The sequence below is a fragment of the Cherax quadricarinatus genome, chromosome 3, assembly GCF_038502225.1.
Source record: "Cherax quadricarinatus isolate ZL_2023a chromosome 3, ASM3850222v1, whole genome shotgun sequence".
Classification (NCBI taxonomy): Eukaryota; Metazoa; Arthropoda; class Malacostraca; order Decapoda; family Parastacidae; genus Cherax; species Cherax quadricarinatus.
Genome location: NC_091294.1, coordinates 78,552,258 through 78,614,757, shown reverse-complemented (window position 1 = coordinate 78,614,757; position 62,500 = coordinate 78,552,258). Strand labels below are relative to the sequence as shown.

Below are 62,500 nucleotides of genomic sequence, written 5' to 3'. Positions count from 1 at the left end.
GAGAGGTCAACAACCCCCCCTACACAACCCCCCCCACCCACCCCTTCTACCATGAAGGAGGAGGCCTGTACCCCCTCACCCCCCACCCACGCCCCCACCACCCCCACCCACACTCACACCACCCCCACCCATGCTCATACCACGCCCACCCACACCCACACGCCCACCCACGCCCACACTACCCTCTCAGCTGAGGTAGAGGCCGCCAGGCAACAGTTGACCTCCATGATCCAAGGACTGCCTCTCCTCTCTATGCTGCCTGCACTCCACCGTCTAGCTCCTGGTACGTCCTGAAAAGTTTGAAAGGTTGACTGAAATGCTCGAAAATTTCGAAATGTTGCCTGAAATGGTCTAAATGTTGCCTGAAAAGTTTGAAATGTTGCCTGAAAAGGTCGAAATGTTGCCTGAAATGACCGAAATGTTGCCTGAAAAGCTTGAAATGTTGCCTGAAATGGCCGAAATGTTGCCTGAAAAGTTTGAAATGTTGCCTGAATTGGTCGAAATGTTGCATGAAATGATCGAAAAGTTCGAAAGGTTAATGAAAAGTTCAAAATGTTGCCCGAAATCGACAAAAAGTTGCTTGAAATGTGTGCAAGAAACGTTGGAAATGTTCAAAAAAAATGGCTGAAATGATCGAAAAGTTTAATGAAAAATGATCGAAAAGTTGCATTTAAAGTTCATGTTTTTGCTTTCAAAGCTCAAATTTGTCTTTCAAAGTTCAAATTTGTCTTTCAAAGTTCAAATTTGTCTTTCAAAGTTCAAATTAGTCTTTCAAAGTTCAAATTTGTCTTTCAAAGTTCAAATTTGTCTTTCAAAGTTCAAATTTATCTTTCAAAGTTCAAATTTATCTTTCAAAGTTCAAATTTGTCTTTCAAAGTTCAAATTTGTCTTTCAAAGTTCAAATTTGTCTTTCAAAGTTCAAATTTGTCTTTCAAAGTTCAAATTTATCTTTCAAAGTTCAAATTTGTCTTTCAAAGTTCAAATTTATCTTTCAAAGTTCAAATTTGTCTTTCAAAGTTCAAATTTATCTTTCAAAGTTCAAATTTGTCTTTCAAAGTTCAAATTTGTCTTTCAAAGTTCAAATATGTCTTTCAAAGTTCAAATTTGTCTTTCAAAGTTCAAATTTGTCTTTCAAAGTTCAAATTTGTCTTTCAAAGTTCAAATTTATCTTTCAAAGTTCAAATTTGTCTTTCAAAGTTCAAATTTGTCTTTCAAAGTTCAAATTTGTCTTTCAAAGTTCAAATTTATCTTTCAAAGTTCAAATTTGTCTTTCAAAGTTCAAATTTGTCTTTCAAAGTTCAAATATGTCTTTCAAAGCTCAAATTTGTCTTTCAAAGTTCAAATTTGTCTTTCAAAGTTCAAAGTTCCCTTTCAAAGTTCAAATTTGTCTTTCAAAGTTCAAATTTGTCTTTCAAAGTTCAAATTTGTCTTTCAAAGTTCAAATTTGTCTTTCAAAGTTCAAATTTCCCTTTCAAAGTTCAAATTTCCCTTTCAAAGTTCAAATTTCCCTTTCAAAGTTCAAATTTCCCTTTCAAAGTTCAAATTTCCCTTTCAAAGTTCAAATTTCCCTTTCAACACAGAAGAAAATTACTTATCTCAGGGTAAAGTAATATTTCTCTGAGGCTGTGAAGCATAGGCCTAAAAACCACCTCTGAACTTGCACTTTTTACAGCGGTGGTGAGCTTGGCATCAGGCCTGGGGAGCATGGGGGGCAGTGCCCTGCCGGGCAGCAGTGCCACCCCCTCCAGTGGTGACGGTGGCACCACCTGTGTGTGTGGTATCAGGTTCAGTAGTGCCAGTAACCTGGACGCCCATCGCATGTAACATAAGAACATAAGAAAGGAGGAACACTGCAGGAGGCCTGCTGGCCCATACTAGGCAGGTCCTTTACAATTCATCCCACTAACAAAACATTTACCCAACCCAATTTTCAATGCTACCCAAGAAATAAGCTCTGATGTGAAAGTCCCACTCAAATCCAACCCTTCCCACTCATGTACTTATCCAACCTAGATTTGAAACTACCCAAAGTCCTAGCCTCAATAACCCAACTAGGTAGACTGTTCCACTCATCAACTACCCTATTTCCAAACCAATACTTTCCTATGTCCTTTCTAAATCTAAACTTATCTAATTTAAATCCATTACTGCGGGTTCTCTCTTGGAGAGACATCCTCAAGACCTTATTAATATCCCCTTTATTAATACCTATCTTCCACTTATACACTTCGATCAGGTCTCCCCTCATTCTTCGTCTAACAAGTGAATGTAACTTAAGAGTCTTCAATCTTTCTTCATAAGGAAGATTTCTGATGCTATGTATTAATTTAGTCATCCTACGCTGAATGTTTTCTAACGAATTTATGTCCATTTTGTAATACGGAGACCAGAACTGAGCTGCATAATCAAGGTGAGGCCTTACTAATGATGTATAAAGCTGCAGTATGACCTCTGGACTTCTGTTGCTTACACTTCTTGATATAAATCCCAGTAATCTATTTGCCTTATTACGTACGCTTAGGCATTGCTGTCTTGGTTTAAGGTTGCTGCTCACCATAACCCCCAAGTCCTTTTCGCAATCTGTATGGCTAAGTTCTACATCATTTAATTTATAAGTACTAGGGTTATGGGCACTCCCAAGCTTCAGAACCTTGCACTTATCTACATTGAACTGCATCTGCCACTTTTCTGACCAAGAATAGAGTTTGTTTAAGTCCTCCTGAAGTTCCCTAACATCTACGTTTGAATCAATTATCCTACCTATCTTTGTGTCATCGGCGAATTTGCTCATATCACTAGTAATTCCCTCATCAAGATCATTGATATATATTATAAACAACAACGGGCCCAAGACTGATCCCTGTGGAACGCCACTTGTTACAGATCCCCACTCGGATTTAACCCCATTTATGGACACTCTCTGCTTCCTGTCAGTGAGCCATGACTCGATCCACGAGAGCACTTTTCCCCCAATGCCATGGGCTGCCACTTTCTTTAACAGTCTATGGTGCGGAACTCTATCAAAAGCCTTACTAAAATCTAAGTAAATAATATCAAATTCTTTATTGTGGTCAACAGCCTCAAAAGCTTTACTGAAGAAAGTTAATAAATTAGTTAGACAAGACCGGCCTCTTGTGAATCCATGCTGAGTATCATTAATCAAGCTATGCTTATCGAGATGGCTTCTTATAATCTCAGCTATAATTGACTCTAGTAATTTGCCTACAATTGAGGTCAGGCTTATTGGGCGGTAATTTGACGGTAACGACTTGTCCCCTGTTTTAAAAATAGGAGTTACATTAGCCATCTTCCACATATCAGACACTACACCTGTTTGAAGAGATAAATTAAAAATATTAGTTAATGGTTCACAGAGTTCCATTTTGCATTCCTTAAGAACCCTTGAAAAAACCTCATCAGGACCCGGCGACTTATTTTGCTTCAGTCTGTCTATCTGCCTCACAACCATCTCACTAGTGACTGTGATGTTACATAATTTATCTTCTTCTAGCCCACTGTAAAAATTAATTACTGGAATATTGTTAGTGTCTTCCTGTGTAAAAACTGAGAGAAAATAATTATTTAAAATCAAGCACATTTCATTCTCATTGTCAGTAAGGTGCCCATAGTTATTTTTAAGGGGACCTATCTTATCTCTAACTTTTGTTCTATAGACCTGGAAAAAACTTTTTGGGTTAGTTTTAGAATCCCTAGCAACTTTAATTTCATAGTCCCTTTTAGCTTTTCTTATCCCCTTTTTAATGTCCCTCTTAATGTCAATATACTGATTCATAAGATGACCCTCACCTCTTTTGATACGCCTATAAATTCCTTTCTTATGCCCTAGTAGATATTTGAGCCTATTATTCATCCATTTTGGGTCATTTCTATTTGATCTAATTTCTTTATATGGGATAAACGCTCTTTGAGCAGCATGTATAGTGTTCAGAAAACTGTCATATTGATAGCTCTCTTCGTTACCCCAGTCAACAGATGATAAGTGTTCTTTAAGCCCATCGTAATCTGCTAAGCGAAAATCTGGGACTGTTACTGAGTTATCGCTACTATCGTACTTCCATTCAATGCTAAATGTAATTGATTTGTGGTCGCTAGCACCCAGTTCCTCTGAAATTTCTAAATTATTAACAAGGGATTCATTGTTTGCCATAACTAAGTCAAGCAGGTTATTTCCCCTTGTAGGTTCTGTCACAAACTGCTTCAAAAAACAATCCTGAAATACTTCTAAGAAGTCGTACGATTCTAAATTCCCAGTCAAGAAATTCCAATCAACATGACTAAAGTTAAAGTCTCCTAGAATTACTACATTATCGTGCCTTGTGGCCTTAACAATTTCCTCCCATAGTAGTTTCCCTTGGTCCCTATCTAAGTTAGGGGGACGGTATATCACTCCTAAAATCAGTTTTTCATGCCCCTCTGAAAATTCTATCCAAACAGACTCTGTATGTGTTACTTCAGACTTAATACCCGTTTTTATGCAACAGTTCAAGCGATCTCGGACGTACAATGCCACCGCGCCCCCCCCCCCCAATACTTCTATCTTCTTGGAACAATTTAAAACCCTGAATATGACATTCCGCAGGCATGTCCCGACTTTTTGAATTAAACCACGTCTCAGTTAAGGCAAATACATCAATGTTACCTACACTAGCAACTAATCTCAACTCGTCCATCTTATTCCTAGCACTACGGCAATTAGCATAATAAACATTGAAAGACTCTCCTTTCTCTTTACCCTTCCTGCTCATTTCTATTTTTCTACTAAACCTATTACCGTCTTTATCACCCAAGGTCCCTGGCTTTTCAATATCTATCTCGTTCTTATTATTACTAGTTCCCCTAGAACTCGTAATATTACTACACTGGGACTTCACTGTTTTCCTGCCAAAACCCATACCACTAACTATTCCTAGTTTAAAGTCCTAACTGCTCCCTCCACTGCAGTTGCCAGTGCTCCCACCCCACACCTAGATAAGTGAACCCCATCCCTAGCATACATGTCATTTCTGCCATAGAAGAGGTCCCAGTTGTCAATGAATGTTACCGCATTTTCCTTACAGTATTTGTCCAGCCAGCAATTGACACCAATTGCCCTGGACAACCATTCACTTCCAACTCCCCTCCTTGGCAAAATACCACATATGAGAGGGTTCCCACCCTTACTTCTAATTATTTCTATTGCTGACCTATACCTGCTAATCAGGTCCTCACTCCTACGTCTGCCAACATCGTTGCCTCCAGCACTGAGACAGATAATAGGATTGCTCCCATTACCTCTCATGATGTCATCCAGACGGCTAACAATATCCTCCATCCCAGCCCCAGGAAAGCAAACTCTCTGTCTCCTACTCCTGTCCTTCAAGCAGAACGCCCTATCCATATACCTAACTTGGCTATCCCCAACAACAACAATATTCTTACCTTCCTTAATGTCTTTCGTCGTGTCGTTCCCAGTAGTCAACTCACATTCGTCGGGTAGCACTGAGAATGTATTGGATGTTTCCACAACAGTTTCCACGGCAGTCTCTTTCTTCTTCATCGTTTCTACCTTTCCATTCGTCTTCTTGATCGTCAACTTCTTTCCCTGCTGTCCAGCCACTGACCAGTTTCCCTTCTTGACCTGAGGACTCAAAACAGGAGGACTACTACGAATCTTCTTGTTCTCCTCGGTCAATCGCCGAATTTCCAAATTCGCCAACCTCAATTCTTCCTTAAGCTGTTGGTAAAGTTGCTCGATGGAGGGCATCTTGCTTCAATTCTAGAGAGCGCGCAAACAGGTCTTCACAGAGCCAAGTACACGTCAACACTGCGCAAATGCCAACTCAATCAGGAGCTACTGCGCAGCACGTCCACACGGCCCAATAGCGATGCGAACACTGGTAGGATAAGTCACTAGGTCTGATTTTTTTGGGGTTATCCTGGTGGGATAAGTCACTAGGTTTGACTTTTTGGAGTTATCCTGGTAGAACAGGTTAGGTTATCCTGGTGGGATAAGTCACTAGGTCTGATTTTTTGGGGATATCCTGGTGGGATAAGTCACTAGGTCTGACTTTTTTGAGTTATCCTGGTAGAATAGGTCACTAGGCCTGATTTTTTTGGGGTTATCCTGGTGGGTAATTTCCATACATGTTAATACATACATTAATTAGTGCACCTGTATTTATGTGTACCTGTACTTAAAGAAATTTATTACTTACAGAAAGTGATGGAGTTAATAAGGAAATGAGGACATCTCCTTCTGGCATCAGCCCGCGGAGTGAGGCCGGAGGAGATGAAGATTCCGACCGGATGCTGAGGTGTCCACACTGCCCTTACACCACCACCCACAAACTCAGCCTTAATGGCCACATGAACATCCACACCAGCCCAGATGACCTTGCTAAGGCTAGTGCCAGCCCTCAGGGGTCAGGACCCTCATCTCAGGGCCCCCTGGGGGACACGAGGGCCACAGATCGCTACTGTTCTGATTGCGATATTCAATTCTCGTCTGTGAAGACATTCCGTGTTCATAAGACTCACTATTGCCAGACTCGTCATGTTTTGAAAGGTGGGAACAAGAGTCCTGCAAGGGAGGATGCAAGTGCCAGCACTGTCAGCACTTTAGCCGGGATGGTCAGTGCCGCAGCAGGAAGTGGCCAGCCAATCCTGGCACTCCCCACCAACCCCATACTGCTAGTGCCATATTCACTAGTGGCAGGGGCACAGCTACTGCCTCCTCATGTGCTACCCCAGGCTGGAGCAGCAGTGGTTCTCCCTAATGGGCAAGTGCAGCCACTTTCCCCAGGGTCACTTACTGGGCAAGTGCCACCCCCAATGCTCTCCCCATCTGCTGGTACCAGGGGAGCATCTCCCGCCCGCAGCATCCCTCCCCAGACATCTCCACAATTAAATCAAAGTTTACCCCCAAAGCAGAGTCCCAAAGATGAGTCAAAGGTGAAATCTGGGAATGGAGAGGCATCAGGAAAGAGACGCGGGGAAGGTGAGTGCCCGCTGGACCTAACTACCAAACGACCAAAGTTGACAGTCAAGACGGACTTGTTGAGCGATGATGAGAAGGAGAATCGGGAGGTCAACACCCCGACTAAGTCGCCTGTCCCTAAGTTGCATCCAGGGTCATCCTACAATGCTGGGGAGTTTGAGGGAAAGTTGTTGGCCTCTCCACCTCGGCCTTCACCATCGAGTGAAACGGATGGACAGTCTGCTCCGCGGTCGCCTCGTCCGGCATCCGCAGCACCAACTATAGGATCGCCACGAGGTCTACCCGATTCCCCAAGACCTTCCACTTCTGCTCGTTCCCCTGGGCAGCAACCTCAGGTCCCGGGTCTACCCCAGCTACCCCCTGGCTTCCCAAGCCTTCTAGCAAGCCTGGAAAGCTTGGGGGGTATGTCTCTAGCTCAGGGGCTACAAGGTGTCCCCCCAGAGCTAGCTCTAAAGTTACTCAACTCAGATTTGCTCATGAATGGCTTGGCACCCATACCCAGTGCCCCAGTTATCGTCAAGCAGGGGGAAGCCAAGTGCAATGAGTGCAACATTGTCTTTTATAAAGAGGAAAATTTGCAAGTGCACAAGAGGCATTACTGTGCTGCAAGGCCGGGAAGCCGAGACGACGACCGCCGTACAAGCAACAAGAGTCCAGCAGCTGCAACACTGGCTGGTGAGGCCGGTGCTGGTACCTCCAGAGGCTCACCCACACCTGCCCCTGATGTAGCAGCACCATGCAATGCCAAAGCGGCAGTTTCTGTTTCAAAAGAAGCAGCAAAACCTAGTAAGCCCTTGTTGCAATTCATCTGCACAGCTTGCGGCATCAAATTCACCTCACCAGATAACTTAAAGGCTCACCAGACTTATTACTGCCCCAAGCGTGAAGGGGCATCTGGGGAAGAAGGAGTGACTAAAGGCCTGTGGCGATGCCCCAGGTGCCGCTGTGCCATGCCTGAGACCTTACAGGCAGCTCATCGGTGCATGACTCCCTCCCCTGCCCCTTCACATGGGTGGAAATGCCCCTGCTGCCCCATTATTTCCCCCACTGCTGCAGCTGCTCAGAAACACCTTGAAACACACGCTGGAATCAAAGGCTTCCGCTGTACCATCTGTGGTTACCGTGGCAACACACTGCGAGGGATGCGCACACACATCCGAATGCACTTTGAGAAACGGACCAACGACCTCCAAGAAGAGAACTTCATCTCCTGCATTCTGGACGAAGATGATGGCAGCCGGAGGGCAGCAGAAGCCCAGGGAGTGGCTGACCTGCCTAGGGTCATCCTGGAGAACCCTACACTGTCTGCTCTCCTGGCAGAGGGAGTTGCAGAGTGCTCTGACCAGCCCATTTCCTGCCACTTCTGTCCATTCATTGCACCATATCGCAGCAACTTGGCGAGGCACTTAGCACTGGTGCACAAAGTTGGCTTTGATGCCAAGTTGACGCAGGACCTCCAGGCACTACTTGAAGGCCATGTTGCAGCATCCACCGAGGCTTCTTCTACAGAGGATGCAGAGAGACGTGACCCAGTAGAGAATGGAAACCCCATTAGCTCTCCTCCACTACCTGCTGTCAAGCTGGAACCGGAGGTTAAACTTGAAGTGGAGGAATTTGAGGATAAGATCCACACTACTCCAACCAATCCACATTCTCCAATGATGGACAATGAATCAACCACGGAAGTTGCAGGCAGCGGATCATCCAGTGGTGCTGACGTCCCCCGCTATTGTAAAGCCTGCAACATCACATTCTCCTACACAGAGTCGTTCTTGGCACATAAGAGATTTTATTGCTCAAAACCAGAGTCAACTACACCTCCAGAGACTGCAGTACAGTGACCAGTGCAATATTCTGTGTCGTTGCAGCATCTGTGGGGCCATGGTGGCCCATTGCAATGTCTGTGGGGCCATGATAGGCCATTGAAATATCTATGGAGCCAAGGTGGCCTGGTGGATTCACCATATTGCTTCCCAATTTGCTGAGTCATTTGAAGCAAGCCAAGTGTATTTATGGAGGGAAGGGCTAAACCCTGAGGGGTATGTACAGCACCCTGGGGATGAGGAGGCAATCAGATTTGATCCAAGGAAGGAGAGGGTGACCTCAGTTCCTAGAATCATCAATTCTTGAAGAATATCAGATAACACCTTCCTAGATGAACAAATTCACAAGCAATACTTGGATAGCCTTATTGTCAATCATTTCCACTTGCATAGCAAGCAATCTCAACCACATACAGGCAGTTATATCTGTGGAGACAGTAGAAGACCTGGAGGGGCGACTCTGAGGCTGTCAGTCCCTACACCAAGAAACTTACCACCTATTCAAGACTGAGGGACTGATAACCTCTCCACGCCCGGCCCTCATGGCTTTATATCTGCCTATATTTGACTGAAAAATCCTTACCTGCAGGTGAAAAATGTGTCATCCTGGGCATACCAATGTATTGCTGTGTGTCTTATCCACTTAACACTGTATACTGAACTATGTCGCCCTCCTAACAGGGTACAAGCCAAGCTTTAGCTGTACATAATACTGGACCAGACAACACCTTAATGCCATATCAAATGTACATACAGATGTTAGTCTTGGTCCCCTTACACTAACCTGTGCTAGTTGCTAGTACTCGAGTATAAAATATACCACAAATAGAGAATTTGAAATACTATTTATATAAAAATATATATATATGTTTTATAGTCAAATGGATGTCTACTGAGCAACTAGACTATTGCTATTCTTTTTCTGCATGATCGTGTCCGCAAATGTTCTTTTTGAGACTGTGTAGTGTAGGCAATTATCAAACAGGTTGATGCTCATTCCATGTTCGTTAGTGCAACTCTGTGTTCATAAATTCGTCACTAGCGACTTGCATGTCGACCGCGGACGACAGTTCGAGGCCAGCAGAGTGATCTGTCTGTCCAGGACAGAATCAATGATAGATTTGTGTCAGTTTTGAAGCAGTCTTTCTGCTGAAACCTGACTTCTTCGGTCAGTCCCTTAGTCTTGATAGGAGGGGGTCAGTCCCTCAGCCTTGATAGGAGAAGGTGGTCAGTCCCTCAGCCTTGATAGGAGGGGGATTAGTCCCTCGGCCTTTATTGGAAGTGGTGTTCAGTCCCTCAGCCTTGATAGGAGGAGGTCATCAGTTCCTCAGCCCTGATAGGAGGAGGTCAGTGCCTCAGCCTTAATGGGAGGTGGTCTGTCCCTCAGTCTTGATAGGTGGTCAGTTCCTCAGCCTTGATAGGAGGGGGTCAGTCCCTCAGCTTTGATAGGATGAGGGTCAGTCCCTCAGCCTTGATAGGAGGTAATCAGTTCCTCAGCCTTGATAGGAGGTGTTCAGTCCCTCAGCCTTGATAGTAGGTGATCAGTTCCCTAACTAGGAACTGATCACCTATTGATGCCCATTAATGCTACAGAGACTGACTCTTTGTGAAAACTAACGGACTGATGATAATTTCTTTGTCATAGTATGAGAGAAACCTGTAAGTAGTCATCTAAGAGAGGTGAAGATGTTGTCTAGTCGTGTTTCTAACTTCTCATAGGCCTACTGGCAGCAATAGGTGGGTTGACCAGGCAATTTGAAAAGAATCTGGCCTAAACTTGGGCTACCAGGGTTATCAGGGCCCCCTATAATACTCTAAGCCCATTGGGGGTCCTTGAATCAAGAGCCTGTCACAAACCTAAATGTCAAGAGATGTGAGGCAAGGTGGGCTGCAGCTCTAGGCCTCTCATGTGGTCAGCACTTTGTCAGGAGTCTGCACTAGTGCATAAATATTTTACAGTTGATACAGAAGTATGGATGCAATCCACCGGGTCAAACAATCTGCAATCAGCAGACAGAGGCCTTTGCTAGCAAACTTTTCTGCAGCAATAACAGGGGAACAATCTAGATCAGAACAGCACTGGTTCCTCCAGATCCTCTCCTTTCCACTTCCCAGCCAAATCAACTTCATCTCCATCTGCTGCCAGCCACAAGATGGACCCGGTAGACCATGAGTAGACCCGCCCATATCAAAATGCCCAATAATAATCAAACTCAATCTGTGCACCATTGGCCAGAGTGCCATTTACCCCCATACTCAATCATCCGATACTCAATCTCTGCTTAGCCGGCCACCTTACTGTGACTGAGAGCCAAACTCCCATGGCTGCAACAATTCATGACTGTCCCACAATTCAGAGAGGGAGCCCTGAAAGAGCTCATGGTATAATTTCAAGTCATAAGTACAATTATCATTATATTATTAAGTATGCACGAAGGACTCAATCTGGTTCGAAGGACCAAAAGAAGATTGATTCTTCATCTGCTTGTTGTGGAACTGATGGTTGATTTTCATCCAACTGAGAGTAAGAGATAGAGATTGATACAGATAGATATAGAGATACATAGACAGAGAGACAGAATTTAGATGAGGTTAAGAGGTCAGGTCCCCTTATTACTTCTGTTCTCATTGACCCATTGACCCTCTTTCAACTTTCTCAACTTTTTCAATGCTTGCATCTTGATGGTAGATGGATGGAAATGGAAGTAGGCTATGCCAATATGCCTAGACTAGGCAGGACCTTCTAACAGACAGGATCCTCTGAATTGGTCAGTCCAACCGTGAACAGAAGTCTGCTCTTGGTGGAACTGTCCACCACCACCACAATCTCTACTACAATGTCTCTCCCATCAACCCAAATATTAAGCCTATTTTCAACTTCATTTGTGAATCAGCTGATATGAGTTGAAGCTAGCCACAAGTGGAAAATAATCTTAACCTCCATCTGAGGTCCTCTTCAGTGGAACAAAGCCTCAGACAGAAATTGAAATGCAGAGTCAACTCTCTTAGGAGAACTCTTCTCTACAATGGAATATTCTGCTCATTTTTCAACTCCATGAAATGGAATTTGGAAGAGAAACTTTGCAAACTGGGACAGTTTGATTTTTAAATGAGAAATAAGGCCTTAAAAAAATTGAAAGTGCCTGAAGAAGTGCAGCTAGTTGAAAGGCCCCATAAAAAGCTCTAATGAACACTTTCCAATGTTGAACAATGGAGAACAGTTCTCTAGGATGGGTTAGCTGTGAACAGTGGCTTTTCCCATTGTTTAAGCCACTGAAAAACCATGGGGGTTAGTAAGGGTGACCGGCTTGGAGTAACAAGCCATATGTGTGTGTACACTGTGTAGACGTGTGTGTGTGTACGTAATTGTTCCATGTGCGTGTGTGTGCGTTTGTCCCATATGTAAGTGAAGATTTGGTGGGTGGTCAGTGAATGTATACAGTCAGTTCTCTTATAAGGTCCACTATTACAGTCAGTTCCTTTATAAAGTTCCACTATATACAGTCAGTTCTCTTAAAAGGCCCACTATATGCAGTTCTCATATAAAGTTCCACTATATACAATCAGTGGACCTTATAAGAGAACTGACTGCATATGTTGGACCTTATAAGAGCATCTACCCATCTATCTGTCATACAAGTGTATTAACTCAATGTATACTCACTCTGTGTATCATCTGTATACATGGAGGTGTATTACCTGTATACATGTTCATGTATTCTTTGTCAATAAAAATCTTATCTTGGAAATGTGTATTATTAGTGTATTTTTCTGAATTAAATTGAGGTACAGTGGAACCTCAAATATCGAACTTAATCTGTTCCAGGAGTCAGTTCTAAATTTGAAAAGTTTGAAAAGTGAAGTAATATTTCCCATAAGAAATAATGGAAATACAATTAATCCGTTCCATGAACCCAAAAATATTCACAAAAAAATACATTTTATAGACGACTGCAGCCTCAACTAGGTGAGTACCCGGGATGCCACCCACACCAGTCCACTAACACCCAGGATGTGACCCACACCAGTCCACTAACACCCAGGATGCCACCCACACCAGTCCACTAACACCCGGGATGCCACCCACACCAGTCCACTAACACCCAGGATGCCACACCACCACCAGGATGCCACCCACACCAGTCCACTAACACCCAGGATGTGACCCACACCAGTCCACTAACACCCGGGATGCCACCCACACCAGTCCACTAACACCCAGGATGCCACCCACACCAGTCCACTAACACCCAGGATGTGACCCACACCAGTCCACTAACACCCGGGATGCCACCCACACCAGTCAACTAACACCCGGGATGCCACCCACACCAGTCCACTAACACCCAGGATGCCACCCACACCAGTCCACTAACACCCAGGATGCCACCCACACCAGTCCACTAACACCCAGGATGTGACCCACACCAGTCCACTAACACCCTGGATGCCACCCACACCAGTCCACTAACACCCAGGATGCCACCCACACCAGTCCACTAACACCCAGGATGTGACCCACACCAGTCCACTAACACCCGGGATGCCACCCACACCAGTCCACTAACACCCGGGATGCCACCCACACCAGTCCACTAACACCCAGGATGCCACCCACACCAGTCCACTAACACCCGGGATGCCACCCACACCAGTCCACTAACACCCGGGATGCCACCCACACCAGTCCACTAACACCCGGGATGCCACCCACACCAGTCCACTAACACCCGGGATGCCACCCACACCAGTCCACTAACACCCGGGATGCCACCCACACCAGTCTACTAACACCCGGGATGCCACCCACACCAGTCCACTAACACCCGGGATGCCACCCACACCAGTCCACTAACACCCAGGATATGACCCACACCAGTCCACTAACACCCAGGATGTGACCCACACCAGTCCACTAACACCCAGGATGCCACCCACACCAGTCCACTAACACCCAGGATGTGACCAACACCAGTCCACTAACACCCAGGATGTGACCCACACCAGTCCACTAACACCCAGGATATGACCCACACCAGTCCACTAACACCCAGGATGTGACCAACACCAGTCCACTAACACCCAGGATGTGACCCACACCAGTCCACTAACACCCAGGATATGACCCACACCAGTCCACTAACACCCAGGATGTGACCCACACCAGTCCACTAACACCCAGGATGTGACCAACACCAGTCCACTAACACCCAGGATATGACCCACACCAGTCCACTAACACCCAGGATATGACCCACACCAGTCCACTAACACCCAGGATGTGACCAACACCAGTCCACTAACACCCAGGATGTGACCCACACCAGTCCACTAACACCCAGGATATGACCCACACCAGTCCACTAACACCCAGGATGTGACCACACCAGTCCACTAACACCCAGGATATGACCCACACCAGTCCACTAACACCCAGGATGCGACGCACACCAGTCCACTAAACAGGATATGACCAACACCAGTCCACTAACACCCAGGATGTGACCCACACCAGTCCACTAACACCCAGGATGTGACCAACACCAGTCCACTAACACCCAGGATGTGACCCACACCAGTCCACTAACACCCAGGATGTGACCAACACCAGTCCACTAACACCCAGGATGTGACCCACACCAGTCCACTAACACCCAGGATGTGACCCACACCAGTCCACTAACACCCAGGATGTGACCCACACCAGTCCACTAACACCCAGGATATGACCCACACCAGTCCACTAACACCCAGGATGCCACCCACACCAGTCCACTAACACCCAGGATGTGACCAACACCAGTCCACTAACACCCAGGATGTGACCCACACCAGTCCACTAACACCCAGGATGTGACCAACACCAGTCCACTAACACCCAGGATGTGACCCACACCAGTCCACTAACACCCAGGATGTGACCCACACCAGTCCACTAACACCCAGGATGTGACCCACACCAGTCCACTAACACCCAGGATGTGACCCACACCAGTCCACTAACACCCAGGATGTGACCCACACCAGTCCACTAACACCCAGGATGTGACCCACACCAGTCCACTAACACCCAGGATGTGACCCACACCAGTCCACTAACACCCAGGATGTGACCCACACCAGTCCACTAACACCCAGGATGTGACCCACACCAGTCCACTAACACCCAGGATGTGACCCACACCAGTCCACTAACACCCAGGATGTGACCCACACCAGTCCACTAACACCCAGGATGTGACCCACACCAGTCCACTAACACCCAGGATGTGACCCACACCAGTCCACTAACACCCAGGATGTGACCCACACCAGTCCACTAACACCCAGGATGTGACCCACACCAGTCCACTAACACCCAGGATGTGACCCACACCAGTCCACTAACACCCAGGATGTGACCCACACCAGTCCACTAACACCCAGGATGTGACCCACACCAGTCCACTAACACCCAGGATGTGACCCACACCAGTCCACTAACACCCAGGATGTGACCCACACCAGTCCACTAACACCCAGGATGTGACCCACACCAGTCCACTAACACCCAGGATGTGACCCACACCAGTCCACTAACACCCAGGATGTGACCCACACCAGTCCACTAACACCCAGGATGTGACCCACACCAGTCCACTAACACCCAGGATGTGACCCACACCAGTCCACTAACACCCAGGATGTGACCCACACCAGTCCACTAACACCCAGGATGTGACCCACACCAGTCCACTAACACCCAGGATGTGACCCACACCAGTCCACTAACACCCAGGATGTGACCCACACCAGTCCACTAACACCCAGGATGTGACCCACACCAGTCCACTAACACCCAGGATGTGACCCACACCAGTCCACTAACACCCAGGATGTGACCCACACCAGTCCACTAACACCCAGGATGTGACCCACACCAGTCCACTAACACCCAGGATGTGACCCACACCAGTCCACTAACACCCAGGATGTGACCCACACCAGTCCACTAACACCCAGGATGTGACCCACACCAGTCCACTAACACCCAGGATGTGACCCACACCAGTCCACTAACACCCAGGATGTGACCCACACCAGTCCACTAACACCCAGGATGTGACCCACACCAGTCCACTAACACCCAGGATGTGACCCACACCAGTCCACTAACACCCAGGATGTGACCCACACCAGTCCACTAACACCCAGGATGTGACCCACACCAGTCCACTAACACCCAGGATGTGACCCACACCAGTCCACTAACACCCAGGATGTGACCCACACCAGTCCACTAACACCCAGGATGTGACCCACACCAGTCCACTAACACCCAGGATATGACCCACACCAGTCCACTAACACCCAGGATGTGACCCACACCAGTCCACTAACACCCAGGATGTGACCCACACCAGTCCACTAACACCCAGGATGTGACCCACACCAGTCCACTAACACCCAGGATGTGACCCACACCAGTCCACTAACACCCAGGATGTGACCCACACCAGTCCACTAACACCCAGGATGTGACCCACACCAGTCCACTAACACCCAGGATGTGACCCACACCAGTCCACTAACACCCAGGATGTGACCCACACCAGTCCACTAACACCCAGGATATGACCCACACCAGTCCACTAACACCCAGGATGTGACCCACACCAGTCCACTAACACCCAGGATGTGACCCACACCAGTCCACTAACACCCAGGATGTGACCCACACCAGTCCACTAACACCCAGGATGTGACCCACACCAGTCCACTAACACCCAGGATGTGACCCACACCAGTCCACTAACACCCAGGATGTGACCCACACCAGTCCACTAACACCCAGGATGTGACCCACACCAGTCCACTAACACCCAGGATGTGACCCACACCAGTCCACTAACACCCAGGTACCCATTATATACTATTGGATGAACATGGACAACAGGTGTCTTAAGGAAACACGTCCTAATGTTTTCCAGATTTCTTTTTTCTTCTTCTTTATCCACCTACATGTACTTTCTTTATTTTTCCGCTTTCTTCTGTAATTCCAGCTTTTAAAAACAAGTGAAACAGGATAAAACGGACAATCCGGCTCCATGAGGATACGGTACTAGTCCACACGAGCCCTTGAACCTAACCCATCACTAAGGAAATTATTTTCCCCTCTTTCTCCTTTATCTAACTACCTTCTTTCTTCCCCTACCTTCTTCCTGCTCCTTCATTCGTTATTTATCCTTCTTGGATTAAGTGAATCTGGCTGTGCTGGACATTTTGGGCTGTTGGCTGGTACGGCGCTGAGACCGTGTCAACCCTTCATCTTAAGCCAATGAAAAGTAAACTTTCAATCAGATTATCTTTTTCCTTCTTTATCGAACTGCCTAATTTCTTCTTTCCTCCTGTTTACTTCTTTATTTGTCTTCATTAGTAATTCCAGGACCATAAAAAAAGCGAAACCGGTCATTTCGCAAAATTCCAACACTAGGTTGGTCGGCTCTTGGTGTGCGTGAACCCTTCAACCCAATAAGCAATTAGGGAAACCATTTAACCAGGTTCTCTTCTTTGTTCTTTTTCCAACTTCCTCCTTTGTTTCCCTACCTTATTCCTGTGCCTTCGTTCGTTATTTTTCCTTTTTGGACTAAGTGAAGATGGACATTCCCCGTGTCTGACTAAACCTTTACAAAAATTCAATGTATGTCAAAGGCCCTAAAATCTGGAACACCCTACCTGAGAACTCTAGAACTGCAGACACATTCATCACCTTCAAAACTACCATCAGAAAACATCTTATCTCCCTGATACACCCCGTCAACTAACTACACGAATACCACCTGGTGGTTCACACTTACACTCACTCACTCATTTGACCATAAACAGAAATATTAATCTCAATCTTAAAATAATGAATCCTGTGATACTCCAATACTGAAACTATGTATTGTGCCAAAACAAAAGCATTCACATTGCTAAACTCACAAACTAGTATTTAGTCACTTAGCCATAATACCAACTTACCTCATAATTTTGTTATATTTTAAACCTAAGATTTAATATAAGTCTGCCCGAAATGCCTAGCCATGCTAGGTGTCCTAGTGGTACACTCAGTAATTATTATTTTACTACATGTAAACCACACAATAACCAAATTCTGTAAACTCAGCATTGTAATACTTATAGAGAATAAAGTTTGAATTTGAATTTGAATTTGAATTTATCGGCTGCTGGCTGGTTCGGCCATGAGACTGTCTCAACTCTTCATCCTAAGCCAATGTAAAAGTAACCTTTCAACCCAGTTATCTTCTTTCATCTTTGGCCGGCTACCGTCTTCCTTCCTGTACTTTCTTTATTCGTCTTTTTTAGTTATTCCAGCTCCATAAAATAAGTGAAGCCGGACATATCCAACAATTCCGACTCCATGAGTGTACGGCTCCTAGTCCACACGAGCCCTACAATCCAACAACAACAACAAAGGAACACCATCACCCTGAAAGGTTTCACTCGCCCTGCAGGAAGAAAACTCCAGTTTTCTCCCTGAAAACCACACAAATCAGGTTAATTTTTGTTGCCTGAGTAGCCCTGAGGGATAACAGAACACCAGGTGACCTGTGGACGGTGTGGATAAGCCAGGATAAGCCAGGCAGAGGCCAGAAATGTGGGGTAAGCCACCTTAGACCTGCCGAGTCCATTCTTCCGAGTTATTAACCTATTTAGGTTAATTATCTTGGATTATCCTGGATTATTAACCTTCTTGGGTTATCTTGGGTTATTAATGCACCATGGTTAATATTCTTGGGTTATTATTATTATTATTATTAATTATTATTTATCATTATTTATCATTATTAATAGGAAATAATAATAATAATAATAATATTTTTTCCTTATTATTATTATTATTATTACTATTATTGTTGTTGTTTTTTCTTTATAATTATTATTATTAAGCAAAATTAAGGCTTATATACAGGGTTCCACTGTACCTAAAGTAGCAGTCTATGACCCTGGTGGGTTTAGAGCTTAGTTTCGATCATAATATCATACGTACGTCAGTGCACAAGCATCAGAAAGTGAAATTACCGAAGTCCGGGGTTAGGCCTAGGCCTATCGATAGCCGTCTTATTTTGCATCATCGTATAACAGAACAAAGACAAACAAATTTGTTTCTTCGTGTCGAAGCAGCGGATGTTGTATTAAGCATAGAGAAAGGCACTAGCATGTGCATTTCTGGTGGCCTAGGCCTCTTAGAGCCTACTTAAGACTAGGCATAGGTATTTAATGATAAGTTATCAATAGGAACTGTCATACGTCGCTTTACATCATTTCAACCTACATCAAATTGGCCTTTACGCCACTTTTCTAGGATAAATTTCAGTTTGGGGATCGTCATCACGTCCAACTTGACGTCACCTACGTTATCATTTTTTCTTGTTCATTATTCTTGAAAAAATATGACAAAAATGTGTTCTTATTATTCTTGAAGATTTAGCAATTGTTATATTTTTCAATATTTACAATATTTGTCATCATATTAAGGCATTACAGTATCCCCTGTATCCACGAGGGATACTGTATCCCCTGTATCCATGGGGGATACCTTCCTAGGACCTGCTGAGGATACCAGAAACTGTGGATAGCAGTGAACCCTGTATATAAATCCTATATAATTGACAAATTATGTACAATAAGTGAAAAATTATGACTTTATCACTGAAGGGAAGCGCTTCACAGCTTCTCTGAGATGTTGAACATCTGTCACCATCACTACTTTCGTGGTCATTATTAAGCTAAATTAAGAAGTATTTTTGGGCCACAGTAAACCATGAATACAGGGGTTCTACTGTATGTCCAGTTTATGTCAAAAACTGGGTTAGGTCACAGCTCTTGGAACCAATTAATGATGTAAGGCAGGGTATGGCTGTTATTATAAAATGAGAGGTAGTAAAGAGAGTACAAATGGGTAAGTGACATCATTTATGTACTCTGTAATATCGGCAAAAATCAAACATTTCTGCTATTTTGAGCTCAATTTCAAGCTACTTTCGGTTCTGAAATCAGTCAGAATCACCTCAATTTCTGTAATATATCTTCCATTCTATAAAATGAGACCAAGAAACCAGGAATAAAACAATAAAAACCACATGAAATTACACTGCAAAGTTGCTGTTTTAAACCAAAGACGGTCACAGTGTTTTCCTCGTGCACTGCATGGGGCAGAACATTTTTGTATATGGTGCACACTCATGACATAGACCTATTACCTCATATCTAGGTCTAAATTTACCACTCACAGCTTATATGAGTAAGCCGAGCTCATGGTGTAGAACTACAGCACCAGACTGTTTCAGATTTTGTCGTACGATGATGGAAATGATATTTACTTTCGATAACTAATACAGTAAGTCCTCGACTTACAGGCACATTGGGGACCTCCTGAATTGTATGTAATATTCATAATACAGGAAATCTTTTTGTGTACCTGAATTTTGTACAATCATGATAAGATACACAGTACAGAAGATTCTCAACATGTGAGTTGGGGACTCACCATACTTATATTCTAATTCAGTTTATCATATCATTATAGAGCCTGTCTTTTTTACTTGATCCTCAAATATTTCGGAAGAAAAATTGAAATACCCATTTCAAAACGATGGACCCGATTGTTATATATATTGCCCTGAGAGTGGGTTCATCTTTTTTGAAATGCCATGTATAGTATTTGTGACGTGCATTGCATATTCCCACTCTCAGTATAATCATTTTAGCATATTGCCATAAGTATAGTGATAATATTGATTATTTTATTAGATGTGGAACTTACTTTAATATGGATTTTCAGAAATTGGCCTTTTTTTTAGGCTAAAAGGTTTATTGGGGAGTTGAAATGGTTGAATGGGCGGTTTCTTGCGCTCAGTCCATAGGACAGAAGACATGCTAGTGAAATAGCTGTGAATTTGGTCAACCAGAACAATGGTACTGGGCTAAAATAGACCTCGTAGTAGGCTGAACTTCTGGTGTGTAAATCGCGTCCAGTCTGGTAACTTTCTGCCGGTGTAACTCCCTCAATTTTCCACCAAATTTCTCAATTTTGGTGTCATTTCCTTCAGAAAAATATTGGCATTTCACGAGAAAATATATGCAGTAGGGCCTCACTTATACAGCAGGTAAGGTTCCAGGCTACTGCCAGAAAGGGGACATCGCCAGAAAGCAGAATACCATTTTTCCACTTATAAATGCATATAAACGCCAGACAACAAGTTTAAAGTAACATATATTAAGTTAGCAATAGAACGGCATTAAAAGCAATAAAAAGTAACATACATGCACAGTACATCCATTACTTACCTTAAAATATTTGTAGTCTTAATGTAGGGTGAGAAGTGAGTTGTATTTAAATGTAGAAAGTCAGGTGTGGGAGGTATGTTAGCCAGCCAGGTCACCCCACCCACACGTAATGTACTACAACATTTAAAATGCTGTAGAATGATAAAATGCGTATACCGTGCACTCATTACTTACCTTAACCCTTCGAGGGTTGACAGGTCCTCTCCCAAATTTGCTCTCAGGGTCAAAAAATTAAAAAAAAAAAAAAAAAAAAAAATTTCTTATGAAATGATAGAACATATTTTGTAAGTATTATAGGCAAAAAAAAAATTGCGATCAATACTTACCGAGATATGGAGGCATGAAGTTGGCAGAAAGTGAGCTTCTTACGGCAACATCGCCGACAGCCGGTCACGCGGTAATAGTTTATTTATTATTTTACTACTTTTTTCTTTTATTTTTTAACATTTTATTTTTTCAAGTAAGTTTTATGTCGTGTGAGAACAATATAAGTCATGTTTTGTACACTCGTTGTGTACTGTACAATAACTGTACAAACATTGACAGGTCAACATTTTCACCTATTTTAGCCACATACTATTGTCTAGAAATATATACATAGTATTTATAGGTGCCAGCAATGTCTTGGTGGGGAAGGGAGCGTGGGTTTGTGTAAGCAACATGGCTGGCTGACCAGCTGGCTGGCTGGCTGACCAGCTGGCTGGCTGGCTGACCAGCTGGCTGGTTGGCTGACTGGCTGGCTGGCTGGCTGGCTGGCTGGCTGGCTGGCTGGCTGGTTGACCAGCTGGCTAACTGGCTGGCCAGCCGGCTGGCTGGCTGACTGGTTGGCTGGCTGACTGGCTGGCTGGCTGGCTGGCTGACTGGCTGGCTGGCTGGCTGGCTGGCTGGCTGGCTGGCTGGCTGGCTGGCTGGCTGGCTCTGTCTCTGTCTCACAGGTACATATAAATACAATTATACATAGGGTAAATTACCTAGGATACACGGGAGAATATAAATAATAATAATAATAATAATAATAATAATTGAAGCATGGTATAAGACTTGTGTGTCACTCGTCTTATCACTCCACTAATGACAGTGGTGACATTTGATATGGGTCTCTTATCTTATCACACCACTAATGACAATGGTGACATTTGATGAGGGTACACTGCCTTCGCTTTATTTGTTTTCACTTTATACACGTGTGTGTGTCTGTGTCTGTGTCAGAGAGAGCCACTAGTGAACCAACACACACAACACAGTGTGTCACATCTGAGTCCTGATACTATTATTTGGCAGTCTGGATTTTTTGGGTTATCCTAGGTAATTTACACTATGTATAATTGTATTTATGTGTACCTGTGAGACAGAGATAGAGCCAGCCAGCCAGCCAGCCAATTGACCAGCCACCTGACCAGCCACCTGACCAGCCAGCCACCTGACCAGCCAGCCACCTGACCAGCCACCTGACCAGCCAGAAAGTCAGCCACCCAGCCACCCAGCCAGCCAGCCAGCCAATGTTGTTTACACAAATTCACACTGCCTTCCCCACCCCCACACTGCCTTCCCCATCTTCAGTGACACTTCAATCTGTGTTAGAACTATCACTTGTGAAGAGAATAGTCTTAATTCGAGGAAGAGTGAGGCCTTCCTTACCGCTTGGCTTGGTGACAAAGGCGCACTGAATTACCACTCCCACAATGCAATGTGGGTGCCTAGATTTTTTTCCTACTGCGCACACTAATCACACAGACCCATTCCATCATATGTAGGCCTAACAGCTTTCTTCCGCTCAGTTTGAAGGCACTAGAATTTATGCGTACAAGTACATGACCGACCCTGGCTGCAATGACGTACTTGTACGTAACTGACACTCAAAGGGTTAAAATATTTGTAAGTCTTAATATAGAGTGAGAGGTGAGTAAATGAGGTAAGACAAATAAACAAGAGAGAGAGAGAGAGAGAGAGAGAGAGAGAGAGAGAGAGAGAGAAAACAAGTAAATGAGGAGAAAAACGCGGAGAATGTAGACAGGCAGATGAACACGTCTGGTTTAGGTTCATGCTATTTATCATGTTTATATGTTACGTAGTGTTTTATTATATAATTTTGAAAAAAAAAAATCATAGATGGATTAATGAAAATGCTTATATTAACATAATACATGTATATGTCATTTAATGTGCCTCAGTGATTATTATTGCATATTATTATTATTATTATTATCATTATTAATGTTGTCCTCAAGACTAATAAAACACTCTTAGTGATTTTAAAGTGTACCTGCACACCAACACAGTAAATTTATTGAAGTACAGATGCACATAGCAAGTATAATTACCAGAGTGTATACCAACGCTCTTGTATGGGTGTGAGGCTTGGGTTGTGAATGTTGCAGCAAGGAGACAACTGGAGGCAGTGGAGATGTCATGTCTGAGGGCAATGTGTGGTGTGAATATAATGCAAAGAATCTGTAGTTTGGAGATCAGGAGGAGGTGTGGGATTACCAAAACTATTATCCAGAAGGCTGAGAAGGGGTTATTGAGATGGGTTGGACATGTAGAGAGGATGGAACGAAATACAATGACTTTGAGAGTGTTTAAATCTGTAGTGAAGGGAAGGCAGGGTTGGGGTTGGCCTAGGAAAAGTTGGAGGGAGGACATAAAGGAGGTTTTGTGTGCGAGGGGCTTGGACTTCCAGCAAGTGTGTGTGAGCGTGTTAGATAGGAGCGAATGGAGACAAATGGTTTTTAGGCCTTGATGTACTTTTGGAATGTAAGCAGGGTAACAGTAATGAAGGGATTCAGGGAAACCGGCAGGTCAGACTTGATTCCTGGAGACGGGAAGTACTGTGCCAGCACTCTGAAGGAGGGGTGTTAATGTTGCACTTTTATAACTGTAGTGTAAGCACGCTCTGGCAAGACAGTGATGGAGTGAATGATGGTGAAACTTTTTCTTTTTCAGGCCACCCTGCCTTGGTGGCCACCCTGCCTTGGTGGCCACCCTGCCTTGGTGGCCACCTTGCCTTGGTGGCCACCTTGCCTTGGTGGCCACCTTGCCTTGGTGGCCACCTTTCTGTGGTGGCCACCTTGCCTTGGTGGCCACCTTGCCTTGGTGGCCACCTTTCCGTGGTGGACACCTTGCCTTGGTGGCCACCCTGCCTTGGTGGCCACCCTGCCTTGGTGGCCACCCTGCCTTGGTGGCCACCTTGCCTTGGTGGCCACCTTGCCTTGGTGGCCACCTTGCCTTGGTGGCCACCTTGCCTTGGTGGCCACCTTTCCGTGGTGGCCACCTTGCCTTGGTGGCCACCTTGCCTTGGTGGACACCCTGCCTTGGTGGCCACCTTGCCTTGGTGGCCACCTTGCCTTGGTGGCCACCTTGCCTTGGTGGCCACCTTTCCGTGGTGGCCACCTTGCCTTGGTGGCCACCTTGCCTTGGTGGCCACCCTGCCTTGGTGGCCACCTTGCCTTGGTGGACACCCTGCCTTGGTGGCCACCTTGCCTTGGTGGCCACCTTGCCTTGGTGGCCACCTTGCCTTGGTGGCCACCTTGCCTTGGTGGCCACCTTTCCGTGGTGGCCACCCTGCCTTGGTGGACACCTTGCCTTGGTGGCCACCTTGCCTTGGTGGACACCTTGCCTTGGTGGCCACCTTGCCTTGGTGGACACCTTGCCTTGGTGGCCACCTTGCCTTGGTAGACACCTTGCCTTGGTGGCCACCTTGCCTTGGTGGACACCTTGCCTTGGTGGACACCTTGCCTTGGTGGCCACCTTGCCTTGGTGGACACCTTGCCTTGGTGGCCACCTTGCCTTGGTGGCCACCTTGCCTTGGTGGCCACCTTGCCTTGGTGGACACCTTGCCTTGGTGGACACCTTGCCTTGGTGGCCACCTTGCCTTGGTAGACACCTTGCCTTGGTGGACACCTTGCCTTGGTGGACACCTTGCCTTGGTGGACACCTTGCCTTGGTGGCCACCTTGCCTTGGTAGACACCTTGCCTTGGTGGACACCTTGCCTTGGTGGACACCTTGCCTTGGTGGCCACCTTGCCTTGGTGGCCACCTTGCCTTGGTGGACACCTTGCCTTGGTGGACACCTTGCCTTGGTGGACACCTTGCCTTGGTGGCCACCTTGCCTTGGTAGACACCTTGCCTTGGTGGACACCTTGCCTTGGTGGACACCTTGCCTTGGTGGACACCTTGCCTTGGTAGACACCTTGCCTTGGTGGACACCTTGCCTTGGTAGACACCTTGCCTTGGTGGCCACCTTGCCTTGGTGGACACCTTGCCTTGGTGGACACCTTGCCTTGGTGGACACCCTGCCTTGGTGGCCATCTTGCCTTGGTGACCATCTTGCCTTGGTGGCCATCTTGCCTTGGTGGCCACCTTGCCTTGGTGGCCACCTTGCCTTGGTGGACACCTTGCCTTGGTGGACACCTTGCCTTGGTGGCCATCTTGCCTTGGTGGCCACCTTGCCTTGGTGGACACCTTGCCTTGGTGGACACCTTGCCTTGGCGGCCATCTTGCCTTGGTGGCCACCTTGCTTTGGTGGACACCTTGCCTTGGTGGACACCTTGCCTTGGCGGCCATCTTGCCTTGGTGGCCACCTTGCCTTGGTGGACACCTTGCCTTGGTGGACACCTTGCCTTGGCGGCCATCTTGCCTTGGTGGCCACCTTGCCTTGGTGGCCACCTTGCCTTGGTGGACACCTTGCCTTGGTGGACACCTTGCCTTGGTGGCCATCTTGCCTTGGTGGACACCTTGCCTTGGTGGCCATCTTGCCTTGGTGGACACCTTGCCTTGGTGGCCACCTTGCCTTGGTGGACACCTTGCCTTGGTGGCCACCTTGCCTTGGTGGACACCTTGCCTTGGTGGCCACCTTGCCTTGGTGGCCACCTTGCCTTGGTGGACACCTTGCCTTGGTGGACACCTTGCCTTGGTGGCCACCTTGCCTTGGTGGACACCTTGCCTTGGTGGACACCTTGCCTTGGTGGCCACCTTGCCTTGGTGGCCACCTTGCCTTGGTGGCCACCTTGCCTTGGTGGCCACCTTGCCTTGGTGGCCACCTTGCCTTGGTGGACACCTTGCCTTGGTGGACACCTTGCCTTGGTGGCCACCTTGCCTTGGTAGACACCTTGCCTTGGTGGCCACCTTGCCTTGGTGGACACCTTGCCTTGGTGGACACCTTGCCTTGGTGGCCATCTTGCCTTGGTGGACACCTTGCCTTGGCGGCCATCTTGCCTTGGCGGCCATCTTGCCTTGGCGGATATCTTGCCTTGGTGGAAAACGGCTGATGTGTTAATAAAATAAAAGTATAAAACATGAAATAACTTTAAAATACATGTACTTAAAATTTGTGAAAGTTTCCCGACATAACGGAGAGATACTGTGCTGACAAAGAATGTAAACAGACCAGGTGCGGCGCGCTGACCATATTACAAAGTCAGGTGGGGGGAGCTGTATAGTGAGTTTTGGTCGTAATTTGAAATGTCCGTATTAGCGGAACGCCGTAAAGTGGAGCACCATAAAGCAGGTCCCTACTGTTTATATATTTTTCTTTAAGTGGACATTGAGGGCCATATATTTCCCCTCACCGGAGGTACCTTGACACTGGTGAGGGGCTCTTGATCTAAGGAATTGGATCTGTGCTCCAGTTCCCTGACATCCCCCTCAGGTGCTGTATAATCCCTATGGGTTTAGTGCTCCCCCATGATTATAATAATAATGAGGGCCATATTAATATTGGGTTAGAGTGATTGTGCAACCTTGCAAACTCCTGACGATGTCCTGATTGCAACATGAAAGGCCTAGAGCTGTCATTCAACTCCCCTCTGTAGCTGTTTTGCATAGTAACATGTGTAAATTATTATAATTATGATTTTTGTTATTTTTGTTAATAATAATAATAATTATTATTATTATTATTATTTTATTTATCATTATTATTGTAATTTTTATTATTATTATTTTCATTATCATAATTATTATTCTCATTTACATCAATGACCTACCGAATGCATCACAGCTACTCAAACCCATATTATTTGCAGATGACACGACATACGTCTTCTCTCACCCAAACCCAGTCATACTGGCCAACACTGTTAATGCTGAATTGCAGAAAATATCTACCTGGATGATGACAAATAAGCTTACCCTCAATACTGACAAAACCTATTTTATTCAGTTTGGAAACAGAGCAGCAAACGTTCCACTTAACGCTAAACGGATCACCCATCACAGACAGAAAATTCCTAGGAATCCACCTTGACAGTAGCCTCAAATTCCAGACACACATACAACTAATTTCTAAGAAAATCTCTAAGACAGTAGGCATGCTATCAAAGATACGGTACTAATGTTCCACAATCAGCTCTCCCAAGACAACTAATAACCCAGCAAAAAGCTGCAGTCAGAATGATAACAAATTCCCACTCCAGACAGCATACTCCACCAATATTCAGAAGTCTAAATTTGCTCACCGTTAAGAACATCCATACTTATTCATGTGCCTGATACATACATAGAACACTACACACAAACATAAACCCTCCACTCAAACTTCTCACCAACCATAACAGGATACACAACCACAACATAAAACACAGATCTCTTTTTGGTGTTCCCCGTGTCCATATCTCACTGTGTAAAAACTCTTTGCACATAAAGGGCCCCAAAATTTGGAATTCTTTACCAGTAAATACTAGAGTAACCTGGTCTGAACACCAATTTAAGGCTCTTCTCAAAAACCACCTACTCACCCTAAACTAAATATTCAATACTCAATATTTAACTTTACCAAAAATCTCCCAATTACCTAAATCTTAAGACTTCAACTCTAGATGCCCAAAGTTCATACATTATTAACCCTTTCAGGGTCCAAGGCCCAAATCTGGAGTCACGCACCAGTGTCCAAGATATTTAAAAAAAAAAATTTGTTATTTTTTCTTATGAAATCGTAGAGAATCTTTTTGTGAAGGTAATAAAACAAAAAGTACGAAAATTGGTGGAAAATTGACGAAATTATGCTCTCGCGAATTTTGATGTGTCAGCGATATTTACGAATCGGCGATTTTGCCGACTTTGACTCCCATTTTAGGCCAATTACATTATTCCAATCAACCAAATTCTTAGCTATTTCACTAGTATTACTTCTATTCTATCGATTGAGCACAAGAAATCGCCAAGTCAACTGTTTCAACTACAAAATAAAGTGATCGGAAATTGTTAATTTGGCCAATTTAACACAAAGTTCAAAATATTCCAATTTCAAAATAGGGTCCAGAATGAACAATGTAGGCATTCCTAGCACTAAACTAACATTTCCTCTGTTCATTAGTTATGTTTTGAGGCTTTACAAATAAATTCCATTTTGATTTTTTATTCACATAATGAATTTTTATTCACACCAAAAAATAGAAGATTTACTGTTATGCAATACTGTAATAATTGTATAAATATCATCACCATATTTGTGAATGTATATTAGACCCACCAGCTGATGTGTATTAGACGTGTGAGGTCGTTTGTTTACTCTTGAATATCGGCAAAAATTTAACATTTCTGCTACTTTGAGCTCAGTTTCAAGCCATTTCCGATGCTAAAACCAATCAAAATAATCTCTATTTCTGTAATATGTCTTCCATTCTATCAAATGAGACCAAGAAATCGCAAATACAACTATAAAAAAAAAACGAAAAAACACTGCAAAGTTGCTGTTTTAATCGAAAAATCATGATTTCATTTTTTTTCTCTCATTATGCACAGTGTGCTGCAGGATCTGTTTTATGTGGTGCACACATACCACATAGATGTATTCTCTCATATCTAGGCCCAAATGTACCACTCACAGTTTATCAGAGTGAGCTGAGCTCATGGCGTAGATCTACGGTTTGGACCCTGAACGTAAAACCGTAGATCTACGGGACGGACCCTGAAAGGGTTAATACTACATTGTAGTATAAATACCGACCCAAAACAATACTGCCCTACACCTAATTGTAACATTCTCGTACTGTAGACTACCTTCACCAACTCACAGTATTATATAATATATATTATTTCAATATTTATTATTGAAACTATTGTAATTAGAGTAAAATTATTGTCTACTATAAACAAAAAAAAGATGTACAACTTAAACAAACTAGGATCAATTTCTTTAGTACAGTATTAAGTAGTCTGTAAGCCATTAAATTAAGTCTGCCCATAATGCCCGGGCATGATAGTAGCTCTTTACACTGCAACTCACTATTGTAATTTCATAATCTCATTGTAATCATGCAAAGAAATAAAAAATTTTGTTTTGATTGTTTGTTTGTTTATTAACCTGTAAATGGTCCAAACGTATATATACGTACACTACCCCAGTGCCCTGAATATTTTGAAAAAAAAAAAAAAAAAATTTAATGAAAATAAAGAGCACATTTTTCTTAGTGTTATAGGATAAAAAAAAAAAATTAGGGTGAGTACTTACCGAGATATGAGGCCGAGAAGTTGGCACTGGATGCTCACGTGACAGCAACGTCGAGTCCTGCCGCTTGCAGAAGTGTTGCTGATATACCCTTTTTTTTTTTCTATTTTCATATTTATATAATTTTTATGTTCTGATAATTACAATTTGTAGTAGTTCTTGTCATTTTATAAGCAATCTTTGTTCTGACACTAGTATTACGTACTGAAATTGTAATCACATTGTCACAAACACTGACAGGTGGACATCTACACCTGCCTTGGTCATTGGAATATATACAAAGTATTTATAGATCCCAGCAACGTTTTGGATATGTGAAGTATATAATAACAATAAGGAGGAGGAAGAGGAGAAGGAGGAGGAGAAGAAGGAAGAGGAGGAGGAGGAGAATAATAATAATAATAATAATAATAATAATAATAATAGGTAATAATAAGTTGGCTTGAAGCATGAAAAACAAAGTCCACCCTGACAGTGATGTGATAATATGAGATAACATCTGATAAGAGCTGACATTTGATGAGCATACACGAGGGTGCAGTGATAACACTTGATAAGAAAAGATTAGAGGTGACATTTGATGAGCATTGGCCCTGCTTTGTTTTGGCTGGTACACAAACATGTCTGTCTGTCTGTTTGCCTGTCTGTCAAGCTCCCTGTCTATCTGTCTATCCATCTAACTCTCTGTCTCAGAGACAGCCACAAGACCGTCATCACGGTTACTCACATCTTCAAGCAGAGTATAGCACTTTGTCTGGATTTTTAGGGTTATCCTAGGTAATTTATACTACGTATACTTGTCTTTATGTGTACCTGTGAAATAGAGATAGACAGACAGATAGAAAGAGATAGACAGAGATAGATAGAGACAGATAGACAGAGACAGTGAGACAGACAGATAGATAGAGACAGACAAATGAAAATAGAACCAGGCCAGCCAGCCAGCCACGCAGCCAGCCAGCCATGCAGCCAGCCAGCCATGCAGCCAGCCAGCCACGCAGCCAGCCAGCCAGCCAGCCATGCAGCCAGCCAGCCACTCAGCCAGCCAGCCAGCCAGCCAGCCATGCAGCCAGCCAGCCAGCCACACAGCCAGCCAGCCATGCAGCCAGCCAGCCAGCCAGCCATGCAGCCAGCCAGCCATGCAGCCAGCCAGCCAGCCATGCAGCCAGCCAGCCAGCCAGCCAGCCAGCCAGCCAGCCAGCCAGCCAGCCAGCCAGCCAGCCAGCTAGCCAGCCAGCCAGCCAGCCAGCCAGCCAGCCAGCCAGCCATGCAGCCAGCCAGCCAGCCATGCAGCCAGCCAGCCATGCAGCCAGCCATGCAGCCAGCCAACCAGCCAGCCAGCCAGCCACGCAGCCAGCAAGCCAGCCAGCTACACAGCCAGCCAGCCATGCAGCCAGCCAGCCAGCCAGCCATGCAGCCAGCCATGCAGCCAGCCAGCCAGCCAGCCAGCCAGCCACGCAGCCAGCCAGCCAGCCAGCCAGCCATGCAGCCAGCCAGCCAGCCAGCCAGCCAGCCAGCCAGCCAGCCAGCCAGCCAGCCAGCCAGCCGTGCAGCCAGCCAGCCAGCCAGCCAGCCAGCCAGCCAGCCGTGCAGCCAGCCAGCCAGCCAGCCAGCCAGCCGTGCAGCCAGCCAGCCAGCCAGCCAGCCAGCCAGCGAGCCAGCCAGCCAGCCAGCCAGCCAGCTAGCCAGCCAGTCAGCCGTGCAGCCAGCCAGCCAGCCGTGCAGCCAGCCAGCCAGCCAGCCAGCCAGCCGTGCAGCCAGCCAGCCAGCCAGCCGTGCAGCCAGCCAGCCGTGCAGCCAGCCAGCCAGCCAGCCAGCCATGCAGCCAGCCAGCCAGCCAGCCAGCCAGCCAGCCAGCCAGCCAGCCATGCAGCCAGCCAGCCATGCAGCCAGCCATGCAGCCAGCCAGCCAGCCAGCCAGCCAGCCAGCCAGCCAGCCAGCCAGCCAGCCATGCAGCCAGCCAGCCAGCCAGCCAGCCAGCTAGCCAGCTGGCTCAAATGCTCAAATGTTGCGCATGGGTTATTATCTTAGTTTTTTGATATTTCATCGACCACTTATGGCCACATCCACCTCAAGGCTACTAAACTTGGGATCAAAATCAGTTTCATCTTAAAATAGGAGAGTTAATACTTCATAAAATCAGTGAATCCCAGGTGTTTGCTGCGCTGTTTGCTCTAGCTGGCGCTCGGTTGAACTGGTGGTCCCAGATTTTTTTAATACCACGCACACTGAGTGTTAGGACCCATTCTATGCTGACAAGGCATCTCAGGCCAATCGTGCCAAATTTGAAGGCAGGAAAAATAAAACGTGTATATACGTTTGGGGCACTAGCGGTAAAAACGTATACATGTATACATATACATTTGGACTGTTTACGGGTTAATATTACAGTGGAACCCCGAATATCGGCCGCTGCGTTTATCAGCAGATTCGTATTTAGGCCGGTTTTTGGGTGGAAATTTTGCTCCATATTTTGGCCGGTGTCTCATAAAGCATCTGTATTATACGCATCAGCCCTCCTCCCGCCGGGATGCCATGTGTAGGCGAGTCAGTCTTCCTGTGTCTTGGTGAATGAGCACACGCTCCTCGCATTCATCCAAACATTTTCGTAAAATCCATTGGTTTTTGTGCTTGTTTATTAAGTTTTTTTTTTTTTTTTTTTTTTATTATCACACCGGCCGATTCCCACCAAGGCAGGGTGGCCCGAAAAAGAAAAACTTTCACCATCATTCACTCCATCACTGTCTTGCCAGAAGGGTGCTTTACACTACAGTTTTTAAACTGCAACATTAACACCCCTCCTTCAGAGTGCAGGCACTGTACTTCCCATCTCCAGGACTCAAGTCCGGCCTGCCGGTTTCCCTGAATCCCTTCATAAATGTTACTTTGCTCACACTCCAACAGCACGTCAAGTATTAAAAACCATTTGTCTCCATTCACTCCTATCAAACACGCTCACGCATGCCTGCTGGAAGTCCAAGCCCCTCGCACACAAAACCTCCTTTACCCCCTCCCTCCAACCCTTCCTAGGCCGACCCCTACCCCGCCTTCCTTCCACTACAGACTGATACACTCTTGAAGTCATTCTGTTTCGCTCCATTCTCTCTACATGTCCGAACCACCTCAACAACCCTTCCTCAGCCCTCTGGACAACAGTTTTGGTAATCCCGCACCTCCTCCTAACTTCCAAACTACGAATTCTCTGCATTATATTCACACCACACATTGCCCTCAGACATGACATCTCCACTGCCTCCAGCCTTCTCCTCGCTGCAACATTCATCACCCACGCTTCACACCCATATAAGAGCGTTGGTAAAACTATACTCTCATACATTCCCCTCTTTGCCACGACTGTGAAATAAGCCACCATGGCCCAAATGAAAGTTCAGAGTGCCAGCCCTTTGGTAAAGAAAGTGAGAAACACGATGGAATTTAAGAAAGAAGTTATTGAAAAATATGAGAGTGGTGTGCGGGTGCTGGAACTTGCCAGGATGTATGGGAAATCCAAATCAACAATCACTTCCATCCCTGCAAAGAAAGAGCAAATCGAGGAAAGGGGTAAACATGTTAATGAAAAAAGAGATCACAAACAGTGCAAGATGTGGAGAAGTTGTTGTGGATCAGCGAGAAACAGTTAGCAGGAGATAGAGTTTCAGAGACAATCATTTATGAAAAGGCAAGGCAGTTGCACGTGGATTTCATAAAGAAAATGTATGGAACTAGTGCTGATGTTAGTGAATTTAAGGCCAGCAGAGGCTGGTTAGACAGATTTAAGAAGCATAGTGGCATACACAGTGTTGTAAGACATGATGAGGCTGCAAGTTCAGACGAACATGCGGCTGAAAAATTTATGCAGAAATTCAAGGGGTATGTAAAGAGTGAAGAATTCCACCCCAACAAGTGTTCAGATGCCTCTTTTGGAAGAAAACGCCGAAGAGGACCTACATCATGCAGGAGGAAAAGGCACTGTCAGGGCACAAGCCTATGAAGGATAGGCTTTCTCTTTTGTTCTGTGCTAATGCTAGTGGGGATTTCAAAGTGAAGCCTTTACTGGTGTATCACTCTGAAAATCCCAGAAGGTTCAAGAAAAACAGTGTCGTCATGAGTAGATTGTGTGTGATATGGAGGGCTAACAATAAGGCATAGGTCACAAGGCAAATTTTCATTGAATGGGTCGATGAAGTGTTTGGCCCGAGTGTGAAAAAATACCTCCTGGAAAAGAAATTGCCACTCAAGTGCCTCCTGGTACTGGACAATACTCCTGCTCATCCTCCAAACTTGGTAGACCTATTGTCTAGGGATTTCAGTTTTATAACAGTGAAGTTCTTGCCTCCTAACACCACTCCTGTCATCCAGCCCATGGACCAGCAGGTCATTTCACAAAATCAGTGTTTCAAAGGTGCTTTGAAGTGACCTCAGACACTGAATTGACCCTAAGAGAGTTCTGGAGGAAACACTTTAATATTTACAACTGCATAAGCCTTATAGGTAAGGCTTGGCAGGGAGTGACTTCCAGGACTTTGAACTCTCCTTGGAGAAAATTGTGGCCAGAATGTGTCCTCGAGAAAGATTTTGAAGGGCTTGAGGCTGACCCTGACGACCCTACGCCTGTTGTGGAATCAGTTGTGTCTTTGGGAACAGCAATAGACCACAGCTGAGGAACTTGCTTCAGAGGAGGAGGAAGAGGGAGTGAAGGACATGCTTTCTTCAGAGATTAGGGAGATTTGTGCAATGTGGACTAGGGTGCAAGGTTTTGCTGGGAAATATCACCCTGACCAAGCTGAAACAAGTTACATCTGCAACATGTTCAGTGACAGAACCTTGTCCCAATTCAGGGAAATTTTAAAGAGACACCAGCAACAGACCTCTCTGGACAGATATTTTGTGAAACAAGGATGCAGTGACTCTCAAGCTGGTCCCAGTGACTCTCAAGCTGGTCCCAGTGACTCTCAAGCTGGTCCCAGTGACTCTCAAGCTGGTCCCAGTGACTCTCAAGCTGGTCCCAGTGACTCTCAAGCTGGTCCCAGTGACTCTCAAGCTGGTCCCAGTGACTCTCAAGCTGGTCCCAGTGACTCTCAAGCTGGTCCCAGTGACTCTCAAGCTGGTCCCAGTGACTCTCAAGCTGGTCCCAGTGACTCTCAAGCTGGTCCCAGTGACTCTCAAGCTGGTCCCAGTGACTCTCAAGCTGGTCCCAGTGACTCTCAAGCTGGTCCCAGTGACTCTCAAGCTGGTCCCAGTGACTCTCAAGCTGGTCCCAGTGACTCTCAAGCTGGTCCCAGTGACTCTCAAGCTGGTCCCAGTGACTCTCAAGCTGGTCCCAGTGACTCTCAAGCTGGTCCCAGTGACTCTCAAGCTGGTCCCAGTGACTCTCAAGCTGGTCCCAGTGACTCTCAAGCTGGTCCCAGTGACTCTCAAGCTGGTCCCAGTGACTCTCAAGCTGGTCCCAGTGACTCTCAAGCTGGTCCCAGTGACTCTCAAGCTGGTCCCAGTGACTCTCAAGCTGGTCCCAGTGACTCTCAAGCTGGTCCCAGTGACTCTCAAGCTGGTCCCAGTGACTCTCAAGCTGGTCCCAGTGACTCTGAAGCTGGTCCCAGTGACATTAACAGACAAAGAAGGGAAGTAACCCCAGATAGGGACTTAATACCTTAAGTTCTCATGGAGGAAGATTCACCTTCCAAACACTAACATCAACTTCCTCTCTCATCTTCACTTTCTTCCATATACCAACAACAGTCTTCAGTAAAGCTACATAATGTTTATATTTATTTATTTATTTATTTATTAATTTGAATATGATACAGAGAAGTACAAGGAATACAATTTTTACAGTGCAACATGTCAAAGTCCCTTGTATATAGAACATTATAGGCAGCTTAAAATTAACTTAAGATTAACTAAACAATGATATATTCAGTGGTACAAAAATTATTGTAAACAGATAACAATTTAGCACAAATGAATATTACAAAGACAGGTCATATGGTCATTACTGTGTTGCTGTGTAATCACTAGAATGTAATCACTAGAATGTAATCACTAGAATGTAATCACTAGAATGTAATCACTAGAATGTAATCACTAGAATGTAATCACTAGAATGTAATCACTAGAATGTAATCACTAGAATGTAATCACTAGAATGTAATCACTAGAATGTAATCACTAGAATGTAATAACTAGAATGTAATCACTAGAATGTAATCACTAGAATGTAATCACTAGAATGTAATCACTAGAATGTAATCACTAGAATGGAGTATTATGTTAGGTAATGAAATTAAATAGTAACAAAGTTTGATTGGGTCACAGGTTGATGTTAATGAGATACAATAATGAGATACATATATGAGATACATATACGAGATACATATATGAGATACATATATGAGATACAATTATTCAGTATTTATTTAGCTGTGGGTAAGTGATTTTTGAGAAGAGACTTGAATTTATAAACAGGTAGTGTTTCTTTTATATTCACAGGTAATGAATTCCAGATTTTAGGGCCTTTTATGTGCATTGAGTTTTTGTATAGTGTGAGATGGACACGAGGAACATCAAAGAGTGATCTGTGCCTTGTATTATGGTCAAGTGTTCTGTTGAGGTTGGCAAGGAGATGTTTGAGGGGAGGGTTAATATCAGAGTTAAGTGTTCTATGTATGTAATAAGTGCAGTAATAAGTATGGATGTTTTGTATTATATTATTATAAGTATGGATGTTTTGTATTATATTATTATAAGTATGGATGTTTTGTATTATATTATTATAAGTATGGATGTTTTGTATTGTATTATTATAAGTATGGATGTTTTGTATTATATTATTATAAGTATGGATGTTTTGTATTGTATTATTATAAGTATGGATGTTTTGTATTATATTTGTTTATCATTGTTTTGTGTATGTAAAACTATAGTTAAACTTTACAAAATGTATTTTTTTATTATTTTTGGGTGTCTGGAATGGATTAATTGTATTCACATTAATTCTTATGGGAAATATTGCTTCGAATTTAGGCCATTTTGAATTTAGGCCATTTTGAATTTAGGCCATTTTGAATTTAGGCCATTTTGAATTTAGGCCATTTTGAATTTAGGCCGACCTTCTGGAACTAATAACGGCCGATATTTGGGGTTCCACTGTACTATTATTATTAATAGTATTATTATTATTGCTATATTATTATTATTATTATTATTATTATTATTATTATTATTATTATTATTATTATTATTATAATTCCTATTATTATTATTATTATAATTCCTATGATTATTATTATTATTATTATTATTATTATAAAGTCAAACATATTTACAGGTCTTAAGGTGCCGTACACGATGTAGATCACAACAAATGACTGTAAACAAACGTAAGAGCAGACGGGAGGATTGAACTGTGGTCCTGGCCTGGACAGGTCCATCTGCTGCTCCACAGCCCCTGTGAGTTTAGCACTCATGACTATTACAGTGATAAATGGCATTCAGAGACGGTATTTGCAGCCGCATGTCCACCAGCAGCTTGTCTATCCTAGGATAGACTTCAGAGAGGCTTTAAAAGAGAACCATGTGAGCTCCATTATAGAGCTCCCTTATATATATGTAGTAGGGCCCCACTTTATGGCATTTTGCTTTATAGCATTTTGCTAATATGGCTATTTTAAATTATGACCAAAACTTGCTATACAGCTCCCCATCTTTAATACTGCATGCCCCACCTGGTTTGTTTACATTCTCTGTGAGCACATCTGTCTGTTATGTTTGGAAACTTTACAAAATTTCCAGTGTTTTAATCCTTTCACTGTCGAGACTCTTGCTCACAAACTGCTCTCACTGTTGAAGATTTTAAAAACAAAATATTTTTTCTCATGAAACGATAGAGAATCTTTTCCCGATGGTAATGACACCAAAAGTATGAAATTTGATGGAAAACTTGTGGAATTACTCTTTCGCAAATTTAGCGGTCTCGGCAGTGTTTATGCATGAACAATTTTGCCCACTTTGAGCCCCATCTTCGGCCAGTTCTATTGTTCCAGTCAACCAAACTCATAGCTATTTTGCTAGAACTCCATTTGTTCTATTGAGTACAAAAAACTCCCATTTACCGATTTCAACTACCCAATAAAGTGATCAGAAATTGGAATTTGGCCAATTTCATACACAATTTGAGTAAGGCCAATTTCAAAATAGGGTCCAGAATTAACAATACTAACATTCCTAGGACTAAAATAATGTTTTCTCTGTTCATTAGTCACATCTCCCAGCCCCTCTTATATTACTCTTGCTTTCCATTTTGAATTTCTATTCACAGTAAATCAACCATTCAAATCATTATGAAGCTGTGTGTAGTCTGCAGTCAATCAAACAAACGGGCTTCCACATGGATAAATTGTCATTTTTGTGGAAATTGGTGTCACGCCCCTTGTGCAGATATCCAAGAACTAGCTACAAGCAGTATTAAAACAGGGAAGTGTTTTTGGGTATGCCCAAATGAGATAAATCTGTGGACTAAAATCACAAGGGTATTAAAAGAGGATAACATCAAAGCTGCTTTCATAGACAACCTGGAAGCTTTCTACAACAGATGGGAACATAAAAAGTCTGGGCTGAATGGTACTGCCCTTGATACTGGCCATGTAGTCAGAAACTGTAAGGCTGGAGGTGATGTCCTGGTAGTCAGTAAATGTGGGGCCGATAGTGCTGTCCTGGGAGACAGTAATGGTGAAGCTGGAGGTGCTGTCCTGGGAGACAGTAATGGTGAAGCTGGAGGCGCTGTCCTGGGAGACAGTAATGGTGAAGCTGGAGATTTTGTCCAGGTAGTCGGGAATTATACGCAGAAAGGAATACAAATAAATGACCTCATAGGGGACAGGAGCCGTAGTGGGGAAACAAGTGTAGTCAAAGATAAGATAAAACCAATATTGCAAACTAGAAATACCACAGGAAATAGCAAACAAGAGGACTCCACTAGCAATAGTGAGGATATATTACCAAAAACAACTGGTGGGAGCTCCATTGTTGGTGCTAGGGAGGATAGGAATAAGACAGGGAAACATGCACCAACAGGGAATACAGTCACAGAAACCCAAGGCAAACGGAAACCAAGACGGTGCACATACTATGCACTTGGTATCTGCAGACATGAGAAATCTGGAAAAACAAACGGGACGTGCAACTATGACCACCCTAGAAAATGCCGTGCCCATATGACAACAGGAAAATGCAAACTCCCTTCCTGTAAGCTTTTTCTCCCTGAAATGTGTACCTCTTCAGTACAGGAAAGACTGTGCTATAACTTAAATTGCCAGGCACACCATCTAAAGGGGACAAAAAGATACAAAACATCCAGGCCATGGGAAAACCTGGGTAGCCATAGCCACTCAAGAGGGAGAGGTTTTTTAGTGCCAGGAAGGAAAAAAAGCTGGCAGGAAATGGCAGAAATCGTACACCAAATCCAGTCATTCCTGGAGTGGAACCACAGTCGATGGCCTCCACTTCAAACCAACAGATACAGATACTAATGCCGGAAAAAAAATCCCCCCCTCCCAGTACCAACAATACCACCAGTCCGGTGACATTCTTCTTTGCAAATATACAGGGTCTAAAACTAGCAACAAACAACAAAATACCTTTCATCCGTGGACTGCTTGCAGAGGCAAAGGCAATGTTCGCGGCTTTCACTGAGACCCACATAAAGGATCACTTGGACAACGAAATATGGATCCCAGGTTACAACCTATACAGATGTGACAGAGTGAACAGGCAAATGGGGGGGGGGGGTTGGCCTGTACATTGCAGAGTCACTTGTTTGCACAGAACTGCTTAATGCCTCAAATGATGTAGTGGAAGTTTTAGCAGTAAAGGTCGAGAACCAAAACCTAGTCATTGTGGTAGTCTACAAGCCTCTGGATGCAACATCCCAGCAATTCCAGGAACAGCTGTTAAAAATTGACCACTGTCTGGAAAATCTTCCAGCTCCTGCACCCAACATCTTGCTCCTGGGGGATTTCAACTTAAGACACCTAAAATGGAGGAATATAGCAAATAATATTGTTGCAGTAATAACACCAGGAGGCAGCTCTGATGAAAACTCACACTCACACGAGCTTTTAAATCTCTGCACAAAATTCAATTTAAACCAGCAAATAATAGAGCCTACTAGACTGGAGAATACACTAGACCTCATCTTCACTAACAATGATGATCTGATAAGAAATGTCACCATATCAAAAACAATATACTCAGATCACAACACAATTGAGGTTCAGACATGTATGCATGGAGCCCCAGACCGGCATAATGAGATTAGTCATGAGGGAGCATTCACCAAATTCAACTTCAGTAACAAAAACATAAAGTCAGACTAAGTAAACCAAGTCCTAACCAATATAAGCTGGGAAGATAGACTAAGCAACACAGACCCCAACTTATGCCTAGAACAGATTAACTTGGTGGCACTTGATGTATGCACAAGGCTTATTCCTCTAAGAGAAAGGAGTAGATGTAAAATAGAAAGAGACAGGCGCTCCCTTTACAGGCGATGGAAAAGAATAACAGAGCTGCTAAAAGAGGTCAATATATCTGAAATGCGTAGGGAGACACTGGTCAGAGAAATAGTAAGCATCGAACTTAAGCTAAAGGAATCTTATAGGAGTCAGGAATCGCGAGAAGAACTAAAAGCCATAAATGAAATCGAAAGAAACCCAAAGTATTTCTTCTCCTATGCCAAATCAAAGTCGAGAACAACGTCCAGTATTGGGCCCCTACTTAAACAAGATGGGTCCTACACAGATGACAGCAAGGAAATGAGTGAGCTACTCAAGTCCCAATATGACTCAGTTTTTAGCAAGCCGCTAACCAGACTGAGAGTCGAAGATCAAAATGAATTTTTTATGAGAGAGCCACAGAATTTGGTTAACACAAGCCTATCCGATGTTATCCTGATGCCAAATGACTTCGAACAGGTGATAAATGACATGCCCATGCACTCTGCCCCAGGGCCAGACTCATGGAACTCTGTGTTCATCAAGAACTGCAAGAAGCCCCTATCATGAGCCTTTTCCATCCTATGGAGAGGGAGCATGGACACGGGGGTCGTCCCACAGTTACTAAAAACAACAGACATAGCCCCACTCCACAAAGGGGGCAGTAAAGCAACAGCAAAGAACTACAGACCAATAGCACTAACATCCCATATCATAAAAATCTTTGAAAGGGTCCTAAGAAGCAAGATCACCACCCATCTAGAAACCCATCAGTTACACAACCCAGGGCAACATGGGTTTAGAACAGGTCGCTCCTGTCTGTCTCAACTATTGGATCACTACGACAAGGTCCTAGATGCACTAGAAGACAAAAAGAATGCAGATGTAATATATACAGACTTTGCAAAAGCCTTCGACAAGTGTGACCATGGCGTAATAGCGCACAAAATGCGTGCTAAAGGAATAACAGGAAAAGTCGGTCGATGGATCTATAATTTCCTCACTAACAGAACACAGAGAGTAGTCAACAGAGTAAAGTTCGAGGCAGCTACGGTGAAAAGCTCTGTTCCACAAGGCACAGTACTCACTCCCATCTTGTTCCTCATCCTCATATCCGACATAGACAAGGATGTCAGCCGCAGCACCGTGTCTTCCTTTGCAGATGACACCCGAATCTGCATGACAGTGTCTTCCATTGCAGACACTGAAAGGCTCCAGGCGGACATCAACCAAATCTTTCAGTGGGCTGCAGAAAACAATATGAAGTTCAACGATGAGATATTTCAATTACTCAGATATGGTAAACACGAGGAAATTAAATCTTCATCAGAGTACAAAACAAATTCTGGCCACAAAATAGAGCGAAACACCAACGTCAAAGTCCTGGGAGTGATCATGTCGGAGGATCTCACCTTCAAGGACCATAACATTGTATCAATCGCATCTGCTAGAAAAATGACAGGATGGATAATGAGAACCTTCAAAACTAGGGAGGCCAAGCCCATGATGACACTCTTCAGGTCACTTGTTCTATCTAGGCTGGAATATTGCTGCACACTAACAGCACCTTTCAAGGCAGGTGAAATTGCTGACCTAGAAAATGTACAGAGAACCTTCACGGCACGCATAACGGAGATAAAACACCTCAATTACTGGGAGCGCTTGAGGTTCCTAAACCTGTATTCCCTGGAACGCAGGAGGGAGAGATACATGATTATATACACCTGGAAAATCCTAGAGGGACTAGTACCGAACTTGCACACGAAAATCACTCACTACGAAAGCAAAAGACTTGGCAGACGATGCAACATCCCCCCAATGAAAAGCAGGGGTGTCACTAGCACGTTAAGAGACCATACAATAAGTGTCAGGGGCCCGAGACTGTTCAACTGCCTCCCAGCACACATAAGGGGGATTACCAACAGACCCCTGGCAGTCTTCAAGCTGGCACTGGACAAGCACCTAAAGTCGGTTCCTGACCAGCCGGGCTGTGGCTCGTACGTTGGTTTGCGTGCAGCCAGCAGTAACAGCCTGGTTGATCAGGCTCTGATCCACCAGGAGGCCTGGTCACAGACCGGGCCGCGGGGGCGTTGACCCCCGGAATTCTCTCCAGGTAAACTCCAGGTAAACACAAAAAATAGAAGATTTACTGTTGTACAGATTACTGCATTATTGTAATAATTGTGTAAATAATGTCATCCTATTCATGACTGCATATTAGACTGACCAGTTGGCCATATATTGGATGGTGACATCATTTGTTTATTCTTGGAAATCGGCAAAAATCGAACATTTCTGCTACTTTGAGCTCAATTTCAAGGTACTTTTCATCATGAAACCAATCAAAATCATCTCTACTTCTGTAATATATCTTCCATTCTATCAAATGAGACCAAGAAAATGTGAATACAACCATAAATATGGTACAAAAATACACCTCAAGCTTGGCGTTTTAAACCAAAAAAGTTGGAGTTTTTTTTTTCCCCATACACTGTGTGCTGCAGGATTTTTTTTTGTACTGTTCATATTGACCATGCAGACCCATTCTCTCACATGTAGGTCTATCAGGTTTCTCCCGCTAGATTTGAAGCCACTAGAATTTTGACGTATTAATATGGCACCAACACTGGCTTGTAGCTGTACTAATACGACACTGACAGTGAAAGGGTTAAAGTTATTGCATATTTTATATGTGTTCTGATAATTATACTTATGTGTTCCTGTACCTAAATATACTTACACACTGTGCTGGCATGTAGGTACACATTAAAATCACTAAGAGTCTCTATACTCTTGAAGACACCATAATAATAATCTCTTGGGTGAATTAAATGTTGTATATTACGTTAATATAGGCATTTCCATTAATCCATCTATGATATTTTCTTCAAAATTATATAAGAAACATGCTACATAACATACAAACATGATAAATACACCCCACAGTAGAATAAATTAACAAAATTATGAGATGTGGTAACCAGGCAACTTGTAGGAGTGATGGCAAGAATAACGTTTTCTCTAGTCTAACATCGGAGGAAATGTGTCACTAATACAGTGGAACCTCTGCTTGCGAGTTTAATCCGTTCTGTGACGTTGCTCGCAACTGGATTTGCTGGTTCGCAGAGTCAATTTTCCTCATTTATTCACACATTTATTCACACAAAAAATATAAGATTTACTGTTATTCCTTATTGCAATAATTGTATAAATAATGTCAACCCATTCACGACTGCATATTGGAATGTACAGTGATGTCATTTGTTTACTCTGAAACATAGACAAGCAATGGACCATTTCTCCTACGTTGAGCTCAATTTCAAGGTAATTTTCATCATGAAAGCAATCAAAATCATATCTATTTCTGTAATACATATATCTTTCATTCTATCAAATGAGACCAAAAAAAAACGAGAATACAACCATAAAAACCATAGGAAAATACCGCTAAGGGGTGGCTAATTGCTGAGAAGTGAACTCCATTATTTATGCTTAGATTTCTTTCATTTTTGGTGTATGTTAAGCATCTTTCCATCATACATTGCCCAAGCTTCAATAAGATAGTCCAACAAACAAATGAGATACAATTCCCAAGATCAAGAGCAAGAGCCTCTCACCAGTGTCAAGGAACCTGCCTTGAGGTCTGCTTGCTTATAGAAATTTTGCTTGCGTATGGAAGCAAAAAATCGACCCATTGACTGCTCGTATTTGGAAAAACTCACACGTGGACACGCTTGCAAGTAGAGGTTCCACTGTATTACTAGGGGTAACTAGAAAATTATTCCTTTCATATGCCTTCACTCTGGGTGTCATTTCTAAAAATGGTATTACATGAGAATGGAAGTGTTTCTTTTTATTTATTCTACTGTATCAATGTGGAGACAACTTGTACACAATGTAAAGTGTTTGTATTATGGTGTAATACAGACGTATGATCCAAAACCAAATGCCTTCGCCTTTTTGTTTACATTACATAGTCCGCTTCTCTCCTCTTTTGTGTACTCATTCTCTCGCTCGTTTATTCATTTTATCTCGTTTACTCTCACCCTACATTAAGACTACAAATATTTTAAGGTAATTAATGAATGTACTGTATATGTATTTTATTGCTCTGGGGAGCTTTAATTAAATGTAGTATATTATGTGTGGGTGGGGAGGGCTGACCTGGCTGGCTGCCATACTTCCCAGACCTGACTTCCTACAAATTAAACTCACTTCTCACCCTACATTACACCTTTCTGCTTTGTGTTGGACTGATGAAGCCACTGTGTGGCGAAATGTTACTTCAAGAAAGATTGCCATATGGGACATTCGTGGTCGTGAAGCCTCAGAGACTAATGTCAATCTCATCCTGTTTGGTGTACCAGCCTTCACGAGCAGTGTGTGTGTGTGTATATATATACAGTGGTCTCCCGCTTTTCGTAGTTCCCGGCAATCATAAAATTCGCCTATCATAGAGGTATTTTCGTATAAACATGGACTTGCTTTTCATAGGTTGACTCGCGAGTCGTAGTTCGTCCGGGACGCGTACCCATGGCGTGAGCCAGGGCGGCAGCCAGTCTGGCATTGTTTACCAGTGAGCGAAGGTCCCCTCACGTGCTCCAGCGAAATATTTCATAATATTCCATTTATTTTAGTGCTTGCAAGTACTAAATAAGCTACCACGGCTCCAAAGAAAGCTCCTAGTGCCAAGCCTGTGGTAAAGAAGGTGAGAAATACGATTGAATTTAAGAAAACCATCATTGAACAATATGAAAGTGGTACAAGTGTGGCCGAACTGTCCAGGATGTATAAGAAACCCTACACAACCTTATGTTCCATAGTGGCCAAGAAAAATGAAATAAAGGATGCTGTTGTTGCAAAGGGAGTAACTATGCTGACAAAAATGAGATCACCAGTACTGGAAGAGGTTGAGAAGTTATTATTGGTGTGGATAAATGAGAAACAATTAGCAGGAGATACTCTTATGACTTCGTTTATTTGTGAAAAGGCTAGGCAGTTGCAAGAAGATTTGGTAAAGAAATTGCCTGCAAATAGTGGTGAAGTGAGTGAATTTAAGGCCAGCAAAGGCTGGTTTGAGAGATTTAAGAACCGTACTGGCATACACAGTGTGGTAAGGCATGGTGAGGCTGCCAGTTCGGACCACAAGGCGGCTGAAAAATATGTGCATGAATTCCAGGAGTACATAGAGGCTGAAGGACTGAAACCTGAACAAGTGTTCAATTGTGACGAAACAGGCCTCTTTTGGAAGAAAATGCCAAAGAGGACCTTCATTACACAAGAGGAAAAGGCAATGCCAGGACACAAGCCTATGAAAGACAGGCTGACGCTAATGTTCTGTGCTAATGCTAGTGGGGATTTCAAAGTGAAGCCATTACTAGTGTACCATTCTGAAAATCCCAGAGTGTTCAGGAAAAACAATGTTATGAAGAGTAAATTGTGTGTGTTTTGGAAATCTAATAGTAAGGCATGGGTCACGAGGGAAATTTTCGTCGAGTGGTTCAATGAAGTGTTTGGCCCTAGTGTGAAGGAGTATCTCCTGGAAAAGAAATTGGATCTCAAGTGCGTGCTAGTAATGGACAATGCACCTGCTCATCCTCCAAACTTGGATGACCTAATTTTTGAGGAGTTTGGGTTCATCACAGTAAAGTTCTTGCCCCCGAATACCACTCCTCTCCTCCAACCCATGGACCAGCAGGTTATTGCAAACTTTAAAAAACTTTACACAAAAGCAATGTTTCACAGGTGCTTGACTGTGACCACAGACACTCACTTGACCCTAAGGGAATTTTGGAGAGAACACTTCAGCATCCTCCACTGCATAACCCTTATAGGTATGGCTTGGGAGGGAGTGACTACCAGGACTTTGAACTCTGCCTGGAGAAAATTGTGGCCAGATTGTGTCGACAAGAGGGATTTTGAAGAATTTGGGACTGACCCTAATGAGCCTATGTCTGTTGTAAAATCAATTGTGGCACTGGGGAGTTCCATGGGGTTGGATGTGAGTTTGGAGGATGTGGAAGAATTGGTGGAAGACCACAATGAAGAGCTCACCACTGAGGAGCTGTAAGAGCTTCAGCAGGAAGAGCAACACATTGCAGCTCAGAATCTTGCTGCAGAGGAGGAGGAAGAGAGATGGAAGAAGGTGCCTTCTTCAGAAATTAAAGAGATTTTTACTATGTGGGGTAAGATGGAAAGCTTTATGGAGAAACATCACCCTAACAAGGTTGTTGCAAGCCAGGTTGGCAACATGTACAGTGACAAAGTCTTGGGCCATTTTAGGGAAGTGTTAAAGAGATGCCAGAAACAGAGCTCTCTCCACAGTTATTTTGTGAGACAGGACTCCAGTGACTCTCAAGGTGGTCCTAGTGGCATTAAGAAACATAGAAGCAACCCCAGAAAAGCAAATGGTACCTGAGGTGTTGATGGAAGGGGATTCCCCTTCCAAACTATAAACAATCCACTCTCTCTCCTCCTCCAGTCTCCCATACACTAAGAAGAATCTCCAATAAAGGTAAGTGTTATGCTGTTAATGTTTCATTCATCATTTCCCATTGTATTGTTTATGTACTACATGCATATTTCATGTTAAAAATTTTTTTGTTTTAATACTTCTGGGTGTCAGGAACAGATTAATTGTATTTACATTATTTCTTATGGGGAAAATTGATTCGTAAATCGTAAATTTAGTTTATAGTAACGGCTCCAGGAACGGATTAATTACGAACAACGAGGGACCACTGTATATGTGTGTGTGTGTGTGTGTGTGTGTGTGTGTGTGTGTGTGTGTGTGTGTGTGTGTATGTGTGTGTTTGTGTCGTGCTGAATAGGTAATACATATTTTAAGAAAAAGAGAAGAAATAAGTATACAAGATATGATGTAGGGTGAAATGACAGTAGTTTGTTGGATTATGTATTGGTAGATAAAAGACTGTTGAGTAGACTTCAGGATGTACATGTTTATAGAGGGGCCACAGATATATCAAATCACTTTTTAGTTGTAGCTACACTGAGAGTAAAAGGTAGATGGGATACAAGGAGAATAGAAGCATCAGGGAAGAGAGAGGTGAAGGTTTATAAACTAAAAGAGGAGGCAGTTAGGGTAAGATATAAACAGCTACTGGAGGATAGATGGGCTAATGAGAGCATAGGCAATGGGGTCGAAGAGGTATGGGGTAGGTTTAAAAGTGTAGTGTTAGAGTGTTCAGCAGAAGTTTGTGGTTACCCGAAAGTGGGTGCAGGAGGGAAGAGGAGCGAATGATGATGTAAAGAGAGTAGTAAGGGAGAAAAAGTTAGCATATGAGAAGTTTTTACACAGTAGAAGTGATGCAAGGAGGGAAGAGTACAATGGACCCCCGGTTAACGATATTTTTTCACTCCAGAAGTATGTTCAGGTGCCAGTACTGACCGAATTTGTTCCCATAAGGAATATTGTGAAGAAGATTAGTCCATTTCAGACCCCCAAACATACACGTACAAACGCACTTACATAAATACACTTACATAATTGGTCGCATTCGGAGGTGATCGTTATGCGGGGGTCCACTGTATATGGAGAAAAAGAGAGAGGTTAAGAGAGTGGTGAAGCAATGTAAAAAGAGAGCAAATGAGAGAGTGGGTGAGATGTTATCAACGAATTTTGTTGAAAATAAGAAAAAGTTTTGGAGTGAGATTAACAGGTTAAGGAAGCCTAGAGAACAAATGGATTTGTCAGTTAAAAATAGGAGAGGAGAGTTATTAAATGGAGAGTTAGAGGTATTGGGAAGATGGAGGGAATATTTTGAGGAATTGTTAAATGTTGATGAAGATAGGGAAGCTGTGATTTCGTGTATAGGACAAGGAGGAATAACATCTTGTAGGAGTGAGGAAGAGCCAGTTGTGAGTGTGGGGGAAGTTTGTGAGGCAGTAGGCAAAAAGAAAGGGGGTAAGGCAGCCGGGATTGATGGGATAAAGATAGAAATGTTAAAAGCAGGTGGGGATATAGTTTTGGAGTTGTTGGTGCTATTATTTAATAAATGTATGGAAGAGGATAAGGTACTTAGGGATTGGCAGAGAACATGCATAGTTCCTTTGTATAAAGGCAAAGGGGACAAAAGAGAGTGCAAAAATTATAGGGGGATAAGTCTGTTGAGTATACCTGGTAAAGTGTATGTTAGAGTTATTATTGAAAGAATTAACCCTTTCAGGGTTTCGGCCGTGCTAGTACGGCTTACGCACCAGCGTCCATGATGTACTAGTACGCCTAAATTCTAGCGCCCTCATATCTAGTGAGAGAAAGCTGGTAGGCCTACATATGAAAGAATGGGTCTATGTGGTCAGTGTGCGCAGTATAAAAAAAATCCTGCAGCACACAGTGCGTAATGAGAAAAAAAAAACTTTGACCGTGTTTTTGGATTAAAACAGAGACTTTGCACTGTATTTTCGTATGGTATTTATTGTTGTATTCTAGTTTTCCTGGTCTCATTTTATAGAATGGAAGATATACTGTATTACATAAATTGAGATGATTTTGACTGGTTTTACAATGAAAAGTACCTTGAAATTGAGCCCAAAGTAGCAGAAATGTTCGATTTTTACCAAAGTTCAAAAGTAAACAAATCATGCTATGCGTCCAATACACGTCAACTGGTGAGTCTAATATTCTTTTACAAGTGCGCCAATATTATTTATACCATTTCTACACTAATGCAGTAGTCTGCATAACAGTAAATCTTCTATTTTTTTGTGAGGATAAAAATTCAAAGTGAAAAGAAAAAGAATGTAAGAGGGGCGTGGGGACATGACTAATGAACAGAGGAAATGTTATTTTAGTGCCAGGAATGTCTTTCTTGTTTATTCTGGACCCTATTCGGAAATTGGCATCTTTTGAAATTTGTGTGAGATTGGCAAAATTGCTAAATTCTGACCACTGTATTGGATAGTTGAAATCGGTAAATGGGTGGTTTCTTGTACTCATTCGATAGAAAAAGTGGAGTTCTAGCGAAATAGTTAGGATTTTTGTCGACTAGTACACTGGAATTGGCTGAAAATAGGGCTCAAAGTGGGCAAAATCACCGATGCGTAAACATCGTCAAGACCGCTAACTTTGCGAGAGCATAATTCCATAAGTTTTCCATCAAATTTCATACTTTTGGTGTCATTATGATCAGGAAAAGATTCTCTGTCTTTTCATAAGAAAAAAATAATTTTTTTTTTAAATTTGGGGGACCCTGAGAACAAGTCTTGGAGAGGGCCTGTGGACCCTGACAGGGTTAAGAGTAAGACGGAGAATAGGATAGCAGATGAACAAGGAGGCTTTAGGAAAGGTAGGGGGGGTGTGGACCAGGTGTTTACAGTGAAACATATAAGTGAACAGTATTTAGATAAGGCTAAAAAGGTTTTTGTGGCATTTATGGATTTGGAAAAGGCGTATGACAGGGTGGATAGGGGGGCAATGTGGCAGATGTTGCAGGTGTATGGTATAGGAGGTAGGTTACTGAAAGCAGTGAAGAGTTTTTACAAGGATAGTGAGGCTCAAGTTAGAGTATATAGGAAAGAGGGAGATTATTTCCCAGTAAAAGTAGGCCTTAGACAAAGATATGTGATGTCACCGTGGTTGTTTAACATATTTATAGATGGGGTTGTAAGAGAAGTAAATGCGAGGGTCTTGGCAAGAGGCGTGGAGTTAAAAGATAAAGAATCACACATAAAGTGGGAGTTGTCACAGTTGCTCTTTGCTGATGACACTGTGCTCTTGGGAGATTCTGAAGAGAAGTTGCAGAGGTTGGTGGATGAATTTGGTAGGGTATGAGGATAACAAAAAGGTTAGGTGATGAAAGATTGGATATCAGATTGGAGGGAGAGAGTATGGAGGAGGTGAATGTATTCAGATATTTGGGAGTGGACGTGTCAGCAGATGGGTGAATCATAGAATTGATGAGAGGAAAAGGGTGAGCAGTGCACTTAGGAGTCTGTGGAGACAAAGAACTTTGTCCTTGGAAGCAAAGAGGGGAATGTATGAGAGTATAGTTTTACCAATGCTCTTATATAGCATTTATTGTGGTGGAGATGAAAAAAAACTAGAAAAGCTAGATACAGCGATTGATAAACAAGGGTTGAGGCTCGACCGTTTGTCATTGTAGGAGCTGCCAGAAATCACCGGTTCTTCAACACGCAAGTTATACTTTTGTATCAATCAAATCACATATTACTTGGGTAGATAATTTCAGATCCTTCATGTGTTAGCCCAAATCACCGACCAGTATGTTTTAAATAAGTGACCCACTGATCAGATCAGATCGACTGGTCCAAACCCTTGACTGGTCCAAACCCTTGACTGGTCCGAACCCTTGACTGGTCCGAACCCTTGACTGGTTTCAAACAGATTCGTTGGACAATAAAGCAGACTGTAAATGGATGGGGTTGTAGGCGCCCTTATCAAACACAAACAATAAATATAAATCAGGAACATACACGGTAAGCTGTCCAATATACAAGTACAGTTAGAAATAGAAATACAAATAGCTAGAGCTTCATTTAAGGAGGTTATTAATAGAATATTCAGTAGGTTGCTAGTAGAATTACAGTAAATCAACCATTCAAATCATTATGAAGCCCTGTGTAGTCTGCGGTCAATCAAACAAACGGGCTTCCACATGGATAAATTGTCATTTTTGTGGAAATTGGTGTCACGCCCCTTGTGCAGATATCCAAGAACTAGCTACAAGCAGTATTAAAACAGGGAAGTGTTTTTGGGTATGCCCAAATGAGATAAATCTGTGGACTAAAATCACAAGGGTATTAAAAGAGGACAACATCAAAGCTGCTTTCATAGACAACCTGGAAGCTTTCTACAACAGATGGGAACATAAAAAGTCTGGGCTGAATGGTACTGCCCTTGATACTGGCCATGTAGTCAGAAACTGTAAGGCTGGAGGTGATGTCCTGGTAGTCAGTAAATGTGGGGCCGATAGTGCTGTCCTGGGAGACAGTAATGGTGAAGCTGGAGGTGCTGTCCTGGGAGACAGTAATGGTGAAGCTGGAGGTGCTGTCCTGGGAGACAGTAATGGTGAAGCTGGAGGTGCTGTCCTGGGAGACAGTAATGGTGAAGCTCGAGGTGCTGTCCTGGGAGACAGTAATGGTGAAGCTGGAGGTGCTGCCCTGGGAGACAGTAATGGTGAAGCTGGAGATTTTGTCCAGGTAGTCGGGAATTATACGCAGGAAGGAATACATATAAATGACCTCATAGGGGACAGGAGCCGTAGTAGGGAAACAAGTGTAGTCAAAGATAAGATAAAACCAATATTGCAAACTAGAAATACCACAGGAAATAGCAAACAAGAGGACTCCACTAGCAATAGTGAGGATATATTACCAAAAACAACTGGTGGGAGCTCCATTGTTGGTGCTAGGGAGGATAAAAATAAGACAGGGAAACATGCACCAACAGGGAATACAGTCACAGAAACCCAAGGCAAACGGAAACCAAGCCTGTGCACATGCTATTCACTTGGTATCTGCAGACATGGGAAATCTGGAAAAACAGACGGGACGTGCAACTATGACCACCCTAGAAAATGCCATGCCCATATGACAACAGGAAAATGCAAACTCCCTTCCTGTAAGCTTTTTCACCCTGAACTGTGTACCTCTTCAGTACAGGAAGAGGTACACTGTGCTATAACTTAAATTGCCAGGCACACCATCTGAAGGGGACAAAAAGATACAAAACATCCAGGCCATGGGAAAACCTGGGTAGCCACAGCCACTCAAGAGGGAGAGGTTTTTTAGTGCCAGGAAGGAAAAAAAACTGGCAGGAAATGGCAGAAATCGTACACCAAATCCAGTCATTCCTGGAGTGGAACCACAGTCGATGGCCTCCACTCCAAACCAACAGATACAGATACTAATGCGGGAAAAAAAATCCCCCCCTAGTACCAACAATACCACCAGTCCGATGACATTCTTCTTTGCAAATATACAGGGTCTAAAGCCAGCAACAAACAACAAAATACCTTTCATCCGTGGACTGCTTGCTGAGGCAAAGGCAATGTTCGCGGCTTTCACTGAGACCCACATAAAGGATCACTTGGACAACGAAATATGGATCCCAGGTTACAACCTATACAGATGTGACAGTGAACAGGCAAAGGGGGGGGGGGGTGGCCTGTACATTGCAGAGTCACTTGTTTGCACAGAACTGCTTAATGCCTCAAATGATGTAGTGGAAGTTTTAGCAGTAAAGGTCGAGAACCAAAACCTAGTCATTGTGGTAGTCTACAAGCCTCTGGATGCAACATACCAGCAATTCCAGGAACAGCTGTTAAAAATTGACCACTGTCTGGAAAATCTTCCAGCTCCTGCACCCAACATCTTGCTCCTGGGGGATTTCAACTTAAGGCACCTAAAATGGAGGAATATAGCAAATAATATTGTTGCAGTAATAACACCAGGAGGCAGCTCTGATGAAAACTCACACTCACACGAGCTTTTAAATCTCTGCACAAAATTCAATTTAAACCAGCAAATAATAGAGCCTACTAGACTGGAGAATACACTAGACCTCATCTTCACTAACAATGATGATCTGATAAGAAATGTCACCATATCAAAAACAATATACTCAGATCACAACATAATTGAGGTTCAGACATGTATGCGTGGAGCCCCAGACCAACATAATGAGACTAGTCATGAGGGACCACTGTATATATATTTATTTATATGTTTATATATATATATTTATATACACATAAAGGAGCTTTACAGAAGAGTGGAGTGTAAACCAGCCTCTATTAGACTCCTTCAGGGTTGCGGCCTTGGCTCTCAGACTTGCTCCCGGGGTTGAATAATTTAAAAAAAAAAATCTTTTTTTTTTTTTCCTATGAAATGATAGAGAATGTTTTTCTGGAGGTAATGAAACAAAAATTAAAAAATTTAGTGGAAAATTGACAAAATTAGGCTTTTGCAAATTTTACCGCCATGGCAATATTTACACACCAGTGGTTTTTGTCCACTTTGAAACTTATTTTAGGCCTGTTGTGTTGTTCTAGTTGACCAGATTCTTCATTATTTTGCTAGTATTCCTTCTATTTTATCAACTAAGTATAAAGTAATGCCCATTCAACTATTTAAACTACCCAATTAGGTGATCAAAAATCGGTAATCTGGCCATTTTCACAAATTCAGGAAATGCCAATTTCAATTCGGGTTTAGAATAAATAATGCAGACATTGCTGGCACTAAAATAACATTTTCTCTGTTCATTAGGCATATCTCCAGGCCTCCCCAGGCCTCTCCAGGCCTCCCCAGGCTCCCCAGGCCTCTCCAGGCCTTTCCTGGCCCTCTCATATATTACGCTTGCTTTCCAGTTTGAATTTTTATTCACACAAATAATAGATTTACTGTTATGCAGACAACTGCATTAGTGTATTAATTGTATAAATAATGTCAGTGTATTCCTAAATGTGCATTAGACTGGCCAGTTGGACGTGGACAAGTGTACTCCAGAGTGTCAGCAAAAATCGAACATTTCCGCTACTTTGAGCTCGATTTCAAGCTACTTTTAGTCCTGAAACCAGTCAGAATCATCTCAATATCTGTAATATATCTTCCAGTCTGTCAAATGAGACCAAGAAACCGAGAATGCAACCATATGAAAATTGCAAATTTGCTGTTTTAAACCAAAAACTCTGTCGTGGTTTATCTCATTATGCACTGCATGCTGCAGGATTTTTTTAATATGGTGCACACTTACCACATAGGCCTATTCTCTCATAACTAAGCCTAAATTTACTGCTCACAGCTTATCTGTGTGAGCTGAGCTCATGGCATTATATTACAGGACCATCACTGGGAATTTTAATATTTGATATGTTTTAGGCCTACATGGAATTTAAATATGTTCTTAAGCCTACAGGCGATTTTTTCGCAACATTCTTATTGGTCAGTTTTTTCCAGGTTGTGGTACTAAGCTGGAGTGAGGACCAGGATTGCTAGGTACTGGTACTAGGCTGGAGTGAGGACTAGGATCACCAGGTACTGATACTAGGCTGGACTGAGGACCAGGTTCACCAGGTACTGGTACTAGGCTGGAGTGAGGACCAGGATCACCAGGTACTGATACTGGAGTAGCAGCTACCAGTGGCATTAGGCTGGAGTGAGGACCAAGATCACCAGGTACTGGTACTGGAGTAGCAGATATTAGTAGTACTAGGCTCCAGCAAAGACCTGGTACTGGAAGTACCATCTGTTCCACCAGTACTTTCTACCACACCAGTACCATCTACTCCACCAGTACCATTACTACACCAGTACCATCTACTACATCAGTACCATCTACTCCACCAGTACCATCTACACCAGTACTATCTACTCCACCAGTACCATCTACTACACCAATACCATCTACTACACACCAGTACTATCTACTCCACCAGTACCATCTACTACTCCAGTACCATCTACTACAGTACTATCTACTCCACCAGTACTATCTACTCCACCAGTACCATCTACTACTCAATTCTAAATCGATCGCTCAAACTCGGACCCCAATTTCACTTTTCTCCAAGGATTCGACTGGTTACAAATTCCTGTCAATGCACATCACAAATATTTGACTCTACTTTTGTGTACTGTACTATATACATCAGAATAATTGTTATTGTACTCATGTACTCAAATATTTAGCACAAAGCAACAGAAATAGGGATAAATATTGCAGATTTTGGATTCTGTAATTTTTGTGTGTTCAAAATCGATTTTCGTCAATACAGACATTGTTTGCCGTGGGTTCAGTCATCAGTTTTTGTGTATTGAATCATCAATTTTGTATATTCAGTCATCAATTTTTGTGCATTTTATCACCATTTTTTGCAGATTTTATCATCAATTTTCGTAAAATTTATCACCAGTTTTTGTGGATTTGTACATCAGTTTCCATTGCTTGCCTATTTTAAGGAATTATTTCTCTATATTCACACCATTGATGACTTTCGTGTTGCCATTATTCTGTGTGAAATAATTGAATGTTTGACTGACGAAGAGATAAGCATATGCATTCGAAACATGCGTGTGTACACGGATAAGAAGACGTACAGGTGCTCCGAGTGTCTGAAATGCTTCCCGCAGAAGCACCACCTGCTGGCGCACAGGAGCGTACACACGGGCGGTAAGCCATACAAATGCACCGTGTGTGCCAAGGAGTTCCTGTACACCTCGCATCTCAAACGCCACCAGAAGGTGCACACAGGGGTAAAGCCGCACCAGTGCCCAGTGTGCGCAAAAAGCTTTGCAGAAAAACAGGATCTGGCCAGACATGAGAGAGTTCACACAGGGGAGAAGCCATTTCAGTGCCCTGTTTGTCTGAAGGAATTCTCCGATGGCTCGTACCTCACCAAACACCAGCGCATCCACACAGACGACCAGTCCTACCGGTGCTCCGTGTGCTTGAAGGTGTTCGTGTGTAGCAACACCCTCAAAATCCACACGAGGATCCACACGGGGGAGAAACCGTACAAGTGCTCGCTGTGTTTGAAGGATTTCACTGATATTTCCAGTCTGGCCAAACACCGGAGGATCCATACGGGGGAGAAACCATATAAGTGTTCCATGTGTTTGAAGGATTTCAAACAAACAGGACACCTCATCACACACATGAGGATGCACACGGGAGAGAAGCCCTACCAGTGTTCCGTGTGTTCCAAGGAGTTTTCCGTCAAGTGTGCCCTGGTGAAACACACTAGAGTCCACACCGGCGACAAGCCCTACCAGTGTTCTGAGTGTTGCAAACTCTTCCCTCACCACTACTCCCTGGTGCAACACATGCTCCTGCACACAGGGCAGCGCCCTTACAGGTGTTCCGAATGCCTGAAAGACTTCTCCAGCAAGGCAACACTGGTTAACCACATCAAAGTCCACACTGGAGAGAAACCCTACACCTGTCCAGTGTGCTCCAAGAGCTTTTCACGCAAATCTGGCTTGACAAGCCACTCGAAAAGCCACGGCAAGGACAAGCCATACCAGTGTTCCAGGTGCCACAAGGGCTTTCCTTACAAGACAAATCTTGTGAATCACATGAAGACTCATTCTCAGAATATTCTCAGTAATATTCAGTGTCTAAAGGAGTTCAGGAAAATGTAGTCGGTCGCAAATACAACTGTCAGACGTAGTCGGATGGAACTACAGCTGTCATAGTTCGATGGAACTACAGCTGTCAGGTGTAGTGGAATGAAAATACAGCTGTCAGGTGTAGTGGAACAGAACTACGGCTGTCGGACGTAGAACAGAACTACAGCTGTCAGATGCAGTTGGACAGAAATACAGCTAGAGCTCAACTGAAGCTGTACAGTCATCTTGCAAAGCTCCTCTCTGTTGTGCAATTGAAGTGCATCAGAAAATGAATATTCTCACCAATATTCAGTGTCTGAATTATACATGTGTACTCACACACAGGAGAGAATGGGTCCAGTAGCGACCAGTGAAGAGGCCAGGAGCTATGACTTGACCCCTGCAACCACATATAAGTACACACAGTCACTTTCCCAGCTGATCCCAGTTCATCATTTTAGCAATGCAGCAAGCCAGGATAACCCAGCAATTCAGAACCCAGTAAGCCAGGATAACCCAGCATTTTAAGTCATTCCTGATATCAGAGTACTAACCTGGTTAAAAAGCCAGGATAGCCCTCCACTAAATACAACACTCAAATTATAGGTGGGAAAATCTCATCTATGTTTCGGGGACCAGTCAGCCTATTTCCCCAATAAAATCTTCGCTTTACACACATGTAATATACACAGGAACACACCTCTATGCAAAACCACCACAAATGGAAGATGAGTGGTAGCTCTTGGCCTCTCATGTTGCAGACATTGTCAGGGGCTTGCAGTGTTGCAAGAATGAGCTAGAATGTGTCTACTGATTTCTGCAACCTTACAAGCTCCTGATGAAGTTGTTGGTTGCAACGTGAAACGCCCCGAAGCTATTTTTCAACTCCCCTGTGTGGTTGGTTTGAATATGGTGCTTTTGGATCCTTGATTCTCCTGGGGGAACTGAAGCTGCTTGTTTCCCCACATGGCCCCTGTGGGTTTGGCTCTTCCTTGATGCAGGAAAAATTATTCCATTTAATTTTAGGTGATAATTATAATTACTGTTAAATTACAGGCATTATATATATATATATATATATATATATATATATATATATATATATATATATATATATATATATATATATATATATATATATATATATATCAGCCAGAGATATGTAGATATATATATATATATATATATATATATATATATATATATATATATATATATATATATATATATATATATATATATATATATATATATATATGTAGATATATTATATATATATATATATATATATATATATATATATATATATATATATATATATATATATATATATATATATATATATATATATATACATATATATTTATACATATATATATTTATATATATATTTATATATATATATATTTTTTTTTCAACAAGTTGGCCGTCTCCCACCGAGGCAGGGTGACCCAAAAAAGAAAGAAAATCCCCAAAAAGAAAATGCTTTCATCATCATTCAACACTTTCACCACACTCACACATTATCACTGTTTTTGCAGAGGTGCTCAGAATACAACAGTTTAGAAGCATATACGTATAAAGATACACAACATATCCCTCCAAACTGCCAATATCCCAAATCCCTCCTTTAAAGTGCAGGCATTGTACTTCCCATTTCCAGGACTCAAGTCTGACTATATGAAAATAACCGGTTTCCCTGAATCCCTTCACTAAATATTACCATAACCGGTTTCCCTGAATCCCTTCACTAAATATTACCCTGCTCACACTCCAACAGATCGTCAGGTCCCAAGTACCATTCGTCTCCATTCACTCCTATCTAACACGCTCACGCACGCTTGCTGGAAGTCCAAGCCCCTTGCCCACAAAACCTCCTTTACCCCCTCTCTCCAACCCTTTCGAGGACGACCCCTACCTCGCCTTCCTTCCCCTATAGATTTATATGCTTTCCATATCATTCTACTTTGATCCATTCTCTCTAAATGGACAAACCACCTCAACAACCCCTCTTCTGCCCTCTGACTAATACTTTTATTAACTCCACACCTTTTCCTAATTTCCACACTCCGAATTTTCTGCATAATATTTACACCACACATTGCCCTTAGACAGGACATCTCCACTGCCTCCAACCGTCTCCTCGCTGCTGCATTTACCACCCAAGCTTCACACCCATATAAGAGTGTTGGTACTACTATACTTTCATACATTCCCTTCTATGCCTCCATAGATAACGTTTTTTGACTCCACATATACCTCAATGCGCCACTCACCTTTTTTCCCTCATCAATTCTATGATTAACCTCATCCTTCATAAATCCATCCGCCGACACGTCAGCTCCCAAGTATCTGAAAACATTCACTTCTTCCATACTCCTCCCCAATTTGATATCCAATTTTTCTTTATCTAAATCATTTGATAGCCTCATCACCTTACTCTTTTCTATGTTCACTTTCAACTTTCTACCTTTACACACATTCCCAAACTCATCCACTAACCTTTGCAATTTTTCTTTAGAATCTCCCATAAGCACAGTATCATCAGCAAAAAGTAACTGTGTTAATTCCCATTTTGAATTTGATTCCCCATAATTTAATCCCACCCCTCTCCCGAACACCCTAGCATTTACTTCTTTTACAACCCCATCTATAAATATATTAAACAACCATGGTGACATTACACATCCCTGTCTAAGACCTACTTTTACCGGGAAGTATTCTCCTTCTCTTCTACACACCCTAACCTGAGCCTCACTATCCTCATAAAAACTCTTTACAGCATTTAATAACTTACCACCTATTCCATATACTTGCAACATCTGCCACATTGCTCCTCTATCCACTCTGTCATATGCCTTTTCTAAATCCATAAATGCAATAAAAACTTTCCTACCTTAGGGGGTGTGTGGACCAGGTGTTTACAGTGAAACATATAAGTGAACAGTATTTAGATAAGGCTAAAGAGGTCTTTGTGGCATTTATGGATTTGGAAAAGGCGTATGACAGGGTGGATAGGGGGGCAATGTGGCAGATGTTGCAAGTGTATGGTGTAGGAGGTAGGTTACTGAAAGCAGTGAAGAGTTTTTACGAGGATAGTGAGGCTCAAGTTAGAGTATGTAGGAAAGAGGGAAATTTTTTCCCAGTAAAAGTAGGCCTTAGACAAGGATGTGTGATGTCACCGTGGTTGTTTAATATATTTATAGATGGGGTTGTAAGAGAAGTAAATGCGAGGGTCTTGGCAAGAGGCGTGGAGTTAAAAGATAAAGAATCACACACAAAGTGGGATTTGTCACAGCTGCTCTTTGCTGATGACACTGTCCTCTTGGGAGATTCTGAAGAGAAGTTGCAGAGATTGGTGGATGAATTTGGTAGGGTGTGCAAAAGAAGAAAATTAAAGGTGAATACAGGAAAGAGTAAGGTTATGAGGATAACAAAAAGATTAGGTGATGAAAGATTGAATATCAGATTGGAGGGAGAGAGTATGGAGGAGGTGAACGTATTCAGATATTTGGGAGTGGACGTGTCAGCGGATGGGTCTATGAAAGATGAGGTGAATCATAGAATTGATGAGGGAAAAAGAGTGAGTGGTGCACTTAGGAGTCTGTGGAGACAAAGAACTTTGTCCTTGGAGGCAAAGAGGGGAATGTATGAGAGTATAGTTTTACCAACGCTCTTATATGGGTGTGAAGCGTGGGTGATGAATGTTGCAGCGAGGAGAAGGCTGGAGGCAGTGGAGATGTCATGTCTGAGGGCAATGTGTGGTGTGAATATAATGCAGAGAATTCGTAGTTTGGAAGTTAGGAGGAGGTGCGGGATTACCAAAACTGTTGTCCACAGGGCTGAGGAAGGGTTGTTGAGGTGGTTCGGACATGTAGAGAGAATGGAGCGAAACAGAATGACTTCAAGAGTGTATCAGTCTGTAGTGGAAGGAAGGCGGGGTAGGGGTCGGCCTAGGAAAGGTTGGAGGGAGGGGGTAAAGGAGGTTTTGTGTGCGAGGGGCTTGGACTTCCAGCAGGCATGCGTGAGCGTGTTTGATAGGAGTGAATGGAGACAAATGGTTTTTAATACTTGACGTGCTGTTGGAGTGTGAGCAAAGTAACATTTATGAAGGGATTCAGGGAAACAGGCAGGCCGGACTTGAGTCCTGGAGATGGGAAGTACAGTGCCTGCACTCTGAAGGAGGGGCGTTAATGTTGCAGTTTAAAAACTGTAGTGTAAAGCACCCTTCTGGCAAGACAGTGATGGAGTGAATGATGGTGAAAGTTTTTCTTTTTCGGGCCACCCTGCCTTGGTGGGAATCGGCCAGTGTGATAATAAAAAAAAAAAATAATATATGCTTCAATGTAAACACTTGATCTACACATCCCCTACCCACTCTGAAGCTTCCCTGCTCATCCGCAATCCTACATTCTGTCTTACCTCTAATTCTTTCAATTATAACCCTACCGTATACTTTTCCTGGTATGCTCAGTAAACTTATTCCTCTATAATTTTTACAATCTCTTTTGTCCCCTTTCCCTTTATATAAAGGGGCTATACATGCTCTCCGCCAATCCCTAGGTACCTTCCCCTCTTTCATACATTTATTAAACAAAAGTACCAACCACTCCAACACTATATCCCCCCCTGCTTTTAACATTTCTGTCATGATCCCATCAGTTCCAGCTGCTTTACCCCCTTTCATTCTACGTAATGCCTCACGTACCTCCACCACACTTACATTCTGCTCTTCTTCACTCCTAAAAGATGGTATACCTCCCTGGCTAGTGCATGAAATTACCGCCTCCCTTTCTTCCTCAACATTTAAAAGTTCCTCAAAATATTCTCGCCATCTACCTAATACCTCCCTTTCCCCATCTACTAATTTCCCTACTCTGTTTTTAACTGACAAATCCATACTTTCCCTAGGCTTTCTTAACTTGTTTAACTCACTCCAAAATTTTTTCTTATTTTCATTAAAATTTCTTGACAGTGCCTCTCCCACTCTATCATCTGCTCTCCTTTTGCACTCTCTCACCACTATCTTCACCTTTCTGTTACTCTCCATATACTCTGCTCTTCTTATAACACTTCTGCTTTGTAAAAACCTCTCATAAGCTACCTTTTTCTCTTTTATCACACCCTTTACTTCATCATTCCACCAATCACTCCTCTTTCCTCCTGCCCCCACCCTCCTATAACCACAAACTTCTGCCCCACATTCTACTACTGCATTTTTAAAACTATTCCAACCCTCTTCAACCCCCCCACTACTCATCTTTGCACTAGCCCACCTTTCTGCCAATAGTCGCTTATATCTCACCCAAACTTCCTCCTCCCTTAGTTTATACACTTTCACCTCCCTCTTACTTGTTGTTGCCACCTTCCTCTTTTCCCATCTACCTCTTACTCTAACTGTAGCTACAACTAAATAATGATCCGATATATCAGTTGCCCCTCTATAAACATGTACATCCTGGAGCCTACCCATCAACCTTTTATCCACCAATACATAATCTAACAAACTACTTTCATTACGTGCTACATCATACCTTGTATATTTATTTATCCTCTTTTTCATAAAATATGTATTACTTATTACCAAATTTCTTTCAACACATAGCTCAATTAAAGGCTCCCCATTTACATTTACCCCTGGCACCCCAAATTTACCTACTACTCCCTCCATAACATTTTTACCCACTTTAGCATTAAAATCCCCAACCACCATTACTCTCAAACTTGATTCAAAACTCCCCATGCATTCACTCAACATTTCCCAAAATCTTTCTCTCTCCTCTACACTTCTCTCTTCTCCAGGTGCATACACACTTACTATAACCCACTTTTCACATCCAGTCTTTATTTTACTCCACATAATCCTTGAATTTATACATTTGTAGTCCCTCTTATATATATATATATATATATATATATATATATATATATATATATATATATATATATATATATATATATATATAATATATATATATATATATATATATATATATATATATATATATATATATATATATATATATATATATATATATATATATATACAGGGAAAGGGGACAAAAGAGACTGTAAAAATTATAGAGGAATAAGTTTACTGAGTATACCAGGAAAAGTGTACGGTAGGGTTATAATTGAAAGAATTAGAGGTAAGACAGAATGTAGGATTGCGGATGAGCAAGGTGTCAGAGTGGGTAGGGGATGTGTAGATCAAGTGTTTACATTGAAGCATATATGTGAACAGTATTTAGATAAAGGTAGGGAAGTTTTTATTGCATTTATGGATTTAGAAAAGGCGTATGATAGAGTGGATAGAGGAGCAAT

General features: G+C 43.1%; 2 protein-coding genes across 4 annotated transcripts in view; both read left to right on the top strand.

Annotated features, from left to right (window-relative positions):
* ush (Zinc finger protein ush) overlaps nucleotides 1-12,569 on the top strand; it is a 141,180-nt gene extending 128,611 nt beyond the window's left edge. The window contains exons 4-7 of the mRNA XM_070092928.1: nucleotides 1-283; nucleotides 1,673-1,820; nucleotides 5,849-5,873; nucleotides 6,211-12,569. The exon at nucleotides 1-283 is cut by the window's left edge and continues 9 nt beyond it. Coding sequence (XP_069949029.1) covers nucleotides 1-283; nucleotides 1,673-1,820; nucleotides 5,849-5,873; nucleotides 6,211-8,838 — 3,084 coding nt within the window. The 3' untranslated portion in view covers nucleotides 8,839-12,569. The remainder of the gene's footprint in view (nucleotides 284-1,672; nucleotides 1,821-5,848; nucleotides 5,874-6,210) is intronic.
* Nucleotides 12,570-18,268: 5,699 nt separating this feature from the next.
* Nucleotides 18,269-57,229, top strand: LOC128706614 (zinc finger protein 271). 3 transcript variants are annotated; one of them, XM_053801567.2, is made up of 3 exons: nucleotides 18,269-18,465; nucleotides 36,925-37,046; nucleotides 54,026-57,229. In XM_053801567.2, the coding sequence occupies exon 3, from the start codon at nucleotides 55,136-55,138 to the stop codon at nucleotides 56,207-56,209; it is 1,074 nt and encodes a 357-aa protein (XP_053657542.2). In that variant the 5' UTR covers nucleotides 18,269-18,465; nucleotides 36,925-37,046; nucleotides 54,026-55,135; the 3' UTR covers nucleotides 56,210-57,229. The 3 variants fall into 3 exon arrangements, with proteins under 3 accessions (XP_053657542.2, XP_069949018.1, XP_069949014.1); XM_070092913.1 differs by having other exon boundaries at nucleotides 18,275-18,359; XM_070092917.1 differs by lacking the exon at nucleotides 36,925-37,046.
* The last annotated feature ends 5,271 nt before the right edge of the window (nucleotides 57,230-62,500 follow it).

Excerpts from the sequence above, each read along its gene's own strand:
- LOC128706614 (XM_070092917.1), top strand. The coding sequence starts at position 55,136 with ATGCGTGTGTACACGGATAAGAAGACGTACAGGTGCTCCGAGTGTCTG.